The 72089-nt window shown below is 42.6% G+C and overlaps 3 protein-coding genes and 1 pseudogene across 6 annotated transcripts; 2 read left to right on the top strand and 2 right to left on the bottom strand.

Annotated features, from left to right (window-relative positions):
* Window positions 1-1802: 1802 nt before the first annotated feature.
* Window positions 1803-8718, bottom strand: TMEM74B (transmembrane protein 74B; the record flags this gene model as incomplete). The annotated part of the gene is made up of 2 exons (XM_082671388.1): window positions 1803-2542; window positions 8577-8718. The coding sequence occupies 2 exons, from the start codon at window positions 8716-8718 to the stop codon at window positions 1803-1805; spliced, it is 882 nt and encodes a 293-aa protein (XP_082527514.1).
* A 12002-nt stretch (window positions 8719-20720) lies between these two features.
* On the top strand, window positions 20721-22915 carry LOC309832312 (uncharacterized protein C20orf202; the record flags this gene model as incomplete). Its single annotated transcript, XM_082669971.1, has 2 exons — window positions 20721-20786; window positions 22682-22915. The coding sequence occupies 2 exons, from the start codon at window positions 20721-20723 to the stop codon at window positions 22913-22915; spliced, it is 300 nt and encodes a 99-aa protein (XP_082526097.1).
* Window positions 22916-42098: 19183 nt separating this feature from the next.
* RAD21L1 (RAD21 cohesin complex component like 1) lies at window positions 42099-68082 on the top strand (the record flags this gene model as incomplete). 3 transcript variants are annotated; one of them, XM_082671071.1, is made up of 13 exons in its annotated part: window positions 42099-42242; window positions 43432-43561; window positions 45126-45219; window positions 46893-46999; window positions 51192-51362; window positions 52286-52381; window positions 53351-53461; window positions 54790-55016; window positions 55248-55347; window positions 56185-56309; window positions 58522-58614; window positions 60920-60997; window positions 67894-68082. In XM_082671071.1, the coding sequence occupies 13 exons, from the start codon at window positions 42099-42101 to the stop codon at window positions 68080-68082; spliced, it is 1665 nt and encodes a 554-aa protein (XP_082527197.1). The 3 variants fall into 3 exon arrangements, with proteins under 3 accessions (XP_082527197.1, XP_082527196.1, XP_082527198.1); XM_082671070.1 differs by having other exon boundaries at window positions 58519-58614; XM_082671072.1 differs by lacking the exon at window positions 53351-53461 and having other exon boundaries at window positions 58519-58614.
* On the bottom strand, window positions 65767-66869 carry LOC309832217 (small ribosomal subunit protein eS27-like; annotated as a pseudogene). Its single transcript has 2 exons — window positions 66864-66869; window positions 65767-66019 (listed from the first exon to the last, which is right to left on the bottom strand). The product of its transcript is annotated as a small ribosomal subunit protein eS27-like (transcript).
* Window positions 68083-72089: the final 4007 nt, after the last annotated feature.

Below are 72089 nucleotides of genomic sequence, written 5' to 3'. Positions count from 1 at the left end.
CAGCCCTCCCCCAGCCCCCTACTCCTGGCAAAACCTGCCAGCAGGAGCAGATATTTGATCCGTCATAGAAGCTATGATGTTACACTGCCCAGATGTTCAACTCACCGGACTGAAGGCTCAGGTTACAGATAATCAGGGCTGCTCTAGCCTACAGACCCCATGCCCACCCTATCCTCCCACCCTGAAGAGTCAGTTAGGATCAATGTCCCACATGGCCAACTGAGATGGAGTATGTAGGACCTGCATGGGTCGGAGGCTCACAGAATTGACCCCTTTAGAGTCTTCACACCAGTGGCCTAGAAGGCACATACCCTCAAAGCCCTCTAGGGCCTTTCAGAATGGACGATGCCCTCCCCCAGTCCTCAAACACCTTTATCTCCTTGCCCGCTAGGGCCCACTTCCTTTCTTTGTCAGTAGTTTTTTGTTTTTGTTTTTGTTTTTTACGGTACATGGGCCTCTCACTGTTGTGGCCTCTCCCGTTGCGGAGCACAGGCTCCGGACGCACAGGCTCAGCGGCCATGGCTCACGGGCCCAGCCGCTCCGCGGCATGTGGGATCTTCCCGGACCGGGGCACGAACCCATGTCCCCTGCATCGGCAGGCGGACTCTCAACCACTGCGCCACCAGGGAAGCCCTCTTTGTCAGTAGTTTAAAGAGAATCTGGACAGAGCCTGGAAACACTCGACAAGAGAAACAGAATAAATGTGATCAATGTGGCTAGAATTTTCAGGCCACCAGAATGTGCCTGATTTCTCTCCCAATAAATTGGGGCTGCACTTTACAGCTACGGGAGTTGGGGAAGGAAGTTACAAATTCAGCATTAAAAAAACATTTTTTTTCTGTTACCAGGATAAGGTCAGGCCTAAGAGACACATTATTGAGGAAGGGGAGGTAATGAAGGCCCACACTGTGTCCACAGAAATACAACAAAGCCCCTACCCCTTCCTGTTTAAAAGATCCCCCCGCCCTTGTCCAGGGAGTTAGTGAAAACTGTGCACGTGACTTTGTAAAATGTGTGCTAAGATCTAGTCACAGCAGGTAATTCAATCCCAAGACCAAGACCAGGCTGTAGCAAACTCTGGATTTAGCCCAGTCTAACCTGAGGACTTAGGGGGTCCTTTAACAGGACCGAGTGAGATGCTGGCTGTGTGACAGTGGTGGCCACCAACACTGGGTCAGAAAATGGCACAGAGAATGGTCAGCACCTGCCAGACACTCTCGTCCCCTGAAGGAACGGCCAGATGCAGAAACTGGGCTCCCATTCCATATAGGAATTCCTAGGGCAGAACTGGAGGGGCCATCCCTCTCACCTCACAGTCAGGGGGACTGAGGCCTGGAGTGGGGAGGTCGTCCCAGGGCTGACTTCTCCCCTCATCATGAAGCCACCTCCCACCTTAGACAGTCAGGGCTCAAAGCCAAGTTTGCCCAACACCCATCCATGGCTGATGAGGACAGCAGAGAACCCGGAATTCCCCAAGACATGGGGAACAGGATGGGCAGCCTTTCAGACAGCTCTCGACCCTCGGGCAGGCCAAGAAACTCATCCTCCAAGGGCAGCAGTTTCCAAACTTCTGTATTTTTAGCAGCAGAAGCCATCCTTCAAACAAAACCTTATGCAAAACCTCAAGCTACAAAACAGATCGGGGGCAGCTCTCCCAAGCGAAGCCTGGGCCAGGCCCCAAGCTCCCCCTCCAGCACCCGGGACTCCTTCCACGGGGCCCTATGTGGAGCTCAGTCCAAAACCCCAGACTCGGAGGCCTTGTAGCCCTGAAGCTGAAGCAGCCAGATAGGGTGGGCTCTTACTTAAGACCCCTGGAGGGTGCGGCTGGTCTCCGAGACCTGGACGACTTCGTTCTCCACCAGGGCCTGGCTCCCATCCCCACTGAGCTGTCTCATGCGCAGGTTAATGGAGCCGTAGGTCTTCCTGGAGCCCCTGCCAGGGACGAAGTTCGGCCGGCGGTACAGCTCTCCCTTGCACAGGGAGACCATCAGCAGCACGGACAAGAGCATGCCGCCCACTGTGAGCAGCCCCAGGCCTGCAATGATGCACTTGTCCAGGTGTGAGCCCAGGCGCGCATAGTACATTTCTAGTCGTTCCATCTCCCGTGCTGACACTGTGTCCGGGTTGACACGGGCCTCTCGGGGGATGGTGTACGCAGTCACCACCAGGAGGATCCCGCTCACCAGGAAAACCAGAGCGGAAACGAAGCCGTAATCCACCGGGCGGCTCACAGGCTCCAGGCCTGGCCCCTCTTCTGAACGCAGGGACAGGTCGTCCCTCTGGGATCGGGGCCATGAGGGGACGCCCTCAGGGGGGCTGGGGGAGCTGCCCAGTCTGGCATCCCTAGGGTTCTGGAAATGAGTCTCGTGCTCCTCCGCAAAGAAGCAGGCATTCTCCACACCCTCCCTGCGTGGGGCCGCTGGACCCAGAGGAGCTGGTCTCCTTGGGGCCTGGGGACCATTGCTCAGTGTCTTCAGTTCCAGACCAGGGGGAGATGCCATTGGGAAGGCGGGCCCCAGCTCATCCCTTGGCCGCTGGGCAGCTAGAAGAGAAAACAGAAAGTCAGTGGAATTTAGCGAACCTCTACTGAGAGCCTGCTGGTGCCAGACATCACAGAAGGCCCCGAGAGATGTGAAGGTGAGTCAGGCCGAGTTTCCACCGGGGAGGAGGGGGAGCCCGCCAGCCAGAGGGGGAGGCAGGGGATAAGATAATGACAGAGCAGTGAGACCCAATCCGCGCTAGGATCCTGCTTCACCACTGGCGGGCATGTGGCTTTGGGCAATTCCCGTATCGTCTCTGGGCCTGTTTCCCTCTATATTAAATGACAGTAATACTACCACTCCGTATTTAACAGGGCTGATATAGGGATTGAGTTAATCCATATAAAGTGCTCAGAATAGTAGGGACTCAGTAAGTATCAGAATGAGCTATTATGATGGAGGGAATTTAAATACAGTAGATAGGTTCTAATCCCAGCGTCACCACTTGAGCTTTGGCAAGTGAGGTGACCTTTCCAGACTCAATTTTCTCATCTGTTAAATGTGAATAAGCCAAATGTCTCCCTCATAGGGATGATGTGAGGATTTCATAAAATAAGGCATTTAAGCCCCCTGCCAGTTCAATTAATGGACACTGTTGTGATGAAGTGAGAATGACTGGGGGCAGGGGAAGGGGTAGAGATGAAGGTGGTCCTAAGAACAAAAGGAGAAAGTTAGGGAAGCTTCTAGGAGTTGGTGGCATTTGAGCCAAACCTCGGAGGATGAGTGGGAAATCCCCCAGCACTGAGAGGGGACAAGGGCATTCTGGAGAGGGAGAAGGGGTGCCTTGAGGTCAGCTGGGACCAGCTCGCTAGGGACTCTGAAAACCAGGCCAAGGAGCCAGGGAGGCGAGGCGTTGGGGATGGGAGGGCTAACATCGCCTAGGTTTTGGAAAGCTCTCTCTGGCTGCTGCATGGAGGACAGACAGGACAGGGAAGGAGGAGAGTGGAGGCCAGGGGTCCAGGGAGGAACCCATTGTGGTCAGGGGAGACATGGAAGCTGAGAGGGCAAAGAGAAAGGAGCATATCTGAGAGCCATGACTGAGGTCAAGGCTAAATGCCTTTATGTAAATAGAAGATGGGAGGACCTGGATGCAGACCACAGAAGGGGAGCTGGGAGAGGAGCAGGTAAGGGGGTAAAGAGGAGACACCCTACCCAAGTACCTGAATACACACCCACACAGACAGACAGCACATGTGCCAAAGGATACCAGCTTACAGCCCATGGGCCATATTTGGCTCATAGAAGTTTTGCTTTTTTTTGTTTCTGGTCTGTTCATCTGGTTTTTGGTGAAGCAGTTGCCAATATATAAAAAGCAAAAGATTTTACACTTTATTTTTTAATTTATTTTTTTAAATAGATCTTTATTGGAGTATAATTGCTTTACTATACTGTGTTAGTTTCTGTTGCACCACAAAGCGAATCAGCCATATGCCTACCCATGCCCCATATCCCCTCCGTCTTGAGCCTCCCTCCCATCCTCCCTATGCTACCTCTGTAGGTCATCGCAAAGCACCGACCTGATCTCCCTGTGCTATGCTGCTGCTTCCCACCAGCCAACTATTTTACATTTAGTGTATGTATGTCGATGCTACTCTCACTTCGCCCCAGCTTCGCCCTCCCACCCCATGTCCTCAAGTCCATTCTCTATGTCTACCTCTTTATTCCTGCCCCGCAACTAGGTTCATCAGTACCCCCCCTTTTTTTTATATAAATTTATTTATTTTTGGCTGCGTTGAGACTTCACTGCTGTGTGTGGGCTTTCTCTAGTTGCAGTGAGCAGGGGCTACTCTTTGTTGTGGTGCGCAGGCTGCTCATTGCAGTGGCGTTTCGTTGCAGAGCACGGGCTCTAGAGTACAGGCTCAGTAGTTGTGGCGCATGGGCTTAGTTGCTCCGTGGCATGTGGGATCTTCCTGGACCAGGGCTCGAACCCATGTCCCCTGCATTGGCAGGCGGATTCTTAACCACTGCACCACCAGGAAAGCCCACCACCCTTTTTCTTTGTTTAGATTCCATATATATGCGTTAGCATACGGTATTTGTTTTTCTCTTTCTGATTTACTTCACTCTGTATGACAGTCTCTAGGTCTATCCACCTCACTACAAATAACTCAATTTCATTTCTTTTTATGGCTGAGTAATATTCCATTGTATATATGTGCCACATCTTTATCCATTCATCTGTCAATGGACATTTAGGTTGGTCCCATATCCTGGCTATTGTAAATAGTGCTGCAGTGAACATTTTACACTTCAAACCTTGGATGCCTGGCTTCTCTTGCAAAAGGAAAGAATCTCACCACCCTAGCCCCCATTCCCTCACAGCCACACTCAGCTGGAGCTGATGATGGAGTCCTCCCTCAGGCAGATCTGGTGCTCCCCCGACACGCCCCAACTGGCACGTAGAACTCCTGATCCCACAGCAGAACTACCCCATTCCCCCTGCACACTGATGTACTGTGGGTACATACACCACAGACCCAAGTCCCCACACTGCACAGAGACCCCCAGGTGCAGAGTGGCTCATATGCCCTAGTGTGTCTACACACATGTACACAGGATTCTAGACCTTTCTCTGCATTCGTGGGCCTGAATTTATTCTCCAGTTCTCTGTGCTTCAGTGTGTGTGTGTGTGTGTGTGTGTGTGTGTGTGTGTGTGTGTGTGTGAGAGAGAGAGAGAGAGAGAGAGAGAGAGAGAGAGAGAGAGAGAGAGAGGGAGAGAGAGAGAGGATATGAGCAAATGAATGAAGTGAAAATGAATGGAATGAATGAAATTTAAAGAGCCTCAGGGCAGGAAGGCTCGATCTTTCTGATCTTCCTTCCAACATGAGCCTGCATCAGACACCTCCTCTTAGCACACACAGGGCCTTTCATGTGAGTACAAAGCCTGTTTCCACTAACAACCCATCTCTATGACCATGTCCCTTTTTCCTGAGTTCCAATTTAATAAATGTTTACTGAGCACCTACACTCCCTGCTGGGCCCTACTGCGGGCACTTCGCTCAGGAGTACTGTGTAGAACCCCCACGAGCCCCACGAGCAGTTATTACTATCTCCATTTTACAAAATGTGGCCAAGATCCCATGGCACGCATGTGGGGGCCAGGAGTTGAAAGCAGGTTCCCCAAGAATTGTTATCACTTAAAAGCCTGCAAACCCACACACTCTTGTACCAGTGGCATCATTCCGCCCTCCTTCCCTGGTCTTCCAGGCCTCATTTGTAGATTCTCTACTTTATCCCACTGTTTAACATCAACCATGAGCAGCTTGAGGGCAGGGATATGTCTGGGTCCGCAGCCCCCTGCACAGGGCTTGGAACACAGCCAGCCCTCAGGAATGGTTTGGCAACCTGCCCAGGCAGACAATCCTTCCCACACACAGGGTGGCGAGTGCCTACTCAGGGCCAGGCTCTGCCCAGACTGCTCCCACTTTCCAGTAAACCAAGAGGAGAGGTGTGTTCATTGGCTTTTTTTACTTTTGGCACCAAAAGCATTTTCCTGAGTGCCCAGCCAGTAACAGGGACTGGCAGTGACCACTCCTGCCCAGTTGGTGTCCAGATGTGGTCCCCCACCCATGTCTTAAGCATCCTCCACAGAACTCAGCCCCTGGAGTGGCCCAGGAACCCCCTTCCCAGACCAACACATTGATGCTTCCATATCCCAGAAAAAACCCAGGACACCCAAATTCTTGGAGCAGGGCTCTTTCACTTGGCAGGAACCCAAAACTTTTTCCTTAGGACGCCAGCAGAGTTAGGAAGAGGGTGGAGGAAAAGGAGGTTCCCTCTTACCTAGAGCTGCTATGTATCTGACACACAGGTTCAGAGATGCCCACCACTTACAAGGACATGCCCAGTAAATTATCCGAAACATAAGCAGAAACAGACAAGCTGACAATGATGCTGGTGTCCACTGCTCACACCCCACAACTGTACCAGTAACACTCCAGTTTCACATGCAGTCCAACAGGACCTGAAAAGCACACCCCAGTTCCACACTCATACCCCCAGGGGCCTTTTCCACATGCAACAGACATGGGAAGCCACGCAGTGTGAGCCACAGATCCATAGACCACATTGGTACCCACACCCCAGCAAGGGACAGAGCTGGTTACACACACACACACACACACACACACACACACACACAGAGTTTACTACCCTCAGGACTGCTAAGACCCACCAAGATCCCCCCAGGCCCAGCACCCCACCCACTGGTGTGCACTAACACGCGGGGAGACAGACGCACAGCGGGAGTGGGTAAGCTTCACAAAACCCAATCGATAGACACACGCACGAGTTGTACACAAAGCCTCGGGCTCTCAGATATGTCCACGCTGTTATACCCAAAGTTCCGCGCAGAAAGCCCCAGCACCCCGACTGCCCGCCGCACCCGCGCGCCCGCCAGCCCTCAGCTCACACCCCCTGCTCCTGCCCTTGACCACAAACGCCACTGGGCCGGGCCAGGCCGGACCGGGAAGAGCGGCGCCGGTAGCCAGGCGGCCAGGCGACCCACGAAGGCCAGGATCTGCGAGGACAGGCGTGCGCCCGGGTCCCCTCGCCTCGTGTCCTTCGGCCGGGCCGCGAGGTCAGGCTAGCTCTCCTTGGCCGCCCCTCCCCGCCTCGGGCCCTCGGTCTCCCGCCGCCCCTCGTAGTCCCCTTTTCGCGTGCGTACCTGTGCCGGGCCTCCCTCACTGCCTCCCCACGCGGGAGGCGAGGGCGCCGGGCAACGGCGAGGGCGCGTCCTCCCAGTGCGCCTCCCCGCAGCCGGTGCCCGCCTGCCGGTGTCTGTGCTGCGGCGCAGCCCGGGAGAAAGCGGGCCCGGCCGCCGTCTCCTCCTCGCCCTCCCCGGCTCCCGCCCCCTTCCCGGCCGGGCCCGGCCCGGAGACGCTGCCGCGGCGCACTTACCTGCTCGCTCCGCGCGGGGCTGTACCGAGGCGGCCACGGCCTCTGAGGGCTCCGGGGAGGGAGGACGGGGAAGGGGCGGGAGCCGGGGATCGCCGAGCGCAGCGGATCGGGCTCCGCCCGCGGCCGGCGAGGGCGCCAGGAGAGTTAGCGCGGGGAGGCACTGGGAGGAGGGTAACGGACTAGGGTGAGAGTGGGGGGACACGGATCCATCCTCCTGCCCTCCCCACCCCTTGGGACAGATCTGTTTCGCCAGCACCTGGGCTTAGGGAACTGGAGCCTTCATCTCGTGGTGCCTGGGCGCAGCGGCGAGGCGCGGGGGTGAGTGCTGAAAGAGACCCCTCCCTCGGCCGCCGGCCTCGCCCCTCGGCTGGGGAGCCCCTACTGCGCCAAGCCCCCACTCTTCCTCCGCTCCTCACCCCCTCACACACACACAGCCCTCAGGTAGGACCCAGGGTCCTCTCCGAGGTCCTTAGGTCGGGATAGTGTTCTCTGGCGTTTGTGGCTCCGTGGCTCAAGGGCGCCACCTGAAGGCTGAAAAGAAGCCTCTGAAGACCACCCCTCACCCCCAAACACACACGCGCGCGCGCGCACTCCTCCTTTTCCCCTGCTCTTCTTTTTTTGTGGGACACTGAGGTACACAGCCCAAGACGGGTGTTATCTTGGAGGATTACCAATGGCCACACACACCTTCTTCCTCCAAGGCCCAGCTGTAGTGCCCCCTCCCCTGGGAAGCCTAGCTCGCTGCCCCACACACTCCCTCGCCCCAGGGGCCCCTACAGCTGTGCTCTTTGCCTGCGTTATTGTCCTTATTTCTGAGAGTTGTGATTTTCAGGAAGTGCCAGCATCCCTCATCAGACTGGCACCTCCTGGAGAACAGGGCCCCTGTCTGATCCCCCCAGAACCCAGCGGTGGGTTTGGGTGAGCAGGTGGTGAGTAGGGCAGATTCCACTATTTCTCTCCGTTAAAGGGCTCAGATTAAGGTGAATCAGTGAGATGCCTAGAGCACAACAGTTAAGGAGACTCTCCCTCTTTGGGGGCCCAGGTGAAGCCCAGAGAGGAGGTCCGTGTGAAGATCATGGGGTTTCCGGAAGTCTCCGTGGCCAGCTCACTCTCGTGGCCTCTGGTAAGTCCTCCCGCCTCTCTGAGCCTCAGTGTTCGCCTCTGCCAATGGAATCATGAAAATGCAGACTCCAGGAGCTTTGGAAGGGTCAGCAGAGGTCAGCCATCTGGAAGGACAGGCAGATGGGGATGCCCTGTCCTGGCTCCTCAGCCACCTCATGTGAAAACCTGACATGTCCTGCTCCAAAGGCCTGTGCCATCCTTGACAAGCAGGACAGTGGAGGCCACCCTGGAGGCCAGGTGCCCAGGCCTTTGAGGCCAGTGTGACAGAGACCTGGGCAGGACCTCCGGGGATGGGAGGGCTTCAGTCTCCTCCTGCCTTCCAGAAGCCTATTGTCAGGGACCTCAAAAGGAGCTGGCTGTGGCACCAGACTCCCGAGAGAATCCCAGCTCCACCATTCATGAGTGTGTGGCCTTGTCCCCTCTCAGAGCTCAGTTTCCTCATCTGTTTAATGGACTTAGCAAGGGTTATAGGGATTAGATGAGATACTCCCTGTAAAGCGTGCACAGTTCCCTCCCTCAGCCCTGCCTCAGAGCCTTTGCCTTTGCTGTTCCTTCTGCCTGGGACACTCTTCTTCCTGAGACCCCCAGAGCTCGCCCTCACTTCCTTCACGTCTTTGCTCAAATGTCACCTTCTCAGAGACACCTTCCTACATCATCCTTTTAAAACTAGCAGTGCCCCAGCACCCTTTACTCCTTAACTCTGAATTTTTCTCCATAGCATTTATCAACTCCTGACAGTTGCTTATTTCTTTCTTTATTGTCACGACCACTAAAGTATGTGTCAAGAAGCAGAAGCTTTGCCTGTTTCCCTCCCTCCTGTATCCCCAGACACTAGAAAAGGAGCCAACACATAGGAGGCCCTTGATAAATATTTATTGAATAAAGAATGGAGAAAATGAGCAAATATTTACTGAGCTCCTATTATATACTGATTAATTAGGTAGACTTCATCCCTACCCTCTAGAAGTTTGTATTCCAGTGGGAGAAAAGGATAAGTAAATGTAACACTGCCACAGAGCAGAGGTACATAGTGCTGTTCAAGCTGTCAGCAAGGTGCTGACCTAGTCTGGGAGATGGGGATGGCTCCTGGCTTCACTGCAGAAGTGAGGACTGAGCCGAGATTGAAAGGATGAATAGGAGGCAACTAGGTAAAGACAGCAGGAAGAGAGGCCCAGCAGAGGGACTGGCATGGGCAAGGGCCCTGGGGTAGAAGAGAGTATGGTGAGTGTGAGGCTTGACGGACACCAGGGTAGTTGCCCTGAAGGGCTCAATAAGGAACGTTGGAGATGAGGCTGGACTGTCAGTGAGCCAGGTCACTGAGAATCCTTGTAAGCCAAGCAGTTGGTTCTTTATCCCCAGAGCAGTGGGGAGTCATTGACCAGTGTGAGTAAAGAGTTAACAAACTTTTCCTCTTCTGCATGAGAATTTGACCTTTGGTTAACTGTCTAGCTCTGTTTCCTTGGAAACAGATAAACATATATCACTCTGTTACTAGGCAACATTGCTATGATAAAAATGACCCCAAGGAGGAGCCTGGAATGATCCATGTGGTAATGGATTAGAATTGGAGATATCAGTATGAACTCATGTTTAACATAATATTGATGCAGATGAGTACGTATTTATGATACATGTGATAGATAACTATAAATGTATATATACACAAGTCAGTATACACTATATTTCCTTTCTCCGTCAGCTGAGAGAACCTAGCTGCATGACACTGCATAGCAACAAGCGCACCTGGTTCCCATATCTTGGTTTCTAATACCACTCTCCAATAAAAGGAACCAGGGAGAAATGGCTGATTCTGGAGCAGGAAATGTACAAGACAAGCCTGGAGCATCTGATAGTGCCAGAAAGGAAGGAAGGAACAAACCACACGCACACACACACACACACACGCACACACACACAATGATGGGGGTATGTCAAAGGACATAGGGGCTGACTAAAAGAGCTCCTAAGAGCCAAAGTTAGAAAAATTTGATCAAAAAAATAAATATTGGATTGTAACCTAAAATATGATAAATGAAAAAATGGGGGGAAAAGAGAAATCTCTGATGCTGAATTCCAAATATTCCATCCTCAAGGAAGCAACATAACGCCCCAATTCTTTTTTTTTTTAGACTCCTGTGTAGAAATTTTTTATACAATTTTTAAACGTTACATTCCATTTACAGTTATTACAAAATATTGGCTATATTCCCCCGGGTTGTACAATACATTCTTATAGCCTATCTTACACACAATAGTTTGTACCTCCCACCCCTCCACCTCTGTATCATTCCTCCCCTCTCCCCACTGGTAACCACTAGTTTATTCTCTATTATTTGTGCATAACTCCCCAATTCTTAAGTGTGGGCGGAGCATAGTGCCTTTCAGAGAGTACAGTATGGGAGTGGGGGTGGAGATAATTTTATAGTGGAGAAACTGACAAACCTGATTACCTCAGCCAGGGGATCAAAGTCAACATCAACAGTCCAATTATGTTAATAGTATGTATCCTCGATATGGTGTGATGGGACTGGCACTTTACCTCTGTGATCTCTCTCACAAAACCCATAACCCCAGTCTAACCAGGAGATAAACATCACACAAATCCCAGCTGAGGGACATTTTACAAAATACCTGACCTCAGAACTGTTGAAACAAGGAAAGTCTGAGAAACTGTCACAGCCAAGAGGAGCCTTAAAGATGCATGACGGCTAAATGTAGTGTGGTGTCCTGGATGAGATCCTGGAATAGGAAAAAAGGACATTAGGTAAATACTAAGGAAATCTGAACAAAGTGTGGACTTTAGCTAATAATAATGGATCAATATTGGTTCATTAATTATAACAAATTTATCATACTAATATAAGGTGTTAATAATAGAAGAAATTGGGTATGGGAACTCTTTGTGCTATCTTCCCAATTTTTCTGTAAATCTAAAACTGTTCTAAAAACTAAAGGGTTTTTTTTTTTTTCTTAAAGACCCCTGATTGGTAAATTGCATCTGGGATGAGAGGAACTATAAATACCTGGTGGGAAATCATATTTTGGGCTTCACGAGCATGGTGACTCCTGTAACTGGGCAGGTACAAAGGTATCGGCTCCCAGGGGACATGAAGCTTTTAAGCCACGATGACTCCTGCACCCACCAGATGGGGATTCATCTCCTTGAACCTGTGCTGTACTGCTCTGGTACACATGCAGCAAGGACTCCCCCGCTGAGAGGGAGAGTTGAGTGCTGGTGCTGACATTGAGTGCCATTCTAGCAAGCTGAGGTTCCTGTCTTCCATCCATCAGAGTATGTCAATGCCAAGTATGGCTTGTGGTCATCTGTTGAGTCTGAGTGTGTAGTTGAACCTAAGAAGACTCCTTGTGGACATTGCAGTGGGTGATAAGCAGGAGAATGACGTGATCAGATTTGCATTTTGCAAACCTTCTCCCTCTGGCTGCTCCCAGGTGCGAGGGGACAAGAGAGAAAGCAGAGACCATCAGGAGGTTATTGTGGTCATGTTGGCATGTGATAAGTCCTCAATCAATTCACTGCAGTTATGTATCTATGAGACGTGTGGGTCTGTGAGAGAATGTTCTTGTAGAATATTAGAATATCACTTAATCCAGAATTTTCCAAAGGGTATGGTACATGACATGATTTCTTGGTGTTATATAGATAAATGTGTTTGGTTATCTATGGCTGCACCCCAAAATTTATCAGCTTAAAAGAAAATTATTTATTTGCTCAGTTTTGCAGTTTGGGCTGGATTTGGTGGGGACAGCTCAATTCTTCTCTACATGGTGTCAGCTAGGGTGATACAAACAGCTGGGAACTGGCTGTGGGTTCTTCTATTATCTACCACACTCTCCAGGTGGCTAGCGTGGGCTTCCTTATACAGTGGTGGTCTCAAGGTAGTCAGAGTTTTTATGGCACTCAACTTTCCCAGAGTACAAAAGCAGAAGCTGTTGGAGCTTCCTAAAGCTGAGGGAACAGTCACAATGTCACTTCTGCTGCATTCTATCGCTTTAGTGAATGTCACAGGCCAGCCCAGAGTCAAGGGGAGGGGTCTACATAAGTGTATGAATACTGAGAGGCATGGATCACTGGAGGCAGTAACAGTCTCCCACCATCTATCCTGTATCTGTATACACACACCCCCATATGTATATGTATTCATTTTAATGGCTAGGTATTTATTTTATTCTAATGTGTTTTAGAAAAATAGATAACTAGCTCAGGAAACTAAAGATATCATGGATAATATTGCTTAGAATGAGGACAGAAAAATATATGCGTCTATATGAAGTTGGAGCAACATATTCTGCTGGTTTCCCCCACTATACACTCTCCTTTTCTTCCACTGGGATAGACTTGTTGACCGATAGCTAGCACAGTGCAATCAGAATAAGGATTCCATTTCCCAGCCTCCCTTGCAGTTATGTATGAACAAGTAGGCAATGAGCCATTATTCATCATCAGAGGAGAAGGTGTGGGCAAAATGTATTAAGTGTTCTTAAAGGAAGGGGATATGCCCTCCTTCTCCCCTTTTGTCATTCCTGCTGCCAGGATGCAGACCTGATGGCTGGAGCTGGAGCAGTAGTCTTGGACCATGAGCTGGAAGCATGTTAGGATGGGGGAGCAAAAAAATTGAAGGAATCTAGATCCCAGATGACCATGGAAACACCAGCCTGGGATAGTTTCCCACACTTTTTTTTTTTTTTTGCGGTACGCGGGCCTCTCACTGCTGCGGCCTCTCCCGTTGCGGAGCACAGGCTCTGGACGCGCAGGCTCAGTGGCCATGGCTCACGGGCCCAGCCCCTCCACGGCATGTGGGATCTTCCCGGACCGGGGCACGAACCCATGTCCCCTGCATCGGCAGGTGGACCCCCAACCACTGCGCCACCAGGGAAGCCCTTCCCACACTTTTATTTGTTAGAGAAATAAACTCTTGTATAAGCTACTATTACCTGGAATTTTCTGTCACTCAGAAGAGTTTTCCTATCTAATATGATCGGTTTAAAGACAAATACAAGTAAGTCAAAGTAGAGGTGGTAGGCAAAACCGAGAAGGAGGTATGTGAGTAGCTGAGGTTTGAAAAATACAGATCCAATCTGACCTCCTGTGTTCCAGGTGAGAAAACTCTGAATACAGCCTTCAGTGTGTCCAAAAGGGTCATATGAAAGAATAACCCAGGCAAACTTAAAGTTTCACTAGGGGAAGAAAGGAGGAGAAAGGAAAAGTATTACTGGAGGAGGGAATAACTCTTAACAGGCTCAAGGATGAAGTAATAGTAATGAATTACTTGTGTGTTTATTTTAATTGACAAACACTTATGTAGCCCTCTCCAAATGCCAGGCAATATTCTAAGTGCTGTACAAACATTAGCTCACTTAATTATCGTACCACCTGTCATGCAGGTGCTATGATTATCTCCATTTTAAGATGAGGAAGTGGAGGCAAGAGTGGTTAATAACTTGCCCAAGGTCACACAGCCGGTTTACGACATTTCTGGGATTCAAATCCAGACCCCAACTAAGTGCTGATAGCCACTATGCTGAGTTCCATCATAATTTTCAAAGCATGTGCAAACTTCCTGAGCTGTTAATGTTATTCTCCCCACTCCCCCCCACTTTTTTTTTTTTGGCCGAGCCACAAGGCTTGCAGGATCTTAGTTCCCCAACCAGGGAATGAACCCAGGCCACCGCAGTGAAAGCGCCGAGTCTTAACCACTGGACCACCAGGGAATTCCTAATCCCCTTTCTTACATTTAGGAAAATTGAATGCCAAAGAGAGGAGATCGCTCTGTAGCCACACTGAGGGGTAGTAGAAGTACAACCAGAACCAAGGGCCTGGACTTCCAGATGGATTGGGGAACCTCAGATAGACCTAAGGTCCCAGGGCTGATTGGCCGCATGCCTACTCTCCCTACCCCATTCAGTTTTATCTCCCACTCATTCACCTGGCGAGGGAATTGGGACTCACATCAACTGGGCAGCTTGCCTCAGAGTCACACCCAAGGCTAGTTGTGGCCAAGAAACACTTTTCCCACAGTTCCACTCTGCTTCCAGAGTCTCCACCACCTCGTCAGGGTCAGAGGCTGTGCTTCCCTGACATAAGGACATAGGGTTGTGTACTGGGTACCTGGGCATGGGACAGGTGTGTATAGGATACACGTACACAGGGTGCCTGTGTACAGAGCAGAAGGGCTAGAATACCCGTATACAGGACACTCATGCACAGAAGAGGTGCACGGGACTCATGTGTACAGGGCACACAGGGATAGGATGTGTCATAGGTTGAGTTCCCCCAGAAGCAAACCCGAGACAAGAATTTGAGGGCAAGTGGTTTATCTGGGAGGTGGTTCCAGGAAGCACTGCAGAGGAGTGGGGAAGTTCGACACGGAACGGAAGGGAAGGCTTCCGATGTACCAGTGGGCAAGCCCATGGCTGCTGCAGGCAACTGGGACTCAGTCCTGCTGGACTGAGTATTGTCCCACCAGAGAGCTGAGGGAAGGGAGGTATTTATCTACTAACTCCTTTTTGCCAGCACGTCCAGCCTGTCCTCTGCACAGGTCAAGCACGTTCCTTAAGCAGAGAGTCAGATGTACTTTGCAGTAGGAAGCCCTGGGCACACATGGAGAAGGGGAATGTCAGGGGGATGTGGGTGGAGCTCTGGAAGCATTTGCTACAGGACACAGAGGTGCAGGGCATGTTCAGGACCCATGAGTACACAGATAAAGAGCACAGGCAGAAGACAAATGATCAGATTACCAACCTTGCTGTCTGGGGTGAAGCGAGGGCCTGCTGGGAGGGGGGAAATAGCACAGAAGAAGAGGCAGTGTTGGGACCCCCAAGTCAACTGGTCCTCCATCCGTGTGCTCCAGCTGGCTGCTGTGATGGCACGAGCTTGCATGGTAAGAAAGGTGGGCTTAAGGGCTCTCACAATGTGGAAGCTTCTTTCTGCTAAACTTCCACCTTATTTGGATTTTACAAAGTGGGGATGAGGCCGAAGGTGCCCAGGATAAAAGAGGGACCGCCCTCAAGGCTGGGTAGGGCCCTAGATTAGGAGTCAGACACGGAGGCAGAGCTCAGTGAGGTCACTGAGCCCACCTGCTACATCCAAGAGATGGAAGTAACTCTGCCCATGTGTCTCAGGGCAGGTCACCTACGACTCTTACACCTTGGGTTCCCTGTCTGTCCAGTGAGCATCACGGAAGTCCTCTCCCTGCTATGGACTTCACAGCACTGTTGTGAGGAGCAGATCAGGTCTCAAACAAGAAGACACTTGGAAGAGAATAAAATACATAGGTGGGGGGATTATGGAAGGGCCTGAGTGGGGGCAGTCAAGGAACCTGGCTTCTCCCTCTAGCTCTGCTGCTATAGTTTTAGGATATTGGTTTGACTCCTGTAATAAAGAGGCCCAAAATGATAGTGCCTTTAATAAAACAGAATTCATTTCTCTTTCGTGTAAAAGCACACACAGCAGTTAAGGCTGATACGGTGGCTTCACAAGTCGCAGGAGACCTCAGTTCTTTCTATCTTGTTGCTCTGCCATCCTCCACCTGGTGGCCCAAGATGGCTGCTCCACCTCCAGCCCTTATGAGTATATTCCAGTCAGCAGAAGGAGAAGCAGGGGGAGGGGCAGGAATCCTCCTCCCTCCTTTTAAAGGCACAGCCCAGAAACCGCGCACATCACATCCATTCATATCCCACTGACCAGGATTTAATCATCTGACCACACTTCCCTGCCGGGGAGTCTAGGGATAGTCTTTTGCCATGTGTGAATGGGAGAAGGGATATTGAGGAACAACCTGCAATTTTTGCCACAGCTGCTGACTTGTTTGGGCAATTCACATCACCATCTGGGCCATGGTTTCTTCATTTGCAAATTTATTCATTCATCCATGCATTCATATATTCATTCATTCATATATATATTCCAGGTTTGTGATATAAAGTTCAATTTTTGAACCACTTGATGGCTAATGAATTCTCCTACTAGCTGGACGATAAGCCCTGTGAGGTCAGGTGTGAGGTCTTTTTACTCAGCGCCATACCTCTGGCATCCAGGGCAGAGTCTCGTCTGGCACATGGAGGCCATATGACCAGTTGCCCATGGATGAGGCATGGATGGCCATTCTGGCTTTGATAATTGGTGAGGACATTTTTCCTCGCTGAGGAGTTTAAGTTCTTTCCTTTCCTAGGCCTCCTGGTTCCACCTCCCCTTCTCCCCATGTGCCAAGGCTTTCCAAGCCTATGAAATAAAACGTTCTCTGAGCCAGAATCGTGAGAGTAGGATTAAAAATAAATGAAAGTGTGTCAAAACAAGTTAACCACAAGAAATGTCTTCCCAGGATAATTCAGTGTTGGCACTGGAGGCCAAGGACAGAGCATCAGACTCTAATAGCCAAGCACTCCTATCAACACCACTCCTGTGTCGGGCAGAGAACCTGCTGGGCTGCCCAGGATGGCAGCAGATGGCCTAGCCTGAGCCCCCGCTTGACCCTCCACCCCTGCAAGACAACAGGCAAGACCCTCCCACACAGGTCAGGGAGAACAGGTTCTAATTCCAACCCTGTTGCTTACCTGCTGGGGTGATCCTAGGAAAATCTATGCCTCTTTGAGCCTCAGCTTCCTCACCTGTAAAAATGGGTTAATAATAGGCTCTTCATCAGCTATAACATGCAGATAACAACGGTGCCTACCTCGTAGGCAGACGTTCCCAAATGTTCTCAGTTCATGGCATCCTTATCATCTCTGTAATTTTTTCACAGTGCACCAGGCCCGAAGAAATGTCTAACAGTTGTTTGTTAAATTAGGTTCAAACAACTTAATGGTAGTTTGTACAGTATTCAACAGATATTATTGTATTTCCCTCAAATTTTAAAAATATTTTGCAGTGCCCCTGTGAGTTTTCTGAAGTGCCTCTGGGTGCCTTGGCGCTCAGTTTGGGAACTGCAGTCACAAGGTTTTGAGGATGAGATGAGGTTGTGTTGTCAAGGGCTTATCACGATGCCTGGTCTGGAGTCAGAGAGCAGTAAATGTTAATTGTCCTAAATCATCCTCCAGTCTCTCTAGTCCTTTCTGTGTCTCCTGCCGCTGCCACCCAGCAACTCTTCCTGACTCCAGCTCCTGCCATCTCATGGTTTCTGCTTGCCGCCTTCCGTCTGGACCCCTCGGGGCCTGTGGCCCTGCTTCTGAACTAACTTCCTTCACATATAGAATCGCCAGCCCCCCTTCTTCATTCCTCCCTAACTCCACACGTGGCACAATCTCTTCATAGGTAGAGTATACATTCTGGCCTCTTAATTTGGGGCTTGGCTGTGTGACTCACTTTGCTTACAATGGCAAAAGTGACAGCTTGGGGTTTCCCTGGTGGCGCAGTGGTTGAGAGTCCGCCTGCTGATGCAGGGGACACGGGTTCGTGCCCCGGTCCGGGAAGATCCCACACGCCGCGGAGTGGCTGGGCCCGTGAGCCATGGCCGCTGGGCCTGTGCATCCGGAGCCTGTGCTCCGCGGCGGGAGAGGCCACAGCAGTGAGAGGCCCGCGTACCGCAAAAAAAAAAAAAAAAGTGACAGCTTGATTGTTCTGAGCCTAAGTCTCAAGGCCTCACATGGTTCCACTTGCTCTCTATCCTCTGCCATTGCCAAGAGAAGAACTTGCCCCAGTAGCCCAGTGGTTCTAGGAGGAGGACAAGAGACCCATGGCGAAGGCTCAAACCTGCAGACCTGAAGACCGATGCAGACCACCTTAGCCAAACCACAAACTCAAGAGCAAAAATAAACAGTTGTTGTTGGAAGGTATGGAGTTTTGGAGAGTTTCATTACATAGTAGTCTTGTGGCAATCCAACCCCTCTAACTGTGGCAAATTCAAATTCTCTGAGAGAAGGTCTGATTGGATCATTTGCTCACCACCCAGAACATAGCTGCTTTCACACCATCACCCACGGGCCGAGGGTCTCCCTCCTGTCCAGTCTGCAGGTGGCTGCCTTGGGCTGGGACACCCATTTCTGATCCAAGCTGTTGTCCCATAATTACATGGTCAAGTGACACAAAGCCTGGTGACCTGCCTGGAAGCAATCATTTCTGGCCCCTGTGTTCAGAAGGGGTGTGAGTGTGGTAAGCAGGAGATTCTTGGATCCTCTTTGGTTCCAAAGAGTAACAGCTAACTAGGAGAAATTGCACATAAAATTTTCTCTGCATGTGGCAGTCAGGATGCAACTTAAGCTGTAAAATCCAGGATATAAGAAATGTGATTTTTCTTACAACTCATTTCTGTAACTATTTTGAGCCTCATTATGCTTAAGATGGAAAGGATGAGGCTCAAGCTCACATAGAAAATTTGGTACAACCGGCTTAGAACCCAGTTGCCCTGGCTTCCTGTACAGTGTCCTGGCCCCCTTCCCTGTGCAGTCAGTCTCACACTTGCAAGGATGCTGCAGGTGCCATCTCTGAGCCAGTGGAGCCCCTTCTCCAGCCTCCCTGATCGTCTGGGCCGTGCTTCCCCACTCCACTGGCTGAGTGCCCACTGCCTGGAAGAATTCTAAGCAACACTTTCCTCCTACTGAGTCGTAATCTGCCTCCCTATGTCCTGTATCACCTGCCCTAACTCTGTCTTCTGGCACTACACTTCAATGTACACTCTTTTTTCTTTGATTTATAAACATTTACTATAAATTTTACTTCTATAAGTTCTATTTAGTTATTTTTCATATCTGCCTTTTTAAATAGTGTCTTTTTTCTTATGTTTTTGAATTCTTTTGTATGACTTTAATTCTTTTCAAAATACTTTTTTTTTTTTTAATCTCATCTGAAGTTCTTAGGGGAAGTGGGTCTAATCCTGCTATTGCTGGTGTCTGCTGACTCTCACTTATAGTGGATGGTTTCCTTGTATAGTTTGTAATTTGGGGCTAAGCGTTCACCTTCAGTGGACCTTCATCTGTGGACAGCTTGTGTAGCCCAGTTGAGGGCAAGTACCTCCAAAACAGGTTACGTTTGCTTTGCTGGTCACCTCAGCTCCTTACCTGGGATCACTATGTTAATTCTTAGTTTGGGGTTCCTAGTTCAAGTGGATAGAATACATTTTTTTAAAGCCTGCATGAGACTAGATCCTATTTATTGGCGTCATAATATTAACTTGATTATAGTTTGTTTCCACCCACTAGGATGTCAGCTCCAGCCTTTGTCTCTCTGATTTTGGGCTCTACTCCTCTATCTGCCTACAGCAGAATTTTAAACACAGTAGGCACTCAGAAAGTATTTGTTGAAAGAGAGAATTAAAGGATGCCCACTTCACAGTGTGTTGTGAAGAATAAATGGGGTTTCAGTTAGAACTGTGTTTGCCCAATTAAAAAGTGGGTTTCTTGTCTCATATAACAGGCAGATGATGTTGGGGGTTCTGTGACTGAGTGATTTCAATGACTCTGCAATTTTCTTGGCCTTTGTCTTAGGGTTGCAAGATGGTTACTGTAGCTCCAGGCATCACATCCACATTCAAGGCAGAAGGAAATAGAAGAAAGTAAGAGTAAAGGGGGAGCATCCCTGACATTTTTCCTTATCGTGTAGGTAACATTTTCCTAGAAGTCTAACAGCAAATTTCTGCTTTGGTCTCATTTGCTAGAAATGGGGCGCATGGGCATCCAGAAGAAAGGGGACTTGGAAAGTGAGCATTTCCCTTATCTATAGACTCCATAGGTAGGTGAGGGAGGGAGGGAGAGGACTGGGGACACAGGTGTGCCATCTGCCCCAGATGAGCTTTTATCTGTGTGTGTGTGTGTGTGTGTGTATAACAAAGCATTTAGAGCAGAACAAGCCCTCAGAAAGCGGACACCTATTTCCATAATAATTATTAATTTTATCATTTAAAGCTTTATAGTCTCTGTGATCCTGTTGGCATCAGATTTGGATTCTGGAGCTCACAGGCTCTGAGGCACCCATACCCCAGTGATCTCCCTCCCCCCGCCCCTTGTTCTATTCAGAGTACTGAAGCCCTTTAAAAAAAAAACACACACTACATTTTCCAATGTCAGCTACTTCCTGCTCTCATTAACTCCATCCTCAGTGACTTAGCCAGACTCTGCTCCTGGCCTGAAGCAGAGAGCAGACTGTCCAAATCAAAGGTCCCTCAGGCCCGTCACCAGGTCAGCATCAAGGTCTCTCCCAAGGACCCTGAGATGAAAACAGCAGAAGAGCCAACCTCAAGTCTTGGGCAGACCCTGGAGTGGCTGAGAAAGGAGCTGGTAAGTCTTTACGTTTCTTTTTACCTGGTGCTTTCACACCATATATTCCAAGGCTCCCTGGTTCCCCACTCCCAGGTGCCCCCTAGGCTGGGGCAGAGCTTCAGGCTGGGGTATAGGCCCTGCAGGCACCCCTCTGGGACCAGCCACACAGTGCACAATCACCACCTCAGGTGCTGGGATAAGTAGGTCGTGGCCTACATAGGAGGCTCTGGGTACGGTACTTGCCTGACTGGTTTTAGAATTACACTGAGTCCTGGTATGTGCCCAGCTCTGCAGCTGTGTGACCTCTAGCAAGTGGCTTTACCTCTTTGAACTTCAGTCTCCTTATTGTAAAATGGGGATAACAATAGTACCAGCACCACAAGGGTTATTGTAAGAATTTAGTGAGGAGATGGTGTAATTCGCTTAGTGCCTGCGTTGGCTGTTACAATCCTGACCCAGCTGGATATGGAGTACATCAGCTGTCTTAGCCTGGGTCTTCTAGAAAGCAGAGGCTTGCAAGGATTGGGGTATTAACCGTTTATTTGGAGGTACAAGCCCAGAGTGGTGAGAGTGAGGGAAATAGGGAGTGGAGGCAAAGGCCGATGCTATTTGAGGAGATGCCTTGCATTACCAAGCTGGCTGCCACTTAGAAAGGAGCCCTAAGGAGGCCCAGAGGCCCTCTCAGCAGCCGGTTTACCTGGCTGCAGGATTCTCTGCAGGGGTTGAAGGAGGATCTGCACTCTGGGGGAGAGAAGAAGAGGAAGTTTATCTGCCCAGCTCACTCCTGTCTCCCATTTCCTGTCTGTAAGGCTCCACCCCATGGGGCACTAACGCACCTGAACTTATGAGCTGTGTCACTTGGCCCCTCAGTGGCCGCTCAGGAAGCCAGGCCTTATGTCTCTCCTTGTGTGTTTTCTCCAAGTCCAAAAACAGAAGGGAGCCCCAAAGTATGTGGGGACACCAGCCCAGAGAGAGAAGGAGGTGGTCTGGGGAACCACAGAAGGCACCCAAAGTTTGTATTCCAATAACGCCAGCTTCTTCTTCTGGGGAGGGACAGAGAGGATTGTCCAAAAATGACCTGTCTGGGTTGCCAGGCAACGGACTAGCTGGGAACCAACCCTGTCCTCACCTCGGTGGGAGGGGCTGACCCAGTAGGGCTTCTCATGGGCCCAGGGGACTCCAGCAGCAGGAACTGCAGCCACCTACAGTCCTCAGGGATCTAGAGGCTGGGTGGCAATCCCACCCCGTGCTCCCCCTAAACACTAGGCATACGCTGAGACTGCTTAGTACCTGAACCCAAAGTGCCAGTTTCCACTTGATAAATTACCTCTCTTCTCTCCTACCCATGAGGAGGGAGAACAGGTTGGGGTGGGGGGAAGCCTACCCAAGGCACAGCCTCCCGGGGCCAAATGTCCTCTGCCTCCACATATGACAAGAGATGAGCCTTGAGTCTCCACTTGCTGGTCCCTGACTTGCAAATTTCTCAGTCAAGTGTGTTTTTAACCTCCATCACAGGGAATTTACATGACATCACAAGGGCTCCCCTGTGGAGCCCAGCCAAGAAGCCCCGCTTGACCATCAGTGAAGTATGTCAGTCACTTTATGCAGCAGAAGGAGCAAGTCAGTAACACCAGCAGCTACCACTGATGAGCACTGATGAAAGTCTGGTGCTCTCCCTCCTTTCCTGGGATTATATAAGCCCCCAAAGTCCTGGTGGGATCTAAAACAGGGAGAGAGCCTTGAAAGGCAAGTAATTTGCTTTCTAGTTTGCAAATGAAGAAACTGAGGCTTCGGTGGACATGGCTTCTATGAGGCTGTGGGCTTGTCTCCAATGAGACAATGATAGGAGCAGGCCTTCTGGGGGAACATCCAGCACTCTGGCCGCCCCCTCACAGACTCCTTCTTTCTCCTAGGCTGAGATGCAGGTCCAAGACCAGAGACTTCTGCTCACGCTGAAGCATCTTCACAGTGTCCTGCAGGAGCTGCGTGCGGAGAGTGCCCACTGGGAGGATGCCAGATCCAGTGGCGGAGCCTCCCCCATCAGACCTCGGGCGGGCTCTGAAGGCAGGGGCCACCAGCCCTTTTCCTCCAGGGGCCTGGCCCAGCTCCTCCAAGGGGCAGACAGCAGACGAAGCTCCCTCCCTTAACAGGCCAGAGATGACCCTGACTTTAAACCCTCCCCCCACTAGTCTAAACTTTGATTGTGATGAGAGAGAGCACTGGAATGGGAGTCAGGAAGGCCGGTCTCTGGGTTCACCCCTGCCTTCATTCACTGTGTGTCCCTGGACCTGTCACTCAGCTTCTCTGTGTCACTCTTTCCTCTCCTGTCACTTCTCAGGGTTTTTGCACAAATGAAGTATCAGATGTGAACACATTTGGAAAACGCAAACATGTTACATGGCTTCTGGCAAGCACCACGGTGGTAATCTTATTCTTAGGAATTTCCCACAAGGTGATTGTTAAAACAAAGAAAGAGCTCAGTGTGCCCGGATGTTTATCTAGTGTTGCCATGGCAAAAATACAGAACCCCGTGCAGTGACTTGATGGTTGTTTTCTGTCTTCCCGGCAGGCCTTCTTATTCCCCTTTATCTGAAAGAAACAGGCCCTACAACCAGCCTGGCCATAAGGATGGGCATGTAACCAGGCCTGGCCAATTACAATTCATGGTCATCCTAACAACATGATTGGCCCAATGAGTGGGCATGTGGCTCAACAGAGCCAATCACAGCCCTTCTCTGGGATTGCCCTCTTGATTCTTGTTCTACTGCGGTCGCAAACCTGGGGCTGCCAGTGGCCATGATTCCTGTCAGGTGAGGGAGACCTGCTGGCAGTAGGAAAGAAAGAGGCTAATCTTCAAAGAGAAGCAGAGAGAGGACCACACAAGAGATGGGCAGAGAGGAAGGGTGCTGGCTCTTTTTAGTCCCTGGTTTCAGACCCTAATTCTGTGAGTTACTCCTGCTGTCTTTCCAGAGCAGAAGCCAGTAGATTCTACCACCACCACCCACAAAGGCACACACCAGTTTGTTTTTGCTTAAGCTGATTTGAATAAGGTTTCCCTTATTTGCAACCAAAATAGTCCGGATGGTCAAAGAAGCAAAGAAGAGAAATCATGAAAAAAAATGGCATTTCTGACAACCGAGTTTGGCAGGCAGGCAACAAGGTGTATGTTGTGGCAGAACCCTCAATTCTTTGGGGTGCAGGAGTCATAACTTTGAAAAATTATATCTGCCTATAAGAAAGATATAAATGGAACAGGTAAAAATAAAGTCCTGGTGTTAACATGGTCCGATTATTGTCAGGCCTTTTTATTTTTGAAAATCTTCTTGCATGTTGCTAGGATATTGCTTTTAATGGCCTTGAAAAAGTAAATCCATTGCATACAGAGGCAAAGGGTGGGAGGGCTGCATTATATGTACTATGGTTATGGTCAGACTAATCTGGGGTTTCTATATAATATTTGATAATACAAAAAAATAGTTCTCCATCAATGGCTGAATGGATAAACAAAATGTGATATATACATGAAATGGAATATCATTCAGCCTTGAAAAGGAAGTTAATCCCGGCACATGCCACAAGATGGGTGGACTTTGAACACATTGTGCTAAGTGGAGTAAGCCAGTCACAAAAGGACAAATATGATTCCACTCATACGAGATACTTAGAGGAGTCAAATTCATGGAGACAGAAAGTAGTTCTGGTTGTCAGGAGTTTGGGGGCAGGGGGTTGGGGGGTCATTTAAGGGGTGCAGAGTTTCAGTGTTGCAAGATGGCAAAAGTTCTGTGGATGGATGGTGGTGATGGTAGTATAGCAACGTGAATGTACTTGATGCACTATATACTTTAAAATGGTTAAAATTGTAATATTTATCATATGTTATATTTTACCACAATTAAAAATAAATACTTTAAAATTTTAAATTACCTGCTCTGTGATGCTAGGGCTGGAGTCCCACAAACCCTATTTCTGCATTACTAGCTGCTCCAGGTTAGACTTTGCCAATAAGCAGGGTGGGGCTAGAGGGACACCACAGGGCTGGAGGAGCGAGAAAAGACTTGCTTCTTCATCTTTGTTCTTTGTAGCTTCCTGTGGCCTTCCTACTCTCATGAACATCACCCAGCAATGCTCCTTCACCTCAAAGCAGCAATTCCTCCCTGTGGCACCAGCCAGAACTCCCTTCTCAAGGCTGTAGGCGCCAGCCCTGGGGGGCCCTTCCCCCAACCTCAGAGACACCAGCTCCAGATGGCCAGCATCCCCTCCCCTGAAGTCTCAGTTCCTGTCCTCCCTGGCTCCTCTCTGCTCTCTGAGACTTGAGCCCAGCTGAGCAGAGCTCCCTTCTCAGATGCCTGAAGTGGAGCTCTGCAAGGCTGAAAGCTTTAATAATTTCAGTCTCCTCTCTTTGCTCCCTCAGCCCTGGGAGTGGTAGATGCTTCCTGCAAGTGCTACCTTCATTCTAAGAGTTCTTTTTATAACCTTTTGGTCATCCAGTTAACAACTTTATACCTAGTTAGCAATTCTTTATATTAAATTCTCTCCGTTAAAATAATCAGTTTTTGGCTATAATTACCAATGCTGCTGTGATCACTTTTGTTCATGTGCCCCGGTGCACAAGCCCAATGCCCCTAAGATATACAGGTTTTCTCCCACTAATTGAAAGTAAAGCATTCCTATGGAACCTTTCACAAGCCAAAATTGGGTATAGTGAAGAAGCAATTACCTTAGGACACATCTTGCTAAAAGAGGCCCAAAATAAATTGAGATAAAGCACAGATGCTCATAGACACAGGTCAAAGCCAGGTCAAAGCTATGGTGGCTTCGTGCAGAAATGCTGAGTGCCGTTCCTGGGGAAGTAGCTTGGCGGTGCCACTCCCCCCCAGGGTGTTTGCTGCCTCTGTAACGGCTCACCCCAGATCAAACGCTGAACACCATTTTCACTTTTCACCTGTTTTTGTAAAAGTGAAAATCATCTTTGGCTTTCTTTCAGTTCATGAAAACAGGTACTAATGTAGCTCTTTCATGAAAGCAAAGTGGCATAAAGTGAGCTTTCGAAAAACAACGGATACCTGTAGAGCAAAGAGTTGAACTGGAAGTATGTGTGTGAATACTCAAGTTTACAAGAAGCTTGTTTTCCAAAGTGGGGTATTCACTTAAACTCCCACAAGCCGTGTCCAAGAGTTCCTGTTGCTCAACATTCTCGCCAATACTTGGTATTATCAGTCTTCTTAATTTTTGCCAATATAATGAGTGCAAAATGGTATTACACTGTGATCTTAACTTGCATATTCCTACAAATGTGGTGGTTAACCTGAGTTTTAATTCCACCTCCACCATTTACTTACTTTTTGATCTTAGATGAATTACTCAACCTCTCTGAGCCTCATCTGTAAAAGAAGGGATAATAATATCTACCTCATAGGATTATTATTTATATTGTATAGGAGAATGCATATAACTCACTTTACACAGCACTGAGCATTGTAAAGGCTAATAAATGACAGCTTGTTATTATTGCTGTGTAATCACAAATATAATGATTTCTGAAACTATGACTATTACAAGTAGACAAGCTTGCTAGCAACCATCATTAGGAGAGATATCTGCCTGGCCATGCAAAGTAACAATGACATTGGTTTTCCATGCCCAATGCCAACAACCTGCACCCTCTGCCTCTCCCAGCTTCCCACAGCTGGGCCCCCAGACCAAAAACATCTGCCAGTCCCCCCTCTACCAATCTGCAAAGATAAACCTGACCCTCTGCTTGGATATGTGTTGTTCTCCAGACCCCACCTCTGGAACCAATGTTCAGTTCCTGATCCCAGGTCAGAACAAGCTCAGTCTGAGCCCAGATGCTGGGGGACAAGGGGGTTGGAGTGGCAATGACATCCTCAGTGTCGGTTCCTCGAGGGCTGGGTTATAGATCATGTTCATCCACGAGAGCAAGTGAGCACTAGAGGGAGCCTGTGGATCATGGTCACAAAGGAAAATCTGGGGTTTTCTCTGCTGAGGCAGCAAAAACAGGACTGTACACCCAAGCCTCCCATCCAAGGGTGAGGAGAGAAGGGGACACAGGTGGGGAAAGGACGGATGGGGGTCAGAAGCTAAAAAATTAGGAGCAGAAGAAGAACAGTTCAAGATGTGATACCTATTGTCAGGGCCGGCAGTTCAGGACTCACCCTGTGACTAACCAGAAAGGATCAGAGGCTCACTTTCACCTGGGGCCAGCGTCCAGCCCTGGGCCAGGCTTGATGCCTTACAGTGCCCAAGTGTTCTGGCAGGTGTGTAACAAAATGCTCCCAAACTTAAAACAAAAACAGTCACTTCATTATTGCAACAACCATTCATCATTGCAGTAAAATCACACTTTTCACGGTTCTGGGGATTGACTGGGTTCAGCTGGGTGGTTCTTGCTTTTGGTCTCTCAAGTGGCTGCAGTCAGATGGTGTCCAGCTTGATTCATCTCAAAGGCTTATTCACATGTCTGGCAGTGGACGCTGGCTGTTACCTGGGACCTTAGCTGATGCTGTCACCTGAAACACCTACCCATGACTCCTCCCTGTGACCTAGGCTACCTCATAGCATAGTGGCTGGTGCCAAGAACAAGCATCTGAAGAGAGCCAAGAGGAAACTGTATAGCCTTTATGACTCAGTCTTGGAGGTCACACAGTGTCACATCCATTGCATCTTATGCAGCAGAAGCCAGGCACCAAGGCCAGCTCACATTCAAGGGGAAGAGAATTAGACCACCTCTTGATGGGAGGAGCATCAAAGAACTTGTAGACATGTTTTAAAGCCACCACACCATGTAAGACTGGATGGGTTTCCAGTGTGGCACATCAGATGCAAGGAATAGGCATCGACACTTTGTAACCTCAGGCAGAGTGATAAGACAGAATCTCATCAAAATCCACGGGCAGGAACTCCAGGAGGTGAAGCGTAGGTCTGGATCTACAAGAGTTCACTCCATCACTCCAGCATCACTGTGTTTCAGTGTGCTACTGAGAGGTGGGCTCAGCTCTGCTGCTGTGACAAACGAACTCAAGGCCTCAACACGACCAAGGTCCATTCCTGGCTCACACTACATGTCCTATGGCTCTATTATGGGGGGGGGCTCCTGCTCAGGGACCCAGCCACCATCTGTGCTGTCACCAGATGCTACAGCAGGGAAGATACATAAGGAGAGTCACACACTGTCTCTTCCACACTTTAGCCAGGCAGTGAAATGTGTCCCTTCTGCCCACAGCCCATTGGCTAGAGTTAGTCACGTGGTCTGTCCCAGCGTGGGGGCTGGGAAATGTGAGGAGTGGATGGAGAGTCTGGTGAACACCCCCATGTCAGACACATCCTCCATTCTCTCTCAACAGACCGGCTTCCTCAGCGTGTCAGAGTGGGTCCTCATCAGTCTCCACCACTGTGCACACTAAGAGTGCGGACCCCCAGGCCCACCCATGCCTGCTGAACCAGAGCCTCTGAATTGGGGTCGGGGGATTGAGTTTCCACAGCCCCCACTCCCCCAAGGGAAGTCTGAGAACCGGGGCTGGGGGCTGTTCTGCCATCTGTCCTAGCTCCTAGCTTCAGTTTCCTTTAACTATGTCTGGGCTTTACTTTGTCTTCTTTCTGCATATTTTCATTGTCCACTCCCACTGCTAAAGATAGCACTCTCCTGTTATTTCTCTCTGTCAAAGTCTAGAGAGAGGTCTAAAAACAACAAATGCTGGAGAGGGTGTGGAGGAAAGGGAACCCTCTTGCACTGTTGGTGGGAATGTAAATTGATACAGCCACTATGGAGAACAGTATGGAGGTTCCTTACAAAACTAAAAATAGAATTACCATATGATCCAGCAATCCCACTACTGGGCATATACCCAGAGAAAACCATAATTCAAAAAGACACATGAACCCCAAATTTCACTGCAGCACTATTTACAATAGCCAGGTTATGGAAGCAACCTAAATGCCCATTGACAGATGAATGGATAAGGAAGATGTGGTACGTAAATACAATGGAATATTACTCAGCCATAAAAAGGAATGAAAATGGGTCATTTGTAGAGATGTGGATGAATCTATAGACTCATACAGAGTGAAGTAAGTTAGAAAGAGAAAAACAAATATCATATATATGTGGAACCTAGATATATGTTCCATATATATATATATATATATATATGGAACACATATATGTGGAACCTAGAAAAATGGTACAGGTGAACTGGTTTGCAGGGCAGAAATAGAGACACAGATGTAGAGAACAAATGTATGGACACCAAGAGGGGTAAGCAGCGGGGTGGTGGTTGTGGTGGTGTGATGAATTGGGCAATTGGGATTGACATGTAAACACTGATGTGTATAAAATTGATGACTAATAAGAACCTGCTGTATAAAAAATAAATTAAATAAAATTCAAAAAAAAGTTTAGAGAGAGGGAATCTGATGGATCAGCTCAGTCTTTGACATCTGAACACATCATAGGTGGTTGGTATAAGGTAGGTTTGTTTTCTCCTCCCCCTCCTCTTCTTCTACCTCTTCTCCTTCATCATCATCGTCAATACACAGGTAATACAATGCAATGATTAAGAGTGAGGGCCTTGACACCAGGCTGTCTGGGTTTGAATCCCAGTTCTGCTACTTATTAGCTCTGTGACGTTAAGCAAATAACATAAATTTTCTTGCCTCTCTTTGCTCCTCCATAAAGCAGGGATACAACAGAAATTACCTCATACAGCTATTGAGCAAATGCAGTGAGTCAACATGGTCCTGGCACATCAATCTTAGCTATTATAATTAATAATAACAGCTACCATTTTAAAGCTCAGGATAGTGTAGTGGCTGTAAGTACAGCCTGTAGCCTCACTGCCAGTCTTTGAATCCTAGCTCTACCATTTACTCATTGTGTGGGCTTGGGCAAGTCATTAAACTCTCTGTGCCTCAGTTTCACCATCTATAGAATGGGAATAATAATGTACCTACCTCCTGAGGATGATGTGAAGAACAATGAGTTAATACATGCAAAACGTGATTGGAACCAAGATGGTGGAGTAGAAGGATGTGTTCTCGCTCCCTCTTGCAAGAGCACCAGGATCACAACTAGATGCTGGACAATCATCAACAGGAAGACACTGGAACTCACAAAAAACGATACCCCACGTCCAAGGACAAAGGAGAAACCACAGTGAGACAGTAGGAGGGGCACAACCACAGTAAAATCAAGTCCCATAACTGCTGGGTTGGTGACTCACAGACTGGAGAACACTTATACCACAGAAGTTCACCCACTGGAGTGAAGGTTCTGAGCCCCACGTCAGGCTTCCCAACCTGGGGGTCCAGCAACAGGAGGATGAATTCCTAGAGAATCAGACTTTGAAGGCTAGTGGGAATTGATTGCAGGACTTCGACAGGACTGGGGGAAACAGAGACTCCACACTTAGAGGGCACACACAAAGTGGTGTGCACATTGGGACCCAGGGGAGAATGAACCACACCTACCTGCTAGTGTTGGAGGGTCTCCTGCAGAGGAGGGGGCTGGCTGTGGCCCACCGTGGGGACAAGGACACTGGCAGCAGAACTTCTGGGAAGTACTCCTTGGCGTGAGCCCTCCAGGAGTCGCCATTAGCTCCACCAAAGAGTCCAGGTAGGCTCCAGTGTCGGGTTGCCTCAGGCCAAACAACCAAACAAACAACCTGGGTGGGGAACCCAGCCCCACCCATCAGCAGTCAAGCGGATTAAAGTTTTACTGAGCTCCGCCCACCAGAGCAACAGTCAGCTCTACCCACCACCAGTCCCTCCCATCAGGAAACTTGCATAAGCCTCTTAGATAGCCTCATCCACCAGAGGGCAGACAGCAGAAGCAAGAAGAACTACAACCCTGCAGCCTGTGGAAAAAAACCCACATTCACAGAAAGATAGACAAGATGAAAAGGCAGAGGGAGGGACAGATGAAGGAACAAGATACCAGATGAAGGACCAAGATAAACCCCCAGAAAAACAACTAAATGAAGTGGAGATAGGCAACCTTCCAGAAAAAGAATTCAGAATAATGATAGTGAAGATGATCCAGGACCTCGGAAAAAGAATGGAGGCAAAGATCGGGAAGATGCAAGAAATGTTTAACAAAGACCTAGAAGAATTAAAGAACAAACAAACAGAGATGAACAATACAATAACTAAATGAAAACTACACTGGAAGGAATCAATAGCAGAATAACAGAGGCAGAAGAACGGATAAGTGACCTGGAAGACAGAATGGTGGAATTCACTGCTGCAGAACAAAATAAAGAAAAAGGAATGTAAAGAAATGAAGAGAGCCTAAGAGACCTCTGGGACAACATTAAATGCAACAACATTCGCATTATAGGGGTCCCAGAAGGAGAAGAGAGAGAGAAAGGACCAGAGAAAATGTTTGAAGAGATTATAGTCGAAAACTTCCCTAACATGGGAAAGGAAATAGCCACCCAAGTCTAGGAAGTGCAGAGAGTCCCATACAGGATAAACCCAAGGAGAAACACATTGAGACACATAGTAATCAAACTAGCAAAATTGAAGACAAAGAAAAATTATTAAAAGCAGCACGGGAAAAATGACAAATAACATACAAGGGAACTCCCATAAGGTTAACAGCTGATTTCTCAGCAGAAACTGTACAAGCCAGAAGGGAGTGGCATGATATACTTAAAGTGATGAAAGGGAAGAACCTACAACCAAAATTACTCTACCTGGCAAGGATCTCATTCAGATTTGATGGAGAAATCAAAAGCTTTACAGACAAGCAAAAGCTAGGAGAATTCAGCACCACCAAACCAGCTCTACAACAAATACTAAAGGAACTTCTCTAAGTGGGAAACACAAGAGAAGAAAGGACCTACAAAAACAAACCCAAAACAATTAAGAAAATGGTCATAGGAACACACATATCAATAATTACCCTAAAAGCGAATGGATTAAATGCTCCAAACAAAAGACACAGGCTTGCTGAATGGATACAAAAACAAGACCCATATATATGCTGTCTACAAGAGACCCACTTCAGACCTAGGGACACATTCACACTGAAAGTGAGGGGATGGAAAAAGATATTCCATGCAAATGGAAATCAAAAGAAAGCTGGAGTAGCAATACTCATATCAGATAAAATAGACTTTAAAATACAGAATGTTACAAGAGACAAGGAAGGACACTACATAATGAACAGGGGATCAATCCAAGAAGAAGATATAACAATTATAAATATATATGCACCCAACATAAGAGCACCTCAAAACATAAGGCAACTGCTAACAACTATAAAAGAGGAAATTGACAGTAATGCAATAATAGTGCGGGACTTTAACACCTCACTTACACCAATGGACAGATCATCCAAAATGAAAATAAATAAGGAAACAAAAGCTTTAAATGACACAATAGACCAGATAGATTTAATTGATATTTATAGGACATTCCATCCAAAAGCAGCAGATTACACTTCTCAAGTGCGCCCGGAACATTCTTCAGGGTAGATTACATCTTGTGTCACAAATCAAGCTTCAGTAAATTTAAAGAATTGAAATCATATCAAGCATCTTTTCTGACCACAACACTATGAGATTAGAAATGAATTACAGGGGAAAAAATGTAAAAAACACAAACACATGGAGACTAAACACTACATTACTAAATAACCAAGAGATCACTGAAGAAATCAAAGAGGAAATCAAAAAATATCTAGAGACAAATGACAATGAAAATACGACAATCCAAAACCTATGGGATGCAGCAAAAGCAGTTCTAAGAGGGAAGTTTATAGCTATACAAGCCTACCTCAAGAAACAAGAAAAATCTCAAATAAACAATCTAACCTTACACCTAAAGGAACTAGAGAAAGAAGAATAAACAAAACCCAAAGTTAGCAGAAGGAAAGAAATCATAAAGATCAGAGCAGAAATAAATGAAAGAGAAAATAAGGAAACAATAGCAAAGATCAATAAAACTAAAAGCTGGTTCTTTGAGAAGATAAACAATATTGATAAACCATTAGCCAGACTCATCAAGAAAAAGAGGGAGAGTACTTAAATCAATAAAATTAGAAATGAAAAAGGAGAAGGTACAACAGACACTGCAGAAATACAAAGCATCCTAAGAGATTACTACAAGCAACTGTATGCCAATAAAATGGACAACCTGGAAGAAATGGACAAATTCTTAGAAAGGTATAACCTCCCAAGACTGAGCCAGGAAGAAATAGATAATATGAACAGACGAATCACAAGTAATGAAATTGAAACTGTGATTAAAAATCTTCCAACAAACAGAAGTCCGGGACCAGATGGCTTCACAGGTGAATTCTATCAAACATTTAGAGAAGAGCTAACAGCCATCCTTCTGAAACTCTTCCAAAAAACTGTGGAGGAAGGAACACTCCCAAACTCATTCTATGAGGCCACCATCACCCTGATACCAAAACCAGACTAAGATACTACAAAAAAAGAAAATTACAGACCAATATCACTGATGAATATAGATGCAAAAATCCTCAACAAAATACTAGCACACAGAATCCAACAACACATTAAAAGGATCATACACCATGATCAAGTGGGATTTATCCCAGGGATGCAAGGATTCTTCAATACATGCAAATCAATCAATGTGATACACCATATTAACAAATTGAAGGAGAAAAACCATATGATCATCTCAATAGATGCAGAAAAACCTTTTGACAAAATTCAACACCCATTTATGATAAAACCTCTCCAGAAAGTGGGCATAGAGGGAACCTACCTCAACATAATGAAGGTCATATACAACAAACCCACAGCAAACATCATCCTCAATGGTGAAAAACTGAAAGCATTTCCTCTAAAATCAGGAACAAGACAAGTATGTCCACTCTCGCCACTATTATTCAATATAGTTTTGGAAGTCCTAGCCACAGCAATCATAGAAGAAAAAGAAATAAAAAGAATACAAATTGGAAAAGAAGAACTAAAACAGTCACTATTTGCAGATACCATGATACTATACGTAGAGAATCCTAAAGATACCACCAGAAAACTACTAGAGCTAATCAATGAATTTGGTAAAGTTGCAGTATACAAAATTAATGCACAGAAATCTCTTGCATTCCTATACACTAATGATGAAAAATCTGAAAGATAAATTAGGGAAACACTCCCATTTACCATTGCAACAAAAAAAATAAAATTCCTAGGAATAAACCTACCTAGGGAGACAAAAGACCTGTATGCAGAAAACTATAAGACACTGATGAAAGGAATTAAAGATGATACCAACAGATGGAGAGATATACCATGTTGTTGGATTGGAAGAATCAGTACTGTGAAAATGACCATACTACCCAAAGCAATCTACAGATTCAATGCAATCCCTACCAAATTACCAATGGCATTTTTTACAGAACTATAACAAAAAATCTTAAAATTTGTATGGAAACACAAAAGACCCCGAGTAGCCAAAGCAGTCTTGAGGGAAAAAAATGGAGCGGGAGGAATCAGACTCCCTGACTTCAGACTATACTAAAAAGCTACAGTAATCGAGACAATATGGTACTGGCACCAAAACAGAAACATAGATCAATGGAACAAGATAGCAAGCCCAGAGATAAACCCATGCATCTATGGTCAACTAATCTATGACAAAGGAGGCAAGGATATACAATGGAGAAAAGACAGTCTCTTCAATAAGTGGTGCTGGGAAAACTGGACAGCTACATGTAAAAGAATGAAATTAGAACACTCCCTAACACCATACACAAGAATATACTCCAAATGGATTAAAGACCTAAATGTAAGACTGGACGCTATAAAACTCTTAGAGGAAAACATAGGAAGAACACTCTTTGACATAAATCACAGCAAGATCTTTTTTGATCCACCTCCTAGAGTAATGGAAATAAAAACAAAAATAAACAAATGGGACCTAATGAAACTTCAAAGCTTTTACACAGCAAAGGAAACCATAAACAACACGAAAAGCCAACCCTCAGAATGGGAGAAAATATTTGCAAATGAATCAATGGAATAAAGGATTAATCTCCAAAATATATAAACAGCTCATGCATCTCAATATTAAAAAAACAAACAACCCAATCCAAAAACGGGCAGAAGACCTAAATAGACATTTCTCCAAAGAAATCATATAGATGGCCAAGAAGCACATGAAAAGCTGCTCAACATCACTAATTATTAGAGAAATGCAAATCAAAACTACAATGAGGTATCAGCTCACACCAGTTAAAATGGGCATCATCAGAAAATCTACAAACAATAAATGCTGGAGAGGGTGTGGAGGAAAGGGAACCCTCTTGCACTGTTGGTGGGAATGTAAATTGATACAGCCCCTATGGAGAACAGTATGGAAGTTCCTTAAAAAGCTAAAAAAAGAACTACCATATGACCCAGCAATGCCCTCTGGGCATATATCCAGAGAAAACCATAATTCAAAAAGGCACATGCACTCCAATGTTCATTGCAGCACTGTTTACAATAGCCAGGTCATGGAAGCAACCTAAATGCCCATTGACAGACCAATGGATAAAGAAGATGTGGTACATATATACAATGGAATATTATTCAGCCATAAAAAGGAACGAAATTGGGTCATTTGTTGAGACGTGGATGGATCTAGAGACTGTCATACAGAGTGAAGTGAGAAAGAGAAAAACAAATATCGTATATTAACACATATATGTGGAACCTAGAAAAATGGTACAGATGAACTGGTTTGTGGAGCAGAAATTGAGACACAGATGTAGAGAACAAACATGGACACCAAGGGGGGAAAGCCGTGGGGGGTTGTTGGTGGTGGTGTGATGAATTGGGAGATTGAGATTGACATGTATATACTGATGTGTATAAAATTGATGACTAATAAGAACCTGCTGTATAAAAAATATATATATGTATATATATTATTCAAGTCATCCAATGATGGAATGACCCAGTTGATTGTATGACTGATTTGACCAATAACAGAGTGATGTGAGTAAAAAAAAAATATATATATATATTTTTAATATATATATGCTTACACCAAAAAAAAAAGCATACACTGTACATCTGCTCTAACCATTAAAGAAAAGTGTGCATTGTCCAGAAGTAAACAACGTCTGTTTTGAAGAGAGAGATAAATACCTCCCTTCCTGGAACATCAATGCTAATACTCCTTTGATGATAAGACTCTCTTCACAGGTGCCAAGGCCAGGCTGATTTGCTGTGTACGTGCTCATCTGTCTTCTTTGAAATTTTGAAGGAATGTATCCTGTAATGTTTGATGTTGTTTGCTCTGACAAGATACAAAACTGTGCTAAAAACCACGCTTCTTTGGAACAATGCCTTAGAGCTATCTGAGAGACTGTCTCCTTGGCTATAGTCCTCAGTTTGGCTCAAATAAAACTCTTTTCTGGTCCCATTTAAAAAAATACATGCAAAATGTTTTCAGCAGAGCCTGCCATCTAATAAGGGCTGTGTGTGTGCCATGTAAACTATTCATTTTTATTATCAATTATCTACCCTAACTACCAGCACCATAAGAAACATTGTAAAGATACTGTTGCTGTGAACCCACTCAACAGCTCTGCAAGGGTGATATTACAGATATCGGATGAAGAAATTGAGCTTTAGTGGAGCTAAGTGGCCCAAAATAACACACTGAGTAAATCTCAGATCTATCTTCTGCCTAAGCAGACCTCTGACCCACAGCATGATGGTGCTCTTCCAATCAGCAGCAGTGGAGGGAGGGGTGCCATGGGAAAGAGGATGCAGAGATGCTGGGTTCACATGCCCCCCTACCAACCCCTCCACTCTTTCTGGCAGAGTCTGAGGCAAGACAGTCTCTGTATGTGTGAAAGGAACTCAAAGACATCTCTAGACAACACCATCTGGAATCACCATGGGTGGTGAGTAGGCCTAGAGTCTGGGTGTCTCCAGTAGTGTGCCCCCTTCCCTGCCTCCAGCATATCTTGAACCCAGTTCATAGGTGGGATTTCTGCCCTGCCTCTGCCCCATGGTCGCAGTTCCGCTCCTGTTTCACTGGACCAAAATCGAGGTGTGGGCCAGGCTGCACTCCCTTTGGAAGCTCTAGGGGATAATCTGTTCTTGACCTTGTCTAGCTTCTGGTGGCTGCTGGTACTCTGATTTGAAGCCACACCCATGCCTTCTGCTCTGTCTGTGTAAAATCTCCCTGTCTTCCTCTTACTGAGGATACATGCGATTGTATTTAGGGTGCACCTGATAATCCAGGATAATCTCCCCATCTCAAGATCCTTAATTTAATCACATCTGCAAAGGAGGACCCCCCCCCCTTTGCCACATAAAGTAACATTCACAAGCTCCAGGGATTAGGATGTAGGGGTCATTTTTCCACCTACCACAGTAGGTGATCAACAAAAAGGAATTTTCCTTCTCATTCCTGCTGGAAATCATTCTCTTATGATTTATGTATTTATATAATTTATATAATTTATAAAATCATGTACTTATAATACCTAATACAGTGTAAATGCTATGTAAATAGTTGCCACTGTGTGGCAAATTTAAGTTTCGCTTTTTGGAAATTTCTGGAATTTTTTTTCAAATATTTTTGCTGAGGTTGATTGAAACCACGGATGCAGAGCCTGTGGATACGGAGGGCCTACTATACTACTTTTATTACCATCTACAGGCCATTTCTTCTGTAAGACATTGCTAGGGCAGAAATGCTAAGTAAGGCATGACCCAACACAATGAGATCATACAACACTCAAATTCCCTCATGGACATACTCGCTGTTTACAGTTCACCATATCCCTACAAACATAGGACTTTGATATCTTCTAGTTTGTGCAATTCCTATTAGAAAGGAAGAAAAAACGTGCAGTGCATTTATAATTGTATAGGCTGCACTGACAAATATACTTCTGCTTTTAACCAGCCTTTGTGGGGAGCCAAATCCTCTGCATATAGTTTAATACATCTGATGATCAGAAGAATTTTCTGTAGATTAGCTCTAGCACTGTATGTTCCAAATCTTGTTCCACCCATTTTGCACTGATGCTGGGCAATGATACAACATGTGGCCCTGCACCTTCCTGTCACAGTGCAGGGTGAGTCAGCACAGTGGACAATAGGGATATTCCTGGAAGCCATTCCTACACTGAGACGGACAGCAATGACACAACTAAAGATGAAAGGGGCTGTGAACTGTATAAATTGATCCTTCTTGTCCTAATCTGTTCAGGCTGCTATAACAAACTACCATAGACTGGGTGGCTAAACAACAAACATTTGTTTCTCACAGTTCTGGAGGCTGGGAAGTCCAAGATCAAGTTGCCAGCAGATTTGGTGTCCGGTGAGAACCTGCTTTCTAGTTCACAGACAGCTGTCTTCTCGCTGTGTCTTCACAAGGCAGAAAGGTTGAAAGGTCTCCTTTATAAGGGCACTAATCCCATATTATTAACCCATCAGGGTGGAGCCTTCATGACCTAATTACCTCCCAAAGGCCCCATCTCCCAATACCATCACATTGGGGATTAGGATTTCAACATATGAATTTGGAGGGACACAAACATTCAATCCATAACACCTCTGAACCTAAATTAATGTACACCTAACTCAACTCTGCCTTAGCTGCATCCTTCAGGTACTCCATTGCCACAATACAGTATGATAAAGGGAGAGTTGAAAGACATCGATCTTAAAGGATTACCATTAAATATCTTACTTCTGCAATGTTTACAAAAACACACACCCAGGTGAACACACTGCTATGTTTCTCCCAGGGCCTTGGAGGGGCCCATGCAAGCAAGGGCCCTGAAACTGAAGATTCATTGTGGTCAGGATAAATCCACCCATAGGACATGAAGCTAGAATAATAAGTAAGGGGGAGACTATACAGGACCCTGTAGTTGTTAGGAGGGAGTTTGTTTTTATTCTAAGAGCAACAGGAGGACTTAGAGGGCTTTAAAGGGGGGAGACCCTTCTGGCTTCAGTGTGGACAATGGGCTCAAGGAAGGCAAGTGACATGAGGGAGATTGCTGAGAAAGCTGTTGGAGCTTTTCCAGGAGGGAAGTAGCTTAGACCAGGGTAGAGAGGGTAGAGGCAGTGAGAAGTGGATAAAGTCCTATTTGAAGGTGGAGTGATGGGCTTGCTTATGGAGTGATATTAAGGTAGAGGTGAGGTTGGCATCAAGGGCATCTCCCAGATGTCTGCCTGAGTGGTCATTGTGATACCATTCCCTGAGGTGGGAAAAGGGGAGCTAAACCCGAGCTGAATTCTGTCTCTAACATCCCCAACTATGTGACCCTGGACAGGTGGCTTCTCCCTCCAGGCCATTTCCTCATCTCAAAAGGAGGGAAATTACTAACTACCTTGTGAGGTTGTTTGAAGAGTAAATAAGACAACCCATCAGCAAGGAGCCTGGGACCTTATCAATAACCTATATATTGGATGCCATTGTTATTCCAAGATTTATCAGTATTTACTATGAAGTTCAAGGGAGGAAAACAGCCTTTGATCCATATGCTTTTGTATGATTTTTCTTATGTTGTAGCAGTTGGCTTTAGCTATTGAAAGCTGTGATATTCCAGGCAGGAAAATGTTTGCTGTCCCTAAAGTGCTGGTCAACGTGAATGATCTTTTTAACAACAACAATAATGATAGCTAATATTTATTGAGCAGTTATTATTGCTAGGCTCTTTACATGCTTCATCTCACTCATCTCTTACAATACCCTATGGCACAGGTACTTTTATTATCATCATTTCCATTTTACAGATGAGAAAAACTAAGGTTAAAGAGATTTAATAACTCTCCAGGGACCTCCTCGCTCTAAGTGCAAAAGATGAGACATCGTCCTGGTGATGTTCAGAGGCCAAGCAGAGGGGTCAGACATTACCACCCCTCACAATTGTTTTGCAGTGACTAGTGACCGGGTCGCTGAACAGATAACCTCCAAGAGCAAGCACCACGCGGGAAACTGCTCTCAGTGTCCCCCATCCCCGCCCCGGTCCGGGTCCCTGTCCCCTGCCCCGCCCTTTGCCCCACCCACTCATGCCGCTGGCCCTTAGCCCCGCCCACCCTGCCGCCCCGCCCTAGGCCTGCCCTGTTCCCCGCCCACTGCCCCGCCTATAGCCCCGTGCCGTCCCCATATGCCCCTCCCCTCGCCCCGCCCCGGTCCACTGCCCCGCCCCTCCCCGCCCTGTAGCCCGGCCGCGCACTCCCAGACGCACAGCAGCTCAGGGCGTGGAGCGCCAGAGATCTAACGCGAGGATCTAGCGACTCCTCCTCCAGCCCCTGTTCGGGCACGCCTCGCTTCAGACCCAGCGCTGGAAGTAGGGCGATGGGCGGGACCCGGGGGCTGGAGGCGGGCTGGATCACGGCGGCCGTGGCCACCCTCATCCCCACACGTGTGCCGCCGGGCTCTTCACCGGCACGAGCCCTGAGGGACCCCGCTTGAGGGGAGGCAATGGGCGCTTGCGGTCACTCCTCAGCCTCGGTGTCCCTCTCTGAGTACCCGGCCTTCAACTCTGAGGAGTCGTGTGTGGAGGGAGCCCTAGGCGTCCGAGCCCTTGGCTCTCGCCGTCTTCTCCTCACACCCCTGCCCCGCTCCCCGACCCCAGCACCTTCCATTCCTCGCCTCTCCCCCCTTCTCTCTTCCTGGAAGGAGCGCCCTCTGTGGCTCTCTCCACCCCCGACGCCACTCGCCCCCAGGGTCCGCTTTCTAAACCTTCCTCCCGCCCTCACTCTCCTCGCTGGGACCCTTTTCCACGAATTAAGCCTCCTGCCTGTCTCCTAGTTCCATGTACTATCCTTAGCTTTACTTTGCATGAAGTCAATTCAACCTAGAAATAACTCACAGGACAATGGGGCTTCTGTGGGGGATTTTTTGTGGGGTGAGGTAGGAAAATCAACGTCTCAGGAAAATCAACGTCTCAGGAATAGTAAATCACAGGGTTGTTTTTTTCTTAAAGTTTACTAGTAATCATACACCTGGGAGCAATTGAAAAAGACAAATTGGAATTTATTCTAAAATACCAGACACAGGAGAAAGGAAGAAAGTGGAGCCAAGGCAGGCAGAGGCCACACACATTAATATCTCTAGCTGTGGGCTTCTCTGGTGGCGCAGTGGTTGAGAGTCCGCCTGCCGATGCAGGGGACACGGGTTCGTGCCCCGGTCCGGGAAGATCCCACATGCCACGGGGCGGCTGGGCCCGTGAGCCATGGCCACTGAACCTGCGTGTACGGAGCCTGTGCTCCGCAACGGGAGAGGCCACAACAGTGAGAGGCCCGCATACCGCAAAAAAAAAAAAAAAAAAAAAAAAAATCTCTAGCTGTCCCATTGAGGAATGTGGTTCGGTAGATTGCATAACCTTTATTTTGGGCCCAATGATTTGATTCTTGGGGTGGAAATGGGCATTGATCAAAGGTCATCTAAGTTTTTAATTCCGTGGCTGATTTTGTTTTTGTATTCGCTTTGGTTCAGTTTTCTCTTTTATCAGAACTTTAAGTAGGAAAGAAGTTAAAAAATGGTTCTCTAGTGGCAGTTTAAGATTACCTATATGTAAACAATGACTTGATTCTTCTCTAGAAGTCAGCCAAAGCGTTATGACATTCCTTTGCCTAGTACTGGAGCCTTATGATGTTATTGAGAATAGTACAATTTGTGGAAATGTGCATAATTATTTTGTCTTTAAGTGAAGGTTTTCTTTTACTATTCTTATTTCAAAACATTAAATTGGATTCTTTTTTTTCTTTCCTTCCTCTGATTCTTTTCCTATAGTTTCTTTTCTTTTTTTTAAAAAAAATTATTTATTTTTTGGCTGTGTTGGGTCTTCATTGCTGCGCGCGGGCTTTCTCTAGTTGCGGCGAGCGGGGGGATACTCTTCGTTTCGTTGCAGTGCGTGGGCTTCTCATTGCGGTGGCTTCTCGTGTTGCAGAGCACGGGCTCTAAGCTCATGGACTTCAGTAGTTCTGGCACACGGGCTCAGCAGTTGTGGCTCACAGGCTCTAGAGCTCAGCCTCAGTAGTTGTGGCGCACGGACTTAGTTGCTCCACGGCACGTGGGATCTTCCCGGACCAGGGCTTGAACCCGTGTCCCCTGCATTGGCAGGCGGATTCTTAACCACTGCGCCACCAGGGAAGCCCAATATAGTTTTGTATTTTAAATAAAAGTTTCTTTTTATAAGAAAATAATTTGAATTGAATAATGCATTGAATTAGAAGATAATCTATTTTATATAATTAATGAAAAATGGTTTTGCTTGCTGTAAAATAGCACTGAAAGATTTTTGTATTAAAATTTAAATGTCTTTTAATGTTCTCTGTAGTTCATTAAATACTACTAAGGAATACAGGCACCATGTTCTACACACATGTGCTTATGAGTAAGCGAGGGCCATTGGCCAAAATCTGGCTTGCAGCTCACTGGGAGAAGAAACTCACAAAGGCCCATGTATTTGAATGTAATCTAGAAATAACCATTGAAAAAATTCTTTCACCTAAGGTATGTTATTCATTAAAATTATAGTATGTATTTGCTATGACTTATGGAGAGGAAAGGAATTAAAATACATTATATCATGAAATATATTTCCAAGGAAGCTTTACTTCTTAAATGGTCTTCTCTTTTTTATTTCCTATAGCATTTATTTTCTGGACATAAACATATATTGATTTCTGTTGGTAATTAACTCTTATATGTTTATCATAAATTGATTGGATCCTGAAGGATAGAGGCCATGTTTTATACATATTTTGTGATTGTTTCTTATTCCCTAACAAAATATTGTATACACAGTAGGTACCAAATGAGTATTTCTTAGAAAAATAATGGGTGAATGAATAGGGAGAGTAGAAAGAAAGGAGGATTGAGTATAAATCAAAATATATATGAAGTCACTTCATAAGCAAGGTACTATGTTCATTATAAAATACTATAACAAGCTATTAGAATTTGCATTAAAATATCATTTTAATATTTTTATAGGTTAAGTAGTTTTCTTCTTGAGAGAAGGATGAATTATAATTGAAAATTTACCATGTGTCAGGCATTGGGCTAGACTTTATGTATGTTCATTAGTTTACTTAATCTTCACAATAACCCTATGAGATCGGCTTCTTTTAGCCTCAGTGAAGTGTGGTAATTAAGAGCATGAACTTCTGAGTTGGTCAAATTTAAATTTAATTCCTCCTCTATCACTTAATAGTTTTGTTACTTTGGGCATGCTGCTTATCATGTCCGAGTCTCAGTTTTTGCTTCTGTAAATAGAGGTTGTTGTCCAAATTAAATAAATTAGTGTATGAAAAGCTCTTAGGACAATGCCTGGCACAAAATAAGTATATAATAAATTGTAGCCATTATTAATAAATTGAAGTTCAGGAAGGTTAAATGACTCAACCTCAGCAACTGAGCCAAGGCTTGACCCCAAGTCTGCCCGACTGCAAAGGTTATATACTTCCCATAAAACCAATAATAGCATACTTCACTTAAATGCCACATTAGATTATCTTCACTGAATAAAAAAGTTAATCATTTTACAAGGTGAGGTAAAAGTTAAGTGATTCACCTTAAATAAGAATACAAAATGTCTGCTTTTTAAAGAGAAGACATTCTTATTATTTTATAATTTTCAAAGAACAGAGTTTATGAATCTAATTTTTAATATTCTAATACTTTAAAAATTTTTTGAAAGGTGAAAATTGCACTTCGAACTTCAGGACACCTTCTTTTGGGAGTTGTTCGAATCTATAATAGGAAGGCAAAGTATCTTTTGGCAGATTGCAGTGAAGCATTGCTTAAAATGAAGATGACATTTCGCCCAGGTATACATGCAATATTGATTTGTCTCACTCATCTTTGTTCCCTTTTGCATTTTTATTTTGGGTGGGCTCTTTTAATTGGCAGCACTCTGTAGTTCCAGTGTGAATATGGTGAATGTGAACTTCCTTCTGACTGAATCTAAGTTTCCATGGTTAAGAAAAAATTATATTATTTTCCTTGCTCTTTTCCTGTGTTTGCAGGAAGAGGTTATGCTTTCAAAAAGTTGGAATGTTCCTGCATATTTACACAAGAAATATACTTAATGCTACCACACTTGTGTAAGAAACTCTGATATTCAGTTTTAATGGGTCACTTGGTTTGCCATATCTGTTTTTGCCTTTATGAGATAAATTAGAAATAGTGTGATTGACAAAACCTAGATATCAGTAATTGTCATTGTTTTCACAATTCTCAAGACTCTAAGTACAATAGCATGCTATTTATGAAATATTATAGAAAATTTTTAGGCATTCCAAAGTGCTAGAGATTTACGTATGTCATAAATAGAACGCTTTCAAATTTTTATTTTAGTTTTAAGACTTTAGTCATTTTCCACCTTGTATTATGTTTATCTAGGTACAGACCTTGCCTCTCACACTAGACTGCAAACTCCTTGAAGGCAACATCTTTGTCATACTTATTTTCTGAATCTCTTATAGTGCTTGTCTCAGTGCCTTGCACATACTGTTCCCTCAGTTAATATGGGTGAATCAGGATTGACAAGTTTTTTTTTCTTTATTTAAAATATCTGTAGAATCTCTTAGTAGATTTATAATTATATCAAATATGGTTCAGTGAAATAAATTTGTTCATTATTTCACTTATATATTCCATAAATATTTATTGATCTCATACTTTGTGTGAAACACTATGTTAGGCTCTGGGATACAAGGACAAACAAGACAAATAAGGTCCCTTTGAGCCTGGTGAGAAAATCAGATAATGAAAAAGATTTTCTAAAAAAATTATTATAATAATTATAGATTGTGCTATGAAGGAATATAAAAAGAGTACTACTACAGAAAATAAGAGAGAAGTGTATTTTAGTTAGGCTAATTGGGAAAAGCCTTTCTGAGAGGAAAGAATTTAAGCTCAGACTTGAAGAATGAGAAGTATCCAGCCATGTAAGAAGTCCACGAGGGAATAGCATTCCGGAGAGAGGGAACTGCAAGAGCAAAGGTCTTGAGGTGGTAAAGTGCTTGACTCATTCAGAGAGCAAAAAGACCAGTACGGTTGGAGTAGAGTGAGTACGGGAAGGTGTTGTTAGATGATGCCTATAGGTTTTGTAGGGATACAGGGCCCTGATTAGAAATTTGGATTTTATTTAAGTGCACTAGGGAAGTCCCTGAGTCATTTTACATATGGGGGTGATCTGATATAATTGCATATTTAAAATATCACTCTGGCTGTTTTGTAGAGAATAGACTGAAGAGGAGCAGGAGTGGATACGGGGAAACCAGTTAGGAGACTAAACAGTTAGTCCAGTGAGAGAAAGTAGAGATTTAGTTGGAAGTTGATTTTATATAGCATCATGGCTTATTGAATGTGGTATTTTATCCTTTTCAGGACTGGTTGACCTTCCAAAAGAGGATCTCGAAGCAGCTTACAATGCGATCACATTGCCAGAAGAATTTCATGATTTTGATCCCCAAAATATGAAGTAAATTATTTTATTTTCCTTCAATTTGATTTTCCTGATATTTTGTTGTTTTACATTTTCAGATTTCATGAATGCAGATGGAACATAGTTAACAACTGAAATACACATGCAGTTGACAAAGACTTAAATTTAGTGTGAAAGTTCGAAGTAGAAAACCAAAAATGTATCATTATATTCGCTGAATGTAGTTTGCAATATTGACAGTATATTCATTCATTCAATATTTGTTGGGTGCCTGCCATATGCCAAGCACTGTTCTAGGCACTGAGGAGATAGCTCCTGGCCGCATGAATCTTATATTTTAGTTGGGGGAGACAGGTAATAAACAAACAAGTAAATATATAGTATGCTAGGAGATGATCAGCATTATGAAGAGAAATAGAAAATAAAATAACAGAGAGATTAGAAAAGGCTTTTCTAATAAGGTCCAAACAGAAATCTAAAGGAAATGAAGGAACACATCATTCAGTAATGTGGGGAAGAATGTTCCATGTAAAGCAAATGGAAAGGCTCTAAGGCAGAGCATGTTGGACCTATTCAAAGAACAGCAAGGAGGCAAGTGAGACTGGAGTAGAGTAAATGAAGGGCCCAGTGGTAGGAGATGAGGTCAGAGAAGTAACTGGGGTGCAGATGATGGAGGGTGTCATAGGCTGTAATGAGGACTTTTCTTTTAGTCAGATAGGAAGCACAGGAGGGTTTTGAATAGGAAAGTGACTGGATCTGACTTGACTTCAACATGCTTCCTCTGGCTACATACTATAAGGGCGAAAGGAAGGAAGCAGAGAGCCTGTGAGAAGATTATTGCAGTAAGAAGTCCAGACAAGAGATGATAGTCTCTGTGATCAGTTCTCAGTCTTCATTTTATCAAGGTGGTAGCAGTCAAGTTATGGATATATTTTGGAGGCAGAGCTGACAGAGAAAGAGAGAAGTGAAGGTTGACTATATGATTTTTGGCATGAGAATGGAGTTACCAGTTTAACGAGATTAGGATAACTAGAGCATGGCAAGTTTAAAGAGGGCAAGGTAAAGGAAGTAAATTAGGTTTTGGATATAGGTTTTGAGATGACTGTTACACATCCAAGGGGAGTAGGTAGGTAGTTGAATATCTGGGTCTGAAATTCAGGAAAGATGTTTGATGGGATATATAAATTTGAGAGTTGTGAGTATGTAGATGGAACTTCAACCATGAGTCATAAGAAATCCCTGAGGGAATGAGTGTAGATTTGAGAGAGAGAGAGGTCTGAGGACTGAATGTTGGGTCATTCCTAATAGTTAATAATCTGGGAGATGAGGAAGAACTAATAAAGGAGATGGAAAAGGAACAGCCAGTGAGGTAGGAAGAAAATCAAGAGACAGTAGTATTGCAGAGGCCAAGAAGAGAATGTGTTCCATGAGGAAGGGAGTGAACATCAATTTCAAATGCTGTTGGGTATGGTAAGTAAGATAAGGACTGAGAATTGCCCATTGGATTTGACAACCTGGAGATCATAGTTCATTATATCATATGTATAATGAACTAGTGTTTGTAAGGAATACTATTGAGAAAATAAAATTCTCCTTTGTTTTTATAATAAAACATGTTTTTGTTTAAGGGTGTTTGTTTGTTTTTCAGTATACTGCAAAATCATTGTGTTCTGTTCACATGCTTTCCTCAATCTTATGTTTCTCCATAGTGCTATTGATGTTTCAGAATACTTTACTCAGAACCAAAGCAAACCAGAAGAAATCACACTTAGAGAAGATTATGGCAATGATCTACTATTCCACACTGGGAGCTTTGGTGAGAATATTTGAGAAATTCAAATTACAAGTCATAATCAATTATATTTGCATTTTTGTATTAAAACAATGCCAAAGCTATTTCTGTGCCAGTAGAAATATCTTTAGAATGAACGAGTTTTTTGATGTATAAATGTAACCCCCCAATAAGCTTATTCTTGCCTTTTTCTACTGTAGGTGTCAATGCCAAGACTCAGGCTTAGCCTATGCTTCCCTTCTCAGTGTACAACCGTTTATTAAATATCTACTATATGTCAGGTGCTATCACAGGCATGGGCAATACAAAGTTTAAAGAAGCATTTCCTGCTCTCAAGGAGCTTCAGGCTGGGAGAGAGACATATAAGTAAACAGTTGCTGTAGTTAACATATACACAAGGTTTTACACATGTGCTGCATACAGAGCCTTCAAAATATATTTCCTCTAAATATATATCAATAACAGATTTTAAAATAGCTTGGGAGTGAGGAGGAAATACACACTAAATACACATTGATTGGGAAACAGAAACTGTTGAATGTATTTTAGAATTAAAGCTATATGGTGTAATTTAACTATATAGTATTTGTTCTTTTTTATGGCGTTTACCACTCTCTGATTTGTATCACGATATTTATTGTATTGGTCTGTTTTGTTCTGAAAACTCCATGAGGGTAAGATCTGTGTCACATTCATCTTTGACTTTCTTATAGTGCCCAAAGCAGTGAGCATAGGAGAAGGCTGGCCTAAATTTGTCTTAGGTGGAGGAGGGTGATCAAGCATCAGTAATGCTCGAGCTACCTCGTAACCTCCACTTCTCATCCTGACTCTCCTTCCATAACTCTTATGATCTATAGCTGTGTTTCTCAAATGATTTGTGGTGAAGGACCAGTTTTATAATTTTTGTCAATTTCCTGTCTGTCATGGAATGACACTTTTGTAAAATATAATAAAAATTAATTACTAGAAAAATTTAAAAACTTACTTAAAAATCAACATGTAGCCTCAAGTTTTTGTTATTAGATCCAACATGTATAAAATTACTCTGCGACGTTATATTAAAACTTTGTGAACATTTACCTCTAATTTGTGTATTTACTCTGTTGTGGACCAACACTGTCCACAGACCCTACTTTGAGTAGCACACATCTCTTACTGGCTGTTACCCCAAACCTTGAAATATAACACATTGGTAAAAAGTTAATCATATTTCCTACTGCCCAAGATATTCTTTACACATTCCCCTGTAAATGCTACTGCTCTTCTTCAGCCCTGCAACTTTAGGATCACTTTTAACTATGCTTTCTATAAGCTTCATACCAGTGCTAATTAAAAAAAAAAATGGAAATGTCTCAGGTATTCTTTCTGTTTCCCTAGCCACCAGTACTAAATATATATATATATTTAGTTCACCAGTACTAAAGTGCTGAAGTGCTGTATACCCTTCTACACAGTTTCTTCCAGGCCCCACATTTTATACAGCTCTGCAAGAGGAATTGTCCTTAAATTCCATTTTTTTTCCACATCACATTTCTCTTCTTAAGTGCCTTGGGTCCCTATAACTTACTGATAGATACTCCTGCCTCTCCTCAAGGCCCTCTACCAATTTATCACCATCTTTATTAACTTTGTTTTACCTTAATATAGACTTTTGGCTCTAGTCAAGCAAATGTCTTACCAGTCAACCAATACAATTTAGTTGTTCTCAGTTCTGTCTACTACAATTCAAGAAGGTGGGGAGAACATGTTCTGAGTAGACTGACAGTCCTGGGTTTGAATCTGGGCTTCCTCTGTTGATTTGCTGTGTGATATTGGGCAGATCACCTAGCTTCTCTGAGCCTTACTGCCCTATATGTTAAATCGGGATATTACTAGCAACATCACAGTTATTTCCCTTATTCTCTCCTTTAGTACTCTCTACCAATAAGGGATTTTCTCTCCTTCAAAAACTATTTCAAACCTAATGTCCTCTAAGAAATATTTAATGTTAATCCATCCTATTCTGGATTATAGTATAAGAGTGAAAGCAAAGATTATTTCTTTAATTTTTTGGTGTACTCTCAGGTTCTCATGATGTTCAGTGCTCAGAATATACTGTCTGTTCATAAATGTTATTATCTTATTGACCAAGAATGATTTTTCTTTTGGGAGCTATCAAGGTGCATCTGGAAGATGTGAACAATATCTTTAGTTCTTTTGAAAAAGTTAATCTTTTCTATTGAGGAAATCTTTAGTCCAATACAATGAAGGTTGCCTTTTTTAGCTCTTTCTTTCTAGAAGATGTAGGCCTGTAGAAAAATTTCCAGTGAGTGATACTTCATGAGTTTCTTTACTGACTAGCAGTGACGTGGGTTGCTAGAGGAAGGAAAGAGAGGACCAACCTCTGACCTCTGGGATTTCAGACTTCTAGACTCTGACCCCTGGGGTTTCAGACTTCTGGACCCAAAGATTCAAACCCAAGGAAGGGAAAGAATATGCATGTACTGACAGCCAATCTGGAAGCAGGCAGTTTGAAGCAGGGAGTTCATTTTATCTGCTGCTGTCAGTGTCTTAGGAGTTTTCTCTCATTAGTCTCCATTTTGCTAGAATTCTAACACCGTTACTAAGACGATCTTTGCTGCCTTCAGATCCTGGCTCTATCATTTATTAGGGTGTGACTGTGTGCAAGTTATGAAACCTTTCTGTGGATGTTTCCTTGTCTGTACAATGAGGATTATAATAGTATCCTCTACTACATAATACAATGCACATAGTAACCACTCAGTTTATGTTAGCTGACCAGGTTTTATCTTTTTTACTGCTGTATCCAACCCCTAGCATATTGCCTAATACCTAGTCATTCAATAAATATCTATTGAACAAATGTTATAAGCCCATTGTTTAATATTTTACCTACCTTTCCATTACTTAGAAGGCAGACATACTCCTTATTTTCCAATCCCTCCTTATGGACAAACAACTCAAGCAACTGTCCATGAAATAATACTCAATCAAGTGGGATATGACCCACCTAAGGTAGAAGAAATCATTCGACTGCCAATAATAACCTTCTGGGAAGTATTAAACTGTACCACCACTAAAAACTCTATCCTGATATTTTGGAAATTTTTGTTATTGTATTGGAAAAAGTGTTAGGCTAGAAATCCAGTCTCCACTGATTAGCAGAATGACTTGAATAATTCAAATATTTTTTTCTTTTTTCTTTTTTAAATTTAAGTATAATTTACCATGTTGTGCTGATCTCTACTGTACGGTAAAGTGACTCAGTTTTACACATATATACATTCTTTTTTTAATATTCTTTTCCATTATGGTTTATCCCAGGAGATTGGATATAGTTTCCTGTGCTATACAGTAGAACCTTGTTGTTTATCTATCAACCCCAAATTTCCAGTCCGTCTGTCTGCCTCATCCGCTCTCCCTTGGCAACCACAAGTCTGATCTCTATGTCTTTGAGTCTGTTTCTGCTTTGTAGATAGGTTCATTTGTGCCATAATTAGATTCCACATATAAGTGATATCATATGGTATTTGTTTTTTTCTCTCTGACTTACTTCACATAGTATGATAGTCTCTAGGTCCATCCATGTTGCTGCAAATGGCATTATTTTGTTCTTTTTTATGGCTGAGTAGTATTCCATTGTGTATATATATACTACATCTTCTTTATTCATCTGTTGATGGCCATTTAGGTTGTTTCCATGTTTTGGCTATTGTGAATAGTGCTGCTATGAACATAGGGGTGCATGTATCTTTTTGAATTATAGTTTTGTCCAAGTATATGCCCAAGAGTGCGATTGCTGGATCATATGGTAATTCTATTTTTAGTTTTCTGAGGAACCTCCATACTGTTTTCCATAGTGGCTGCACCAGCTTACATTCCCACCAACAGTGCAAGAGGATTCCCTTTTCTCCACACTCTCTCCAGCATTCATTATTCGTAGACTTGTTAATGATGGCCATTCTGACCGATGTGAGGTGGTACCTCATTGTAGTTTTGATTTGCATTTATCTAGTAATTAGTGATGTTAAGCATCTTTTCATATGCCTACTGGCCATCTGTATGTCTTTGAATAATTCAAATAAATGTTTAGCTCTCACTTTTCTCATTGTAAAATGAAAGGAGCTATTCAAAATGATATCTAAATTCTAGCTTCTAACCCTAAAATTCTGTGTTTCTATGACTAACTCAATATTAATTATATGTATTTATTTAGAGGAGGAACCTGAAATTCTCAGAAGACATAGCTTCTTTGATGACAACATATTGCTAAATTCCAGTGGTCCTTTAGTTGAACATAGTTCTGGAAGCCTCATTGGAGAAATGTTTCTGTTCTGTGACAGTGGAGATGGATTTGGAGATGAAGGAGCTGCAGGAGAAATATTTGGTATACTATCTGGTCATATAGAAATTGGATATTTGTTTCAGTCAAATTACATAACATACTGGAAGTTTTATTCCATCAAACTAAAATTTCAGATATGCTTCTGTGTCATATAGGTCAACACAGTTTTTTACACAAGTTTTCAAAGTCTATGGTATATTTAAAAATTTAGGCTAGTTCCAAGTAAATAGCTATCTGTTTAAACACATTTATCATATAAGTTCTTGTTTTTATTTTTATAAATTTCTAGTCTTTAGAGGGGAAGAAGTGAGGTAAATATATTCCTCACAAAATATACTAGATTGTATACTAGAAAACAGTGTTTTCTTTAGCAGAAATTGTGGGACAGCTATTCTAAAGGATCTGTCCAGCATTTTATATTATTATTTTATATTTATATTATGATATTATTTTAAAGTCATCATAGAAATAGGATAGAGAAAACTTGGAAATCGAAATGCACTTAATTTTAAAGATACTGACTATTATATATCAAATCTTTTTTTTTTAATTCTCTAGTTTACAGTAAAAGGCTGGTTATGGCAACCTTTTTGAAATTTGAAAACTACGAAAAATAGTGGCTCTACCTTAGATCTCTATCAAAGGAGTTTGAAAACTTTTACTTCTTAATTTGAAATCTAAACATGGCTTTGTAACAAGGCTACTATCTTGGTAGTTTAGTAAATATTTCCTGAAATAAATGTTTATAAATAGACTTTTAATAAAGGAAAGGAAATTAAATATATAAAATTCTACGTCATACTGCATAAAATGTGTTAGTCTATATAACCAGTCAAATCTAATTAAGTAGGGTTCACTCATTTTTGTATCCCATCACAACTCCTTGCATGCAATACTGTCAAGTGTTTAGTGAACAAATGACAGATTCAACTCTGTATAACCAAAGTGTTTATTGTGTTTTCAAGACAATCTATTGCAAGATGATCAGAATATCCTGTTAGAAGACATGCATTTAAATAGAGAAATTTCCATGCTTCCTGAGCCTCCCGATACTATAGTGGGTATGTTGTTTCTTTTGTGTAGAATGTGAACAGATACTAATATTCAAATTAAGCCTCAAAACTTATGGGTTTAAGTAGCAGTATAGTATAGTGAAAGATAATAAAGAGTGTTGTCCCTCAAACTCTTAGTCTGACTTTAGATAATATAGAATAGAAAACTAAGTTCTGGGAAAAGTACAACGATGGGTCTTTAATCGGGATTGGGTTTATTTGTTATGAGAGCACATTTAAATACTCTGCCAAAATACCCTGCTTTTGAATCATTAAAATAATATATGTTACATAGTAAAAGCATCATTAATGTTTGACACTAACATGGTTGTTAATTATTAATATCACATTAATATTAATATAGCTTGACAATCTATATATAATTTGATAGAAATTATAAATTTGGGGATATTTTGTACTTGAAATTGATGTGAAAGTACCTCAGATGATTTGAAGTCTTGTAGTCTGATTTTTCTTAAGAATTAAAAGAATGATTAGCCCCATTTTGATTTTTCACTCTTTTTGATGTTACATTTGCTTTCTAACACAGTAGTAGAAATTTTAAATGTAAAAAGAGGCAATAAAAATTTAGTTATGTGTGGTTCTTTATGGGTCAACTAATCATTAACAGAACACAATTTTTTTAGCAGACATATTGCCAAATTTATGTCAATCATTTATTGTGGTTCCTATCTCTGTTTTCACTTCTGATGTGACTGTAGCCCAGCCTTAGATGTGACAGGTGCAAAAGAGGGTGATACTACTTGACTCACCTGAACACTGCAGGCCCCAGACTGTATAATCTCTGAGTCTCTTCAGCTCTATTAAATACATGATTCTAAGAATTCAGATGTGGCTCCAGTTAGCAATATAAATCTACAGTTAGTTTATCTTTCACTTTAATTCTCATACAGTCCTCTAGTTTGCAACATAACCATTATTTTTTTTAATAAATCCTTTTATGGCAACGTTGATTAGTAGAACCAGATAATCCTGAGTGTGTATGTCCACCTGAAAATGAAAAAATGGATGAAACCACATTATCAAATGAAGAGGAAGGATTTACCCTTGAGCCAATTGATACTTCAGGTCAGAGTCATTCATGTTTTTATGTTTAGTTTTGATGCACTACTATCTTATTTACCCTGAGATATTTTAATAATTATTAAAATATTATAGGAGGTAGTCAATCTAGTAATAACATTCATAATACAATAAGGGAAAGGTGTGAAGAAAATTTGGGATGGTCCTTTCATTATATTCAGTCTTGGTCAAACCATCTATCCAGCTTGGGAAATTGGAAAATGTAAAACAGAGTTCAGTTCCAATAGTTATCAAGCCATTATTCTGGGCACAGAAATGAAGACATAGTTCCTGCTTTTAAGAAGCTTACAGTCTGATCAGGAGATAAATAAGCATGCAATATAAAATAAGACAGAGTAAAAGGGTTGGAATAGAGGCACTGAATATGAATCTAATATATAACTAGATCTTTTAAGAATATCCTAATTTTAAGTAGTATAATTGATATTTCAGTTTATAAACTCAGGCATGCAAAGAATAAAGCATTCAATGTTTTCTTTGCGAAATTCAACTCTGAGCCTCTATCCCACTTGGTTGGCAAGAAATGCAATCTGCAAACCTCCCCTATCTGCCCTGAGCCATGTATAGTATCAAAGTTTGGGGGAGGGGTACAGCAGGTGGAAGGGAACCTCTGGTCATCAGCCACACCACCGTGTGATACCCAGTGTCCCAGCCTACATAACCTCTGGAGTCATCACACAGCCAGCCCCTTTGGAATCTTGTCCTATTCCCAAGATTTTACTGAGGCACATCAGCAAGCAAGTTCCTTTGGCTCCATCTGATCTCAGATCTCCACCCATTCCAGAAAATCTGACTGCCCCCCACTCCCCTTTTGCATCTTTACTAAGGAAAAGCTTGACTTCTACTTTCTACCCGGCCAAATTAGTTAAAGGAGCAAAATCCCATGGCCCTAACTACCTACTAGGAATTTGTATATGAATTTCAATGGGGGAGGGAAAAATACACTGGACAAATACAAATTAATGTTTTAAAAAGTTATCCTGTTAGGTAGATATCTCAAGGAACTTTAGAACTGAGTGACTTCCCTCTCAGTATACTCTCTGCTCCACGTTCCTCAGTTGTCCACTTAGTAGATCAACAGGGTGCCTGCCTCCTAAGCACTTTACAAAATGTGTTAACCCTTGGCTGCTGAGACACACTAGCTGTGCAAAAACCATATAAAACATAATTTTCAGTAGAGAGAAGGGGATTTTCTTCCCAAGTCAACTCTGTAGGTTGTATTGTGGTAGACATTTCTTAGATATGCAATGCCTAGAATATCATTATACAAAGTTGTACAACCTATCACATTTGTATGTATTTATTATATTTAGACATTGCTGAAAAAAGAAAAGGCAAAAAGAGGAAACTGCTCATAGATCCAGTCAAGGAGCTCAGTAGCAAAATTATGCATAGACAGCTTACTTCCTTTACGGACACACTCATGGTTTTGGAACTTGCACCTCCTACCCAAAGGTTGATGATGTGGAAGCAGAGGGGAGGAGCAGACACACTTCTGTCAACTGCTGCCCAGGATCTGACTCATGCTGAACTGAAAATGGTAATAGTTTCTATTCTTTTACATGGATGCAATGTTTGGTGATAAATAAATACATATTTATATTCATATATACAACGGAATTTAAACTTGTGAAAAAATACCCCCTTTTGAATTAATTTGCTGGATGTGTGTGCATGAATAATAGTTTTAACGTTTTAGCATATATGCTTGTATTTTGTTGAATTGCTTTACTTGTACAAAAGCGAGAAACAAAAATGTATATTTTTACAGTTGTTTACAAAATGCTTTGTGTCCTCTGGCTTTAAACTTGGAAGAAAATTGATGCAGAAGGAGTCAGTAAGGGAAGAAATGGGAAGCGAAAACATAGTAGGTGAGACATCCTAATTCTGTTGGTGTTGAGGGGAATGTTGTAGAAACAAAACTTTGATTTTACATTTCAAAATTAAGATGGGATCCAATTCCATATTCCCAAGTATAAATGCTCTTAGAAGAGTACTTGAACTTAAAAGAAATTGTTAGATCAGCCTTGCGTTCTTCTATGTGGATTAATTTTTGTCCAACAAGCTACCTTAAAAAGATGAAGTATATATACTATGTGGACTATTCTTAATCTCACTCTTTCCTACCTCCCCCACCCGCAAAGGCAGTACTCACAAGCCTTCAACAAAGAAAATTTTATATCTCGTAGGATAATGTTTCACTTTAAGACAACTAACATGAAAAATCACTTAGTGATAAGAATAGCATTTAAACAATACAGTTAACCTGAGATATAGATATATCTATCCCCCTAGAGGATACATGAAATTTTAATAATATTAATAATGAATTATTATTGTGACTATTATAAAGGAATAATAAAGCTAACTTTTGTGGTGAGTGAACCTCTGCTTACTGAAGGCATTAAAATCTGCTGAACAATATACTAAGATGGGCTTGGTATATCCATGTTGTCTTGTGAGTTAAATGTGTGGGAACGAGAGTGGAGGAGATAGGTGGTGGAACATGGGGAGTCGAGGTGATAAAGAGGCAGATGAAGGAAAATGGAAGATAAATATGTGAGACTTGGGGTGCTATAAGAAAGTTTGTGCACGCTTAAATTCTTGGATTTTAAGTTGTCAGAAGTTTTCTTTTGTAACAACCATATCCCAATTTTAAGTTTGAAAGATATGTTAGTGAAATCTTTTTTACTTCCTTAATAATTCAGAGACCTCCATGATGGAAGAGCCGAATTCCCTGCAAGGGTTAAGTCAATCCAAAACTTGGAAGGAAGCTACTGATGGATCTAAGTGTAGCTCTTGTGAGGATACCAATAAAAATATTAACTCTGATGTAAGTTAACCAAAGAGAGTAATAAAAATATTATTATCTTCCTGTCACATACAGTGAAGGAACATTGAGACTCTGGTATATCGTCTTATATTTATAGTTTATATTTCATCTTACGTTATTCTATAACTTCTTTAGTATGTAGCAGTACTACAGGGTAAAACATAATTTACATCTGCAGAACAGTATTTTCTAGAAGTTTAGGATAGTAAATCACAAGATAAGTAGTTTCATACTGGAAGAGTATTTTTCATGGTACACTGAATAAATTATTATACCTGAATCTGGTTATATGCTGAGGTCTCACATTCAATATGTCATGGAATCCTTTAGAACTCTAGAAAATACACCTATGCTTTGCTTCTGATCATAAGTTCACCCTTCCTAACTCTAAAAATAATATGTGTTAGACCCACCAATTATCTTAGCCTGAAAGACTAAAGATCCATGACCGAAAAAATTTTTTTTAATTTTTACTTGAAGACATAATTTTTATTTGAAAAACAGTTATTAAAAAAATGTAGGGGCTTCCCTGGTGGCGCAGTGGTTGAGAGTCCACCTGCAAATGCAGGAGACACAGGTTCGTGCCCTGGTCTGGGAAGATCCCATATGCCGCGGAGCGGCTGGGCCCGTGAGCCATGGCCGCTGAGCCTGCGCGTCCGGAGCCTGTGCTCCGCAACGGGAGAGGCCACACCACTGAGAGGTCCGCGTACCGCAAAAAAAAAAAAAGAAAAAAATGTAGTTGGAAAAAGTGTGCTGTAAAATATTTTCCCAATGTCACTTTACTGACTGTACAAGTGTAAATATTATACCACACCAGATAAAAAGAAAACAGTGCTTTTCTGGTTTGTTCCATCATCACTGTATTTTGATAACCACTCAGGGAATTGAGAGTCAATCCACATTGAAACTGAATGCCCTTGGAAGGAAAGACAATTTCATAATACATTAAAACAGAATGTGTTTTAATTTGATCATATACTGGATATTGAGATACTGGGTTGCCAGTACTACTCTCTTCCTTATTTGGATTCAGACATTTCTTAGAATGCACCTACTGAAATTATGATTAGGTAAATTTGTTTAGTTTATTATTTTTTAACATAGTGACAAAATTTTGGTGCTTGCAGTGAAGGAAAGATTGTTGCACTACTTCTTTTGAACCTTTTACTCCTTTACCCTATACTTATGCTTTAACCTTCAATTTCATTCTTATTCTGCTTCCAAAAATGGTGAACAGATATGAAATATAGTCAGTAATGGAAGCACAGTCAATGTAAATGGACAGAAAAATATTGATTCTGATAATCATTTTCAAATCTTTCAAAAATTCAAACAATTTTTTGTAAAATAACTGCACAATTGAGAGTATCTAAAATGTAGAATATTCATAGAAATTAAAAGGGAAAAAACATGATAGGGCTCCACAAACATGTATATTAAAGAATAAAATGCAACCTCATACTCATGAAAATTTTTAAAAGCTAAAATGAAATATCAAGTAAGCTATGTTGTGGGAAGCTTCTAACTTAATCACAACCACAGATAACAGCTGGGGAATGAAGCTTGGAGACAGGCTGAAGATGAGAAAGGGGCCAACAGCTTCCATAGCAATGAGAAAAGAGAGTGTTGATGAATGGAGAATTTCTCTTTTTCCGTCTTCCTTTATGTCTTCGCTCCCCTTCCAGAGGACACAGTTTTTCTTCCCTCTTGCTAGTGGCAGCTCCAGCAGCAGTGGCAAGAATCCTGTCATGGCCCTAGGTAGGGATATTAATATCCCTTCCACCATTCTCATTCCCTCTGCTTACAGTTCTTCTTCCTCTGCCACCTGGTTCTGGCATGAGAATAGAGGTAGGGCACTGGGGCAAAGACAAACTGCTTCAAAGAAAGTGGTCTCAGCTGTGCAGCAGCAGAGACTTTTGATATGACATCTGTAGTGTTGAGGGAAATAGGAAGGGAAAAGATACGTAGCAAGGAGGGCAGAACATGCAAGTTCTTCATTGCGGGAGGCATAAAGAAAACAGGAATATTTAAGTCAGGGATTGCCTATTTGGGATATTTCAGAAATAATATTTTGAGAATGCAGGTCGTATTTTAAATTACTTTTAGAAATGAGCATCCATGTGATTAAAGCATTTAATAAAATGAGATTGTTCCTGTGATGACTACTACTACTGTGATAACTTACCTATATTTCCCTAATTTGCTTTAGCAGGATATTGCTGAAATGGTGTCTTCAGCTGCTGAGGAATCATCTTTAATGAATGCCATCTTAGCACAAAGAATTGAAAACTGTCCAATTGAATTGGTAAATAGATGTATAGTCTTAAGAATGTTATTTAAAACTTTGTTCCTAAATAGTTAACACCTTATTTACCTAAAAATTGTTTTTAGCTGTCACGTTACTCTCTAAAATTACAATTTAAATTTGTGTTCTTAACAAAGATGTGTATGAGTAGCTTGATAAAACATACTCAGAATTCCTTTGATCTTTTATTCTTTAATTTATTTTGAAACTTTAAGTAATTTTAAAGAAATGTATGGGATTTTTATGCTTATCACAGGTAGTCATGGGTTTAAAATGTTGAGAATCATTGTTTTAAGTTATTCTTATAACAACTGTAAAGAAGCAGAGCTGTATTATGGCTATGTCCTAGGGCATTTGAAATTTCATTTTATTTAAAGAAAAATGTATGGGCATTATTTCCCAAAACAATGACTCACGGTCTATACCAAGACCTTGGCTGATATAGACCAAGGTCTGACTCAAGACTTCTAGAGATCAGAAAAAGGGAATGGTCTGCACAGAGGACCACAAGTCAGTAGCAAAGCCAGAGCTAACATGTGACTCACCTGACTCCATATAGATTACTGTCTTATTTCTCTAGTCCTTGTCCCATAGTGCTGAAGGCATTTTAAGATTGTAATGAATTTTAACAAAATTTCTTAAATAATATCAAAACACTTACTAATGCCTAATGTTAGTTTGTTTTTAAATAAATTATCTTTACAATGAGTTCCAAGACTATTCAATTGTTTTTTTCATATGACTGACTTCTCTGGATAAGCTAGGAATAAATACATGAAATTTTTACCTGAAACATCGAAACAACTGAGCCAGAAGAGAGTTGAGTCACTTTCGCCTTTCTCTTTGCTTCTAGACACAGGTTATTTTCATACATGGTCAAGAAAACCACAACACAGCACAAGTTCAGCTGTTTTAATAATCCACAGGGCTTTCCACACAATGGACTCAGCTGTAGGGTGTCCAGATAGATCAAGTGGACAGGCTTCAGCAAAATGCACAGACTATTTTTTTCTGAGCTTTTTCCTGATTTGTTTAGTTGTACAATATAGGTGAAGCTGCAGTCTCATGGATCTTTAAAAAAGAGTTGGGCCATTGCTTTTTACATTTGAAAAATACATTTGTGTATTTAACAATAAAATAAACATTAGTAATTGGGTGAACTAGTTTATCCCAGAATAAACCAGAAAGAAATAAACATAAATTTTACCTGGAGGAATTCAGAAAACTCTTCAGAATAAAATTGACCGTGTTTTCAGATCACTATCTTTGGAATGTAAGAAAGGATGCTGTATAGGCAGAACCAGGAAGCCAGTACAGCTGGCAAGAATGGGGACTTGGCAGTCCCCTTAGCCTCAAAAGATTTAAAATATCATACAGGATATTCTGAAGCTCTCTGAAATCATCTCGGAGTTCATGAAATTGAATGCAATTTTAAGAAGTGTCTGGGCTCCAGAGGTATACACGAAAACTTGACAAACAGTGGAGCTGTGATAAGGGTGACACAGAAGCTGTTAGGTTTCATGGTCAGAGATAGCATTGGGAAAATTATAAAGTAGGTCAGCTCTGTGCCACTTGCCTCCCCCAACCCTTTGTAGTCTTGCTTTTTTATCAGACTCATCAGCACCTTTCCTATGCCCAGTTCTGTTCTCAGCTTATAAGGTTAGTTGGTAAGGGCTTAGAATGAGTTCCTGTGAAGGGATTTCAACTCTACAAGTTTTAAATATTAAGGTGTTTCTGAAAGTGGCTAAAAACTGAAAAGATTGAATCTATTCAAATAACATGAAAGGCAGTGGGTTGATCTTTTTCGGACAAGGCACCCTTGAAATTCGTAAGATTCCTAACCCAATTGTACATACTAAACATCAGTTATTGTTACAGCTTTTGTATCACCAGATAAATTCATATAAAGGCCTTTACAAGGTAGTTCTTCTATAGCTTTTTGTTTACTCCTGTCATCTGAGTTCAGATTGACCAGAGCTGGGACAGTCCTAGCCAAAAGTGGTCATCTTTACTTTTAAAAGTAAGTGCACAATGCCTGGGATGCATCACCAATAGAGATGGCAGAATCTCCAACTCTGGAACCCCTTGTCAGAAGATAGCCTGGGAGTATAGATATAATCCTGTAAAGACTGAGCTATATTTGTATGTTAGTCATATTCTCTCAATTATCAGACTATAAGCTCCTTATTTGGCAGGACCCAGTGTTACAGTTGTGTTTCTTGCGGCAGCTAACACTATGGTTGGCAAATAGTAAACACTCAGTAAAATTTGGTTAAATGAAATATTATATCAATTATTCAAACAGGAGTCATTGGGGAATGAACAAAATATTGAGGCGGAGAGATGGAATCGAAGAATACTTCAGATGTTAAATAGCTTGCGGGTAAGACTTAGTAGGGTTTGTCAACCCTATTTTTATTTTTAAAAATAAGTAAAATGTTGAGTTCAACCTTCTAAATATTAATAAAAATAAAACAATTTTCATTGTGTTTTTGTTGAGGCCAAATTACACTAGAGTGAAATGATTTTTAAGCTGTATACCCGAGCCTAAATGTGAGTTTGCTTTTAGTGCCTACATGTTCTAATCAATTCTTACCCATTTTCATGTCCCTAGACATCTATTCTATGTCCAATTCTTGTGTTTAGCAGCCTGTTAACTAATTCTCAATGTGAAACTAAATTTATAACAGTTTAAGAATGAAACAGATAATTTTAAAATTTAACTTATATTTTTATCAAAATAATACATGTATATAATTTTGAAAGTTCAGTAGTACTATGCTTAAGGCTGAAAGGGAAACACAGAAGTCTTTTGTCCCGCCCCTCCTTATGCCTAAGTTCTGCTTACCAGAGGAAACTATATAAACTGTTTCTTTTAGTATTTATATCTATGTTTCTAATTACATGTTCTTACTGCTCTTTCCTAATATTTCAGCTTTATATTTTATCTGTTGACTTCTTTCAGAAGAAAATGAAAATTTAGCTTAGTTATTATATCTCCCCCGCCCCAGTGTATTTTCAGCACAGTATTCAGTGCTTACAATGTTATAATTAGAATAGTCATGATGCAGGTTTGATTGTGACACAGAGCCAAAATGTCAGTGGTTTAAAAAGATAGAAGTTTATTTCTCTGTCAGGTAGAGTACTATCTGGTATGGCAGCTATGTTCACAAAGTTGTCAGAGGCCCAGGTTCCCTTTATCTCATTTTCTTTAGTCTTGGGATCCAAAATGGCTAACTATCCACCATGTCTGCATTCCAATCAGCAGCAAAGTTTCCTTTAAGGGTATATCCCGGAAATTGTATGTATCACTTTTCACATTTAACTGACCAGCACTTAATCACCTTGCCACATCTAGCTGGGAAACGTAGTCCTTATCTGGCAACCATGGGACCAGCTAATACTTCTATTACTATGGAGGAAGAAGAAAATGGATATTAAGGGACAACCATCAGTTGCCACCACTATGTAAAAATTAGTTTAAATTGAGGCTTCATAAGCATAATTACATTTCTTGCCAACTTTATGGGTTTTTTATTTTGGTGTTAATCTTTACCTCATTTTTCACATTTGCTTAGTATCTATATACCCATCCTTAATTCTTTTTCAAAACTCTCTGACAATAAAATAAAACCCCTTTTAGTATGGTCAAATACATCAATTAATTCATCAGTTCCTTTCTTTTTTCTTGAAAATATCCTTCCCAGAGCTCATCCTCCTCTTGTTCTAATCTAGACTAGTTGCTTTCTAGGTCTGCTCCACAGTTTTTGTCTTGGGACATTTCTTTACCATAACATGGGAATTCCTTTGTCTCTTTCCTATGTTATTCCTTCTATTTTTGATGATTTGATCTTTATCTTGAATTTTTTTGGTGGTTAACATCCTCTCATAATTTCCTGAGACAAAGAGTGCATAGGAGGTCAACTAATCTATGACAAAGGAGGCAAGGATATACAGTGGAGAAAAGACAGTCTCTTCAATAAGTGCTGCTGGGAAAACTGGACAGCTACATGTAAAAGAATGAGATCAGAACACTCCCTAACACCACACACAAGAATATACTCCAAATGGATTAAAGACCTAAATGTAAGACTGGACGCTATAAAACTCTTAGAGGAAAACATAGGAAGAACACTCTTTGACATAAATCACAGCAAGATCTTTTTTGACCCACCTCCTAGAGTAATGAAAATAAAAACAAAAATAAATAAATGGGACCTAATGAAACTTCAAAGCTTTTGCACAGAAAAGGAAACTATAAACAAGAGGAAAAGGCAACCCTCCAAATGGGAGAAAGTATTTGCAAATGAACCAATGGACAAAGGATTAATTTCCAAAATATATAAACAGCTCCTGCAGCTCAATATTAAAAAAACAAACAACCCAATCCAAAAATGGGTAGAAAACCTAAGTAGACATTTCTCCAAAGAAGACATACAGATGGCCAAGAAGCACATGCAAAGCTGCTCAACATCACTAATTATTAGAGAAATGCAAATAAAAACTACAATGAGGTATCACCTCACACCGGTTAGAATGGGCATCATCAGGGCTTCCCTGGTGGCGCAGTGGTTGAGAGTCCGCCTGCCAATGCAGGGGACACGGGTTCGTGCCCTGGTCCGGGAAGATTCCACATGCCGTGGAGTGGCTGGGCCCATGAGCCATGGCCGCTGATCCTGTGCGTCCGGAGCCTGTGCTCCGCAACGGGAGAGGCCACAACAGTGAGAGGCCCGCGTATCACAAAAAAAAAAAAAAAAAAAAAAGAATGGGCATCATCAGAAAATCTACAAACAACAAATGCTGGAGAGGGTGTGGAGAAAAGGGAACCCTCATGCACTGTTGGTGGGAATGTAAATTGATACGGCCACTATGGAGAACAGTATGGAAACTAAAAATAGTATTACCATATGACCCAGTAATCCCAGTACTGGGCATATACCCAGAGAAATCCATAATTCAAAAAGACACATGCACCCCAGTGTTCACTGCAGCACTGTTTACAATAGCCAGATCATAGAAGCAACCTAAATGCCCATCGACAGACTAATGGATAAAGAAGACGTGGTACATACATACCATGGAATATTACTCAGCTATAAAAAGGAACGAAATTGGGTCATTTGTACAGACGTGGATGGGCCTAGAGACTGTCATACAGAGTGAAGTAACTGAGAAAGAGAAAAACAAATATCGTATATTAACGCATATATGTGGAACCTAGAAAAATGGTACAGATGAACTGGTTTGCAGGGCAGGAATAGAGACACAGATGTAGAGAACAAACATGGACACCAAGGGGGGAAAGTGGCGGGGGGGTGGGGGGCGGGTGGTGGTATGAATTGGGAGATTGGGATTGACATGTATACACTAATATGTATAAAATAGATAACAAGAACCTGCTGTATAAAAAATAAACAAATTAAATTAAATTTTTTAAAAAAGAGGGCTTCCCTGGTGGCGCAGTGATTAAGAATCCGCCTGCCAATTCAGGGGACACGGGTTCGAGCCCTGGTCCAGGAAGATCCCACACACCGCGGAGCCAAGAAGTCCATGCGCCACAACTACTGAGCCTGCGTGCCACAACTACTGAAGCCCACGCGCCTAGAGCCTGTGCTCTGCAACAAGAGAAGCCACCACAGTGAGAAGCCTGCGCCCCACAACGAAGAGTAGACCCCGCTCACCGCAACTAGAGAAAGCCTGTGCACAGCAGCGAAGACCCAACACAGCTATAAATAAAAAATAAATTAATTAATTAATTTTTTTAAAAAAAGAGTTCATAAGAGATAGAGACCCTACATACAAGTCTGAAAATGTCTTTATTTTACCTTTAACTTTATTGGGTGTATCTGAACATAGTTTGAAAATAATAACTCTCAGATCTTGAAGGCTTTGCAACATTTCTAGGCATCTGTGTTGTTATTGAAAAGTCAGATGCTGCTTGGTTGGTGGTCTTTTGTAGGTGACCTTTATTTTCTCTCTGGAAGCTTTTAGATCTTTTCTTTATTCCCAGTGGCCTGAAATTTCATGATGATGTGCTCTGGTATGGGTCTTTTTCATTTATTGTGCTAAACATGTAATAGATTCTTTATTCTGAGAGTTCATGTTCTTGCATTGGAAATTGTTTTGGATTTCCTCCTTGTTAATCTAGTCTCCTTTTCTGCACTACCTATGCGTCAGATGTTGGATCTCCTGAATTGCACCTTTACTTTTTTTTTTTTTTTTTTTGCGGTACGCGGACCTCTCACTGTTGCGGCTTCTCCCATTGCGGAGCACAGTCTCCGGACGCGCAGGCTCAGCGGCCATGGCTCACGGGCCTAGTCGCTCCGCGGCATGTGGGATCTTCCCGGACCGGGGCACGAACCCGTGTCCCCTGCATCAGCAGGTGGACTCTCAACCACTGCGCCACCAGGGAAGCCCCTTAGTGATTCTCTTGAATGCATTCTTTTCTGCTCTTGAATGTTAGAAATTTTATCCAAATGTCTCTTAGATCTCTTTTTTTTTTAAAGAGTGAGACACCAAAAAGCTGATTGGAGGTTAGATAAGCATGGATGGGGCTTGTAGACTTGTGGTCTTTATAGTGAGATAATTGGGTGGTGCCCCCCCAATACACACACACACACACACACACACACACGTCATTATCTATAGGATTTTTTTCCTTGGAATGTTCACTTTCCCAGCTTAATCTTCAGATCTACTGCCTAGGAGATATAAGCATGATGCCCGTGGTTCAGGAACAAAAGGGAGTAAGGGAGAGGCTGCAGTCTCACTGTTTAGACATTAGAATTTCCCATATTCCCCCAGTCTGTAACACTTCTCCTCCACCATCCACAGTGCCTATTATTCCAAGTCTAGAACCTCACTGGTTGATATCTCCAGAAAGACAACTTCCTGCTTCCTGCTAGGTATGGGAGTAGTGGTCTTAAGGTTCTGTGAGGTGGTGGAGTAGACCTGAGGATCTAACTGTTCCCAAGTAGCCTTTTAAGGAACTCTCATGTTTTTAGCTTCACCCCTCATTTCCAGCTTATAACATCCTGCTGCCTACAATTCCTGAGCTTTTCCTAGGTTTTGTTTCACTTTGGGGTTTTGTCTTTTGTTTATTCAAGTGTGTTTATAGGGATGGTATCCCTCTCATCTTGATTCAGGATGCTTTTAGAGCTGCTTCTGTCTGAAGGAGCATCCTTCTGTAAGCCTTGCTTTTATTCCTGTAGGCTGGCGAGAACAAGGAGCAACCAACACACAAAACAACTGTTTGTGCATTGCTAGAGGTGGTAGTGATTTTATGGCATCCTGGGTATTTCATAACCATGGAGTAGGAATTGGGGCTCTGGACCAGGTGCTTCTTCTCATGTTTCCTCTTCTCTTTTGGAGAGGGATGAAGGAGATCCTTTGCAAGAGGCACATACTCATGGGGAGGCTGTCACTGCTGGAAATGCTTTTTTTTTTTTTTAATTATTTTACAGTTTTCATGTTTTATTGTACTTAACTTAAATTTCACCATTAAATACTGAGCAGAAGTATATGCTGGCCTTATGTCCAGATTTTTGACATGTAAAGATAAACGGACAGATGGCCTTAAGGATGTGATATATTAGAGATTGTAGAATATATTAAATAATTAGAGAACCTGGGGGTAGTAACATTCTGTCTATATACATTTACACATTTAGTGGCACAAGTAAACTCTATAGGGACAGGAAGACAGATGTAAAGCTTTGGGTTGCAATTAGAGGAAAAGCCCATTCAGGACTGAACTGAGAGGTCCTTGCTTGCTGACAGAATCTCCCCTTGACTTCAGACTTTAGACAAACTAAGTAGTTTTTTTGTTCAGTGTACAAAAACCACTGAATTGTACAAAATCCCTATTAGTCATGAGAAGCAGTAGCAACAAGATAGATTAAGGAATTGGCTCGAGCCAATTCAGATTGTAGGGTCTGGCCAGTCAGAAGTGAGCAGGGCTGGCTGGAGGCTGAAAATCCAATTGGATGTTGCAGTTCAAGTCTGGGATCTATAGATTAGAACAGCCAGCAAGAAACTCAGTCTAGAGGCAGAATGGTTAGTGCATTCCTCAAAAATCCTTGTTCTCCAAATAAGTTCCTAAAACACTTTCCTCAAACAGGGTCAAATTTCTGTATCTCAAGTTGGCTTGCTTTTTGCTGGCTTTCCTCTCTGCTGGCATGTAGGGTTCGGCTTTCTCTAAGTCTGAGAGTCTTCCACTTTGTATTTCTCTCCTTCCTTTATTCCTTTACCTTCATTTTAGAGGAGTTTCTGGAGGAAACAGAATAATCCTCTCAGGGTGTTTTTCAAAAGGATTCTTGGAATTGAGAAGGCTGTCCCTGCTCTCTCCCTGGGGAAAAAGCCACCCGATCTGCATTTTGTCTCCTCAAGAGGGGGGGATAAATGAAGGCTTGGCATGCCATCTCTGAAAGGTTGCTGACACACTGGGCTGCTCCTTTGGTTGAGATAAAGTATGATAAATTATTTAACTTATTGATTTGTTAAGTGTTATGGACTGGCAAAAAAACCCAAAACAAAACAGAACAGAAAACCCTTGTATATGTTATTTAAAAAAAAAAAATGCTTCACAGCTATCAAATTAGTACAATACTCACAGGGGTACTGACCAGTATTCACCACAGTATTTCTAACTAAAAAACAATACTCCTGTTCTAGAAATCTGATTCCAAGTACGTAGTCTAATTAAATACTTTATTGTACCTCAGTTTTTTCTAGTAGATTCACAGGTGTCCTATAGTGAATCCAACATCTTTTTAATCTGTGCAAAGAAACTGGGAGATGTATTTAGCCATATTCCCCTGCCATTACATTTACCACTAGAGTTGTTTAGTCACCCCCATCCTGCAGTAACTTTAAAGAAAACAAGCCTGATAGGCTGATAATTTTCATTGATTTTGAAGATTCCCTAGGTTCTGTGGACTTTTTTCTGCCTGCAAGTCTAAATTAATTTGCACTTTCTCCAGGAGCCATTTATGTTAACATCAATTTTTTAAAAGACCTAACATTTGTACAACACATTAGAAATTTGTGTAATACTTTAGAGTTCTTTTGCATGTATTTTCTCAATGAACCAAGCTGTGCTCAATGACCTATGATGTTTTTTATGTTTCCTAATGAGTCATTTGCATTTCTCCATTTAAGAATTTCACAGTCACTTATCAAAAATATCAATATTTTGTTGTTCATTATGCATCCACAGCCTGCTTTATTTCTAATCATCTTGTTTCCCTTTCCTTTCTTCTTTTATAATTGTTTTCCCAGGAATCCAACAAGATGGGAATGCAGTACTTTAGTCTGATGAAGCTCTGCAGAAATAATGACCGAAAACAAGCTGCAGCCAAATTTTATAGCTTTCTTGTCCTAAAAAAACAGCGGGCTATTGAGCTGAGGCAGAGTGCTCCCTATGCAGATATTATAGCTACAGAGGGACCAATGTTCCATAAAATGTGAAGGAAATCCAGAACATGCAGATTTATGTCACCATTGGAATTTCTTTATAGATTGTTCAGTTTAATGCCAAAGCTGTCTGGAAGCAGCTGAAGGTCTGATCCATTTCATAGATAGGTTGATCTCCTATTTCCTCTTTGTAAGCTCAGAATAATCATAGCTAGAATTGGAAACCTATATGCTTACAGCAATACTTAATTATAGCTAAGTAATATTTTAACTTAGCTGACTTGAATGCATATCATTTACCATTTCCCTGACTTGAACGTTGCATTTAGAATACATTGTTAAAATACTTTATGCCTTCAAGAAACATTCAAGGATTTTTTAAAGATTGGATTATTTACTTAAATTTTATGGGATTAATTAATAATTAACGCTTTCTTATTTCCCCACAGACAATAATTTATTTGATCCTAATGCATATCATTCTTGATTTGATATGCCCCGGCTTTTAATCTAATATCTTAATTGAAGAGTTATAAAATTCACTTTAGCTTTTAATTATCTGAGTGGCTTTAGTCTAATAATAGATCATTCAACCTATTTATATACTATTTAATGATTATTATGACCATTATTTATGTATCAGCAAAACTGCTTCTTAACATTAAAAAAATTAACGCATACTTATTCAGCATGTTGTCTGCAGCTACAATTCAAGTAAAGGTCACTAAAATAAATGTTCTTTATGTGGTGTTTACTGAGCATTTTTTTTTTCCATCTTTATTGGAGTATAATTGCTTTACAATGGTGTGTTAGTTTCTGCTTTATAACAAAGTGAATCAGTTATACATATACATATGTTCCCATATCTCTTCCCTCTTGCGACTCCCTCCCTCCCACCCTCCCTATCCCACCCCTCTAGGTGGTCACAAAGCACGGAGCTGATCTCCCTGTGCTATGCGGCTGCTTTCCAGTAGCTATCTATTTTATGTTTGGTAGTGTATATATGTCCATGCCACTCTCTCACTTTGTCACAGCTTACCCTTCCCCCTCCCCATATCCTCAACTCCATTCTCTAGTAGGTCTGTGTCTTTATTCCTGTCTTACCCCTAGGTTCTTCATGACATTTTTTTTCTTAAATTCCATATATATGTGTTAGCATACGGTATTTGTCTTTCTCTTTCTGACTTACTTCACTCTGTATGACAGACTCTAGGTCCATCCACCTCATTACAAATAGCTCAATTTCGTTTCTTTTTATGGCTGAGTAATATTCCATTGTATATATGTACCACATCTTCTTTATGCATTCATCTGATGATGGACACTTAGGTTGTTTCCATCTCCTGGCTATTGTAAATAGAGCTGCAATGAACATTTTGGTACATGACTCTTTTTGAATTATGGTTTTCTCAGGGTATATGCCCAGTAGTGGGATTGCTGGGTCATATGGTAGTTCTATTTGTAGTTTTTTAAGGAACCTCCATACTGTTCTCCATAGTGGCTGTACCTATTCACATTCCCACCAGCAGTGCAAGAGTGTTCCCTTTTCTCCACACCCTCTCCAGCATTTACTGTTTCTAGATTTTTTGATGATGGCCATTCTGACTGGTGTGAGATGATATCTCATTGTAGTTTTGATTTGCATTTCTCTAATGATTAATGATGTTGAGCATTCTTTCATGTGTTTGTTGGCAGTCTGTATATCTTCTTTGGAGAAATGTCTATTTAGGTCTTCTGCCCATTTTTGGATTGGATTGTTTGTTTTTTTGTTATTGAGCTGCATGAGCTGGTTGTAAATTTTGGAGATTAATCCTTTGTCAGTTGCTTCATTTGCAAATACTTTCTCCCATTCTGAGGGTTGTCTTTTGGTCTTGTTTATGGTTTCCTTTGCTGTGCAAAAGCTTTGCAGTTTCATTAGGTCCCATTTGTTTATTTTTGTTTTTATTTCCATTTCTCTAGGAGGTGGGTCAAAAAGGATCTTGCTGTGAATTATGTCATAGAGTGTTCTGCCTATGTTTTCCTCTAAGAGTTTGATAGTTTCTGGCCTTACATTTATGTCTTTAATCCATTTTGAGCTTATTTTTGTGTACGGTGTTAGGGAGTAATCTAATCTCATACTTTTACATGTACCTGTCCAGTTTTCCCAGCACCACTTATTGAAGAGGCTGTCCTTTCTCCACTGTACTGTCCTTTCTCCCTTATCAAAGTTAAGGTGACCATATGTGCGTGGGTTTATCTCTGGGCTTTCTATCCTGTTCCATTGATCTATCTTTCTGTTTTTGTGCCAGTACCATGCTGTCTTGATTACTGCAGCTTTGTAGTATTGTCTGAAGTCAGGGAGTACTGAGCATTTTTGATATTACAACCATTCTTTTTCTTTTTTCTTAGTTGAAGTTTAAGTTAAGAAATTTTCATGTAATGTTCTGTGAGCTCCATAGTGTGCTATAAAATGCAGCCTGTGGGACGGTCTAAAATACTATTGTATCTGGAATTATGCTACAGACTAAATTCTAAATGACCCCTTTGAAAGTATTAACTATAAGTTTTAAATGTCAAAATTGCCTTTTTATAAATTTCCTTTAATTCTTAATCAGCACACAGAAAAAATTGACTTTTTAATTTTGGTGCACAGTTCTATGAATTTTACATGTATAGATTCCTGTAACCACCACCAGAACTAGGATACAAAAAAACTATGTTGTACTATCCCTTAGTAGGCACACCCTTCCCCCATTCTAACTCCTGGCAAGTACTCTTCTACATGACTATAGTTTTATCTTTTTAAGAATGTCATACAAATGGCATTACATAGTATGTAACCTTTTTGAGACTGGCTTCTTTCACTGAGTGTGTCTTTGAACTTAGTACAAATTGTAGCAAGTGTCAGTGGTTCAATCCTATGTATTGCTAAGTAGTGTTCTGTTGTCTGGATATACCACAGTTTATTTATCCATTTACCCTCTGAAGGACATTTAAGTTGTTTCCAGCTTTTGACAATTATAAATAAAGATGCTACTTATACCTGTGTATAGTTTTTTTGGTTTTTTTTTTTTTGCGGTATGTGGGCCTCTCACTGTTGTGGCCTCTCCCGTTGCAGAGCACAGGCTCCGGACGCGCAGGCTCAGTGGCCATGGCTCACGGGCCTAGCCGCACCGCGGCATGTGGGATCTTCCCGGACTGGGGCATGAACCCGTGTCCCCTGCATCAGCAGGCGGACTCTCAACCACTGTGCCACCAGGGAAGCCCTGTGTATAGTTTTTGTGTGAATAAAAGTTTCTTCTCTAAGATAAATGTCTAGGCCTGGGTCATATGATAAGTGCATGTTTTTTGTTTTTATAATTAGAGTATAGTTGCTTTACAATATTGTGTTAGTTTATACTGTACAGCAAAGTGAATTAGCTATATGTATACATATATCCCCTCTTTTTTGGATTTCCTTCTCATTTAGGTCACCACAGAACACTGAGTAGAGTTCTCTGTGCTATACAGTAGGTTCTCATTAGCCATCTATTTTATACATAGTATCAGTAGTGTATATATGTCAATCCCAATCTCCCAATTCATCCCACTCCCTCCTTCCCCCTTGGTATCCATACGTTTGTTCTCTACATCCATGTCTGTATTTCTGCTTTGTAAATAAGGTCGTCTATACCAATTTTTTCAGATTCCACATATATGTGTTAATATATGATACTTGTTTTTCTCTTTCTGACTTACTTCACTCTGTATGACAGTCTCTAGATCCATCCATATCTCTACAAATGACCCAATTTCATTCCTTTTTATGGCTGAGTAATATTCCATCTTCTTCATCCATTCCTCTGTTGATAGACATTTAGGTTGTTTTCCATGTCCTGCCTATTGTAAATAGTGCTGTAATGAACATTGGGGTGCATGTGTCTTTGAATTATGGTTTTCTCTGGGTATATGCCCAGTAGAGGGATTGCTAGGTCATATGATATTTCTATTTTTAGTTTTTTAAGGAACCTCCATACTGTTCTCCATTGTGGCTGTATCAATTTACACTTCCACCAAAAATGCATGAGGGTTCCCTTTTCTTC

This window comes from Grampus griseus, assembly GCF_964374135.1.
Source record: "Grampus griseus genome assembly, chromosome: 14".
Taxonomy (NCBI): Eukaryota; Metazoa; Chordata; class Mammalia; order Artiodactyla; family Delphinidae; genus Grampus; species Grampus griseus.
Note: the sequence above shows the minus strand (reverse complement) of the source record. Positions and strands in the feature narration are given on the sequence as shown.